Source organism: Trichechus manatus, unplaced genomic scaffold (genome assembly GCF_000243295.1).
Source record: "Trichechus manatus latirostris isolate Lorelei unplaced genomic scaffold, TriManLat1.0 scaffold00119, whole genome shotgun sequence".
Lineage (NCBI taxonomy): Eukaryota > Metazoa > Chordata > Mammalia > Sirenia > Trichechidae > Trichechus > Trichechus manatus.
Window position 1 is genome coordinate 7,394,279 of NW_004444055.1, and position 71,999 is coordinate 7,466,277.

General features: G+C 41.7%; 1 protein-coding gene and 1 pseudogene across 3 annotated transcripts; both read left to right on the plus strand.

Moving 5' to 3' along the window:
• The first annotated feature begins 20,433 nt into the window (after nucleotides 1-20,433).
• Nucleotides 20,434-25,043, plus strand: SOCS2 (suppressor of cytokine signaling 2). 3 transcript variants are annotated; one of them, XM_023738568.1, is made up of 3 exons: nucleotides 20,434-20,530; nucleotides 21,934-22,295; nucleotides 24,017-25,043. In XM_023738568.1, the coding sequence occupies exons 2-3, from the start codon at nucleotides 22,157-22,159 to the stop codon at nucleotides 24,472-24,474; spliced, it is 597 nt and encodes a 198-aa protein (XP_023594336.1). In that variant the 5' UTR covers nucleotides 20,434-20,530; nucleotides 21,934-22,156; the 3' UTR covers nucleotides 24,475-25,043. The 3 variants fall into 3 exon arrangements, with proteins under 3 accessions (XP_023594336.1, XP_004384262.1, XP_023594337.1); XM_004384205.2 differs by lacking the exon at nucleotides 20,434-20,530 and adding an exon at nucleotides 21,141-21,172; XM_023738569.1 differs by lacking the exon at nucleotides 20,434-20,530 and having other exon boundaries at nucleotides 21,918-22,295.
• A 29,112-nt stretch (nucleotides 25,044-54,155) lies between these two features.
• On the plus strand, nucleotides 54,156-55,699 carry LOC101353586 (40S ribosomal protein S20 pseudogene; annotated as a pseudogene).
• The last annotated feature ends 16,300 nt before the right edge of the window (nucleotides 55,700-71,999 follow it).

Sequence of the window (71,999 nt, forward strand, 5' to 3'; positions counted from 1 at the left end):
ATTTAAATATTCAATTAATTTATTTCCTCGAGGAATTGTTCAATTTCCTTACACAGAGATGCATAAATATTCTGATAAAAAATAAATGTAATGTTCTGATAAATGCCCTTTGTTGCTTTCTTGGAAGACAAATTTAGAAACATACTCATTGTTGCAAAACAGGAACACATTTTGCACAATAAGTAAATATTGAATTTCGTGTCCTCTTAATGTGCTAATAATTCATTTATTAGCATTTCTAGAGTAACATAAAACACTGTGCCCCTTGCAACAGACAATAAAAAATGAAACTCACTTGATACATAAATTAAAACTTTTCTTGTTAGATAAATATTAGTATTTCCAGTATTTTTTGAGCTTTTGCTATGTTAGTATACATTAAATTATTACCCATGCTAGTATTATATTAAATGTGTGCTAGATTGCATCCATGTGAATGCCAAACATATTTTAAAGTTAAAGTTATAAAAATTATTGTTTACAAAACTTGGGGCATAACTCTGTATGTAAATGCTATACAGTTAAAAAGTAACTTGATGGAGTTCATTTCAGTGGCCAATTTATTTCATTTCTCTTACTTTTGTGTGTCGTCTGGGACTAGCATTCCCATTGGTTGTTTACCAGGACGTGCACAAGAGCATACCCTCATGTTTTTATCATGGCAAAGAGCATTGCTGGCCCTCCTGGCTGGAGTTGCTGAATCAGCAGACATGGATGTACAAGACAGTTCTCTCAAAATGGATCAGAGACCTGTTATCTGTGAATATAATCTGTGCTTGCCCAGTAACTGCTCCTGTTGGCTCTAGTTGCATATTGGGTGGATGTAACAAGAGTTAGACTCAACAGCTCACCCCCTTTTATTAGAAAGAAGTAGTATGCTCTCAAGAGACCTGCTGAGATAATGAGTTTCAATTACACGGGAAGGGACCTTAGGAGACAGATGTCAGGGAAGGTGTTGACGTGGTAGGGGACTCATAACTTAAAAAAACCGTATGAGTAGGTGCCCCTGTGACCCTGTGTGACCTTTATTTCTGGCCGGCACATTCTCACATTCTGGAGCTGGTATCAGTTTCCTTTAGTGCCTTGCCAGTTCCCTTCCACCGCAGTGCTCACTCTTCCTTGTGTCCTGTCTGCTTGGCACCTGTAGGCCTTTGCTTTGGACAAATGTTGATGCCCTAAGCATGTGCTTACCTTGCTTATTAGGTAATCTGTCCCTGATGGTGACTCAGAAAATAAGTGGGATTTGAGCCCAGGCCGTCTGACTCCAAAGCTGGAGCTCTCCATCCATGCTGTACTGTCTCCTCCATCAAGCGTTCTCATTAGCATCCCTCTGACACAGTGAGTGGATCACAAACTTCAGTGTCAGTCAGAATCACCTGAATGCTTCTTAAAACATTCAAAAGCATTCTCATGGGTACCACCATAAGAGTTTTGGTTCAGTCTCTGGGTAGCTAAGACAGTTAAGTGCTCTACTACTTGCAGAAAGGTTGATGGTATGAACCCACCCAGAGGCACCTCCGAAGACAGGCCTGGTGATCTGCTTCCAAAAGATCACAGCCTTGAAAACCATAGGGAGCAGTTCTAATCTGCACATATAGGGTTGCCATGAATTGGAATCGACTTGACAGCAACTAACAACAACAACAGCTAACAACCACCACCAACCACCACCACGAGAAATTTGATTCAATAGGTCTTTCTGGAGGAGCTCTAGTGGTTAAGCACTTGGTCATTAACCAAAAGGTGTCGGTTTGAACCCACCAACCACTCCGTGTGAGAAAGATGTAGCAATCTGCTTCTGTAAAGATTACAGCAGTTCTACTCTGTCCTGTAGGGTCACCGTGATCACGGCAATGGGTTTTTTTTAGGTCTGTCTGGGGCCAGAGACAGGGTTAGCTACATAATTTGCAAAATGAAAGTGCAGCACACCTGATGGAGGTGGAGAAGTCAGTCTCCCCTTCCCACAGGCTCACTGCCCCATCCATAGTGTATGTGAACATCCCCACTCCCTCACCGAAGAAATTGCTTCCTCCAGGCTGGGACTCACTCTGTGCCTGGATCGGGAATGGCAAGAGGACCCTGATGAGTCACCCACTGATCATGCCAGGGTGCTGCCAGCCTAGGTGGGGACAGCTGCCACCTTGCCCTGGTCTGAGCACCTTGGGATGTGCACCTGGCCTCCACCTGCCTGTGCTTGTGCCCAGGCCCCCATCAGGGGCAGGGGCAACAGCAAATACAAATCTTCGCTGCCAATACAACCTGTTTGCCACCCTGGGTAGAGGGTGGGAGTGGTTCTGGGGCAGTGAGAGTACTCCCAGGCACCAGATGGCGGGAAACAGGCAGCTGAAAACTCACCCTGGGGGAAACAGGAGGCAGGACCATGCGTGAGCTCAGGCTCCAAGTCCCCAGTGCTTCCTCCATGGTCCCATCAGACTTCACCTGCAAAACAGAAATTCAAAGATAAAATTAAGAAATTTAAGACAGTGACTGCAGAGTAGCTTCGTGAAATGCAGGGTTCTGTGTGACTGCGCTGGTTACACACTCGTGAATTCAGCTCTGGCCAGAGAATTTGCCTTTCTAGCAAGTTCCCAGGTGATTCTGATGCTCCTGAGTCGAGGAACACACTTGGAGAACCACTGCTGTAACTTAATCTTTCCTTTCTTTTAAAAAGACTCTTTTCTCCCCAACCTGTGCCTCCAAACCCTCATTCAAGGTCACACCAGCTTCAGGGAGGGCTAATTATTGCTTGGCTAGTTGCATCTAGCGTGGCAGTGGTGGTTCAGTGGTAGAATTCTCACCTTCCGTGACAGACACCCGGGTTCAATTCCTGGCCAGTGCACCTCATGCACGGCCACTATTCTTCTGTCAGTGGAGGTTCGCATGTTACTATGATGCTGAACAGGTCTCAGAAGAGCTTTCAGACTAAGATGGACTAGGAAGAAAGGCCTGGCAATCTACTTTGAAAATTAGCCAATGAACACCATCTGGATCACAACAGTTGCACCTATAATCAATCATGGGTACGGTGCAGGATCAGGCAGTGTTTTGTTTCATTCTGCATGGGGTCCCCATGACTAGGTGACCAACTCCATGGCAGCTGACAACAGCAGTGGCATCTGTTTATATTTCTACACATTCTAGGCTCACACCTTCCTGGTGAAGCACCAAGCAGAAAGATTCCTAGGTTCAAGGCAATGCTCCACTGTGTAACGTTGGTTTTCTTCTCTATAAAATGGTGATATTTCCTGCCTAATAGGATTGGGTGAGAGAACTAAATGGAATAATCCCTGTAAAGTGCTAAGCACAGTGCTTAGAATATAGGTCATCCTCAATAAATCTTAGCAACAATACTGATAGTAATAACTCCTATTCTGGCTATTGTATCTGATGCCTTTATCTATAGTTTCCTGGCTATTTCCAATCTGCTCTCCTTCACCCCATTTTGGTGAGCAAGCCAGAGAAGTATAGGAAAAGTCCGGGAGAGGGCAGGGATACCTCCGGTTAAAGCCAGCTATTGCCAAAAAGCCAAATCAAAAGGACATATGTAAGGATGCTGCTATTTGCCTTAATGAAATTAAAACTCAACCTTCTGATAATTCAAACTATCCTCTGAAGTCTCCTTTAAACTAAGTAACAGTTTAGCACAAAGAGTAAAGATTGACACCATTGAGTATTGTGTTACTTTTAAAAAAAAATTATCTATACAAGACCAAAGGGTCAGAAGCTATTTTAAAGCATAGATGACAAGGTTTCAGGGGCAGGAAGAATCAGTAAACGAAAGTGAAACAACTAGAACAGAAATAACGAGAATGTTGACATAACGTGAAGAATTTAACCAACGTCATTGATCATTATGTCTAGAAACTGTGGAATGGGTGCAGGTTTTGCTGTGTATATTTTCAGCAAAACAAAACAAAAAATGCAAACTTCTGAAATTGGCACTGAAGGGAGACAATCTGCATCGGGGGGTAGGTAGATCATTGTACCCTCTATTCCCCTGGGGACTGAGCTTCTAGCCTGTAAGGGACATAGAAGGCATATCAATATCTCTAGGGAGTAGAAAGCTCCAGGTGCAATTCAGAAGACAGATAAAGTCCTGGGGGTGGAGAACCAATTAGCACTGCCACTACCCTCCTATCATTCTCGGAGTGTGTGGGGAGGTGCTGTTTTCCCTTCAACATCTAGACCAGGTTATGATGTCCAGAAGCACATGACTGCAGCACAGCCAGCCGCAGAGGGCTTTCTTGAAGTCAGGCTCACATGGCTTTGCTTGCTCTCCAGGGCTCAACGCATCCCATCCCACGTGGAAAGCACACATTTATTCACCCACTGCTCTCAAACTCTAGACCAGGCAGACCAAGGCCCAGAGACAGAGAGGCTGAGCTCCTCTGCAGCGGGTCTCAACCTCGGAACCTCTCTGGGAGCTGTAAAAAGACCGACGGCTGGGTCCCATCCCTAGGGACTCTGATTCAATCAGTTTGGGGTCTATTCTAGGCACTGGTGTTCTAAAAACTCTACAGGTGTTTCTGTAGTGTGGCTGAGGTTGAAAACCACTGCTGCACTGCTTTCTCAGTTCTGAGTTGTTCTTTGAGGACCCGCCCCTTCTCTGAATGACCTACATGCAGAATGAACAGCCCAGCCGGAGGCACCCCCATTATTCACAGCAGCTTTAGTAGTTTTATCCAGGAAAGTCATCAGGACACACTACACACAGACAGGAGAGAGTCAGTATATGGTCAGGTGAGGGTGGGGTGTGAAAGCATTTCAGGGGAAAGTGAGAGGGTCACCGGGTCATAGGTCAGCACAGGTTAGGATAAAGAAATTGGTAAAAGGGATTCTAGGGTTGTGTCTAGAGTATGGAGTCCCTGGGTGGTGCAAACGGTTAACTCATTCAGCTGCTAACCATAATGGTTGGAGGTTCGACTCCACCCAGAAGTGCCTCAGAAGAAAGGCCTGGAGATCTACTTCCAAAAATTAGCCATTGAAAACCTTGTGGAACATAATTCTACTCTGACACACACGGGGTTGCCATGAGTCCGAGTCAATCTGACAGCACCTGGAAAGAAAAGTCTAGAGTATGGCCCTGGGAAATGAAATGGCTTCCTGGAGCTCTTTTGAGAAGCTGGGATCCCCTCTTTATGGCCTTAGAGGAGCTATGCTGGAGAGTTTTTTCACCACTGTGTTCCTGGCACCTAACCCTGGTGTAAGTGCCTAATGTTTATGAGAGATTTGCCTGGTGTCTGTCCTCTCTTCTCTGCTGGATGTAAGCTGCCAGCTCAAGTACAACCTCTTCATCTCAAATCAATTCTGCAGACATTTACTGAACATCTATTCTCCGACAGGCACCATGCTAGGAACTAGGGAGCACTCAATAAATGGTTGTTATTGCTGTTTATTAATACTCTTCTTAGAATGTTGACCTCGAGTAAGCTGCATGCCTCTTGGTATTTGTTTCCTCATCTGTAGAATGTGATAATAATAGAGTCTACCTTAAAGGGTTGTTGTGAAGTCTGAATGAGTTAATACATCAAAACACTTAGAGCCATGCCTGGCATATAAATAAATGTTATAAATAAATGCTAGCTAAAATGTTAGCTATTATTTTTATTATTATTACTATTACTACCACAGTGAATAAGATATAGTTTTTGTGGCATTTAGAGGCTAATGGGGAAAACAAGCAATTGTAATACAGAATTGTTGTTAGCTGCCATCACTTTGGTTCCTGATTCATGGGAACCCCATGTACAGCAGGATCAGACCATTGTCCTCCACAGGGTTTTTATTGGCTGATTTTGGGAAGTAGACCACCAGGACTTTCTTCCTAGCCTATCTTAGTCTGGAAACTCCGCTGAAACCTTTTCAGCATCATAGCAAGATGCCAACCTCCATTGACAAAGGAGAGGTAGCTGCACCGAGGTGCATTGACTGGGAATCGAACCCGTGTGTCCCTCATGGAAGGTGGAAATTCTAACACTGAACCAACCACCACTGCCCTCTAATACAGAATGGTAGTACTAAGCAGGTTGGCTGTGGGAACGTGCAGGAGAGGCCCCACTACCAAGCTTGGGGGGTTATTGAAGATTTCCTAAGGGAAACAATATCTTAGCTGAATCCTGAAGGATGACTAAGAGAGGGGGCATGGGAAAGGAGAACATTCCACGAAGAGGTAACAGTAATATTCAGTCAGAGGTGAGGGAGGATTGGTTCAATGGAGAAGCAGTGGGGTGATGAGCGACACAGGGGTGAGGCCATTTGGGCCTGGTAAGCCATGATAAGGAGTTTGGACTTGACCCAAAGATGGAGAAGACACAGGTCCTGCCCTTGGGTAGCTCCCAGTTAAGTGGGAGAGATAGACATAAAACAAATAATGTAATATACTGTGAGAATAGAGAGGAGGGGCCCCACTTTGCCTGTGACAGAGAAGGGCTTATGGAAAAAAAACAAGCTCAAAGCCCAGATCAACACAAACGAGTTACAAGGCGACACCTCTTCCCAAGCATGCCCTCTCGCCTTTGTTTTGGTGTAGTTTCTTTTGGTGTAGTATTATCCATCACCAAGTCAGAAACCTTAGTGTGATCCCCAACACCATCTTCTCCCTCACCCCTAACAGTCAACCAACTGTCACATTCCACTGAGTTGCTGCCTGTAGCTCTGCTACCCCCATTTCCATAAAGCAGAGACTTCCCCATCTGTCAAGGGACAATTTCGGCAACCATGTCTACCTATCTCCAGTTTTGCTCTGATCAAATGCACTGTCCACACTGAGCCTGCCAGGATGCTCTTTCCAACCTGTAAATCCAGCCATATCTCTCCCTGGGGCTAAACTATTCAGTTTCCACAGCATCTTGCTCTGTCTGCATTTCTACCCACCCACTTTGCTATCATGAGCTAAGAAAGAATGTGTGTAAAATACCTTCAGCTCCTTTCAAGAATTGTAAGAGTGCTATTTTAAAATCTTTTTAGTATCAAAGGTAAGTCAGTATCCCTTCCCATCTGTAAGCTCGCTAATCATAAACTACTCTCTTTCTTGAATAACATCAATTAAGGAGAGAAGTTGTGTTCAAGGCCCTTTAGTTATAGGGATTACAATTTACCTGTCTCATTTCTCTCCCCAGGGTGAGCACCATACAAATGCCAAACTATCAATTAGAGTGAAAGAAGGTTGTTGTTCAGTTCATGTACACTGACTTCCTAGACAGAAAAATGTAAGATTGTAGCTTCCCACCCTCCTACCCCCTTCTTTATTCTCCGCCAAGGTAGTTCTTTTCTGGTTTTACCTTTTTTTAATCAAGTTTATTGAGGAATAATTTATATAAAATAAAACCTACCCTTTTAAAATGTATAGTTCAATGAAGTTTTCAGTTGTATACAGTCATGTAACCACCACCACAATCAAGATCTAGAACATTCCATCAACTCTAAAAGTTTCCTTGTGCTCCTCAGCAATCAACGTCTTCACTTACCCACTTCCATTCCCTGTCAAATTCTGATCTGTTTTTCCAGAATGTCATATAAAAAATATAATATGTAGCTGTTTGTGTCTGATGAATGGAATCATATAATAAGTAGCCTTTTGCATCTATCTTCTTATATTTAATACGTTGCTTTTGAGATTAGTCCACCTTGTTGAATGTATCAGTAGTTTGTTCCTTTGTATTGCTGAGTAGTATTCTACTGTCTGGATGCAGCATACTTTGTTTACCCATTCAGATGAGCATTTGGGCTGCTTTTGGTCTTCAGCAATTATGAATAAAGTTGTTATGAAAATTCATGTGCAGTCTTTATATGAATATACAATTTCATTTCTCTTGCATAAATACTTGGGAGTGGTATTGCTGAATCATATAATAATTGTATGTTTAACTTTATAAGAAACTGCCAAACCTCTTTACAAATTGATTTTACCGTTTTCCATTACCACTAACAATATATGGGAGTTCCGGTTGCTCCATATGCTTGCCAACCTTTGGTACTGTAATTTTTTTTTTAAAGTTTTTAGACATTCTCGTGGGTGTGCAATGGTATGTCATCATGGTTTTAATTTATGTATCCATAAATGCAAATTAAGGAGCCCTGGTGATAGATTGTTTAAGAGCTTGGCTGCTAACTGAAAGGTAGGCTGTTCGAACTCACCAGAAAAGACCTGATGATCGGCTGCCATAAAGATTACAGCCTAGGAAACCCTATAGGGCAGTTCTACTTTGTCACATGGGGCTGCTGTGAGTCGGCATCAACTTGACAGCACACAGCAACAACAACAAATGCAAATTGTGTCTTTTAATGAGCTAATTTGCCATTCATATATATTCTTTGGTAAAAATGTCCAAATATTTTGACCTTTTTTTTTTTAAGTTGGACTTTCAATCTTCTTATTATTGAGCTGTAAATATTCTTTATATATTCTGGATACAAGTCCTTTACCAGATATAAGATTTTTAAATATATTTTCTAATTCTGTGTTTTTTTTTCATTTTCTTAACATTATCTTTTATATAACAATTTTATTGAGATATAATTCATAAAGTTTTTTTGTGGGAAGTTTTTTAAAAAAATTCTGTGATAAAATTTATATAACAAAACATTTGCCATTTTAACCTTTTTTCTGGAGCCCTGATGGCACAGTAGTTAAGAACTATGGCAGCTAACCAAAATGTCAACAGTTCGAATCCACTAGCTACTCCTTGGAAAATTCCTATGGGACAGTTCTACTCTGTCCTATAGGATCACTATAAGTCAGAATCGACTTGATGGAAACAGGTTTGGGTTTGGAATGTGCTCCAGTCAGAGCTGTTATTATTACCCAATTACAATGACGCTTCGATTCACATGGTTTTGTCTGCACGCACTGCAAACACACGCTATTATTTTCACTGCTGCCAGTGTTTATGACTTGAGTAAGATTAGTACAAAAACATTACTAAGGATTCTGGTATTTGGGAGCAGATCCATGGGGGATGGTGACATCACGAGTTACCCATGCTGCGTGACACCAACCCTAGTGATGCCACTGTCCATTTCCAAAAGATTTTCATCTCCCTAAACAGAAGACATGCATATTTATGCCTGTTCCAAAGAAAGGTGAACCAAATGTGGAAATTATCAAACAATATCATACGCAAGTAAAATTTTGCTGAACATCATTCAAAAACAGTTATAACAGTACATTGACAGGGAACTGCCAGAAACTCAAGCCAGATTCAGAAGAGGATGGGGAACAAGGGATATCATTGCTGATGTCAGATGGATCCTGGCTGAAAGCATAAAATATCAGAAAGACATTTACCTGTGTTTTATTGACTATGTAAAGGCATTCGACTGCATGGATCATAACAAATTATGGATAACATTACAAAGAATGGGAATTCCAGAACACTTAATTGTGCTCATGAGGACCCTGTACATAGATCAAGAGGCAGTCGTTCCAACAGGATAGGTGTGCGTCAGGGTTGTATCCTTTCACCATACTTATTCAATCTGTATGCTGAGCAAATAATACAAGAAGCTGGACTGTATGAAGAGGAACGGAGCATTGGGATTGAAGAAAGACTCATTAACAACCTGTGTTATGCAGATGACACAACCTTGTTTGCTGAAAGTGAAGAGGACTTCCTGAAGAAGATCAAAGACCACAGCCTTCAGTATGGATTACACCTCAGCCTAAAGAAAATAAAACCTCACATCTGGATCAATAAACAACATCATGATAAATGGAGAAAATATTGAAGTTGTCAAGGATTTAATTTTACTTGGATCCACAATCAACACCCATGGAAGCAGCAGTCAAGAAATCAAATGATGCATTGCATGGACAAATCTGCTGCAAAAGACCTCTTTAAAGTGTTAAAAAGCAAACACATCACTTTGAGGACTAAGGTGCGCCTGACCCAAGCCATAGTGTTTTCAATCACCTCATACACATGCGAAAGCTGGACAACGAATAAGGAAGACCTAAGAAGAATTGACACCTTTGAATTATGATGTTGGCAAAAAATACTGACTATACTATGGACTGCCAAAATAACGAACAAATCTGTCTTCTAAGAACGCTCCTTAGAAGTGAGGATGATGAGACTTTGTCTCACATACTTTGCATATGTTATCAGGAGGGATAGGTCCCTAGAGAAGGACATTGTGCTTAGTAAAGTAGAAGGTCGGCGAAAAAGGGGAAGACCCTCAACGAAATGGATTGACACAGTTGCTGCAACAGTGGGCTCAAGCCTAACAACAATCATGAGGATGACACAGGACTGGGTTGTGTTTCGTTCTGTTGTACATTAGGTCCCTATAAGTTGGAACCAACTCCACGGCACTTAACAACAACAACAACAAATAGAAACTTAGTACGCCTTATGCAATAACTCTTCATTTCCCTAGCCCCTGGCAACCACTAATGAATGCTTGTCTCTATGATAGGTCTATTATAGAAATTTCATATAAGTGGGATCATATAATATTTGCTGTTTTATGTCTGATTTATTTCCCTTAGCATAATGTTTTCAAAGTTTAGCCATGTTATAGTATGTATCAGAACGCCATTTCTCCTTATGGCTGAATAATATTACATTGTTTGTATATGCCACAGTTTGTTTATCCATTCATCTGTTGATGGACACTTGGACTATTTACACCTTTTGGCTATTCTGAATAATGCTGCAATGAACATTGGTGTGTAAGTACCTCTTTGAGTCCCTGTTTTCAAGTCTTTTGGGTATATACCTAGGAGCGGAATTGCTGGGTCATATGGTAATTCTATGTTTAACTTTTTGAGAAACTGTCAAACTGTTTTCCACATTCGTATCATCAGTGGATGAGGGAACATTGTTATTATTTTCTAATAATATTTTATTATATATTTCGGTGAAGGTTTACACAACAGTTTAGGTTCCCATTCAACAATTTTTACACAAATTGTTCAATGAAACATTATTTTTTAAAGAACAGAATTTTTTAATTTTGATGAAGTCCAGTGTATCAATTTTTTTCTCTTATGGCTTATATTTGTATCCTATCTAAAAAAATACTTGCCTAACCCGAGGTAACAAGATTTTCTCCTGTATTTTCTTAGAAGTTCTATAGTTTTATCTCCTACATTTAGTTCCATAATCCATTTCAAGTTAATTTTTGTGTATGATATGAGGTGTCAAAATTCTTTTTCATTTTCAGCCTATGGATGTCCAATGGTTCCAGCACCATTTGTTGAAAAGTTATTATTTTCCCACTGAATTTCCTTGGCACTTTTGTTGAAAATCAATTGACTGTATATGGGTGGGTCTAGTTCTGGATTCTGTAGTCTGTTCCTTTGTCTATATGTCTATCTTTACACCAGTCACCAATACTGCACTGTCTTGACTACTGTAGCTTTACAATAAAACTTGAAATCAGATAACGTGAATCCTCCTAACTTGTTATTCTTTTTCAAAAGCATTCTAGGTCTTTTACATTTCCATATACATTTTAGAATCAGCTTGTCAATTTCTACAAAAGAAAAGGCTGTTGAGGTTTTATTTTGGATTATGCTGAATCTATAGATCAATTTGAGAATAATCGGCATCAACAATATGAACTCCATCCATGAGCATGGTCTATCTCTTCATTTATTTAGTTCTTCTTTAATTGCTCACAGTGTATATATATATATATATATATATATATGTATACACACACACACACATATATACGTACATATATAATTTTTAAGATTTTAGTGTATAGGTCTTGCACATATTTGATAGAATTTATCTTTAAGTATTTCATGTTTTTTTATGCCATTGTAAATGTTATTTTTAAAATGTTCAAGTTCCAATTGTTTGTTGCAAGCATATAAAAAATTTATTTTTATATTGACCTTGTATTCTGAAAACTAGCTAAACTAATGTATTAGTTTGAGTAGCTATTTATTTTAAGATTTCTTGGGATTTTCTAGGTAGATGATCATGTTGTCTATAATTAAACACAATTTTACTTCTTCGTTTACAATCTATGGAGCCCTGGTGGCAGAGTGGTTAAGAGCTTGGCTGCTAACCAAAAGGATGGCAGTTCAAATCCATCAGCTGCTCCTTGGAAACCCTATGGAACAGTTCTATTCTGTCCTACAAGGTAGCTGTGAGTCAGAATTGACTTGATGGCAATGGGTTTGGTTCTTTTTTTGTTTTACTTCTTCCTTTACAGTCTACATAGTTTTACTTATTTTCTTGTCTTATTGCACTGGCTAGGATTTTCAACACAATGGTGAAAAGAAGAGTTGAAGTGAACATTCTTGCTTTGTTTCCAATGTTAGGAGAAAAGCATTCAATCTTTTACCATTAAATATGACATTAGCATAGATTTTTCATATACACCCTTTATCAGATTGACAAAATTTCCTTCCATCCCTAGTTTACAGATATTTTTGAGATGGATGGATATTGAATTTTGCCAAATGTTTTTTCTGCATGTATAGAGATAATTATGTGATTATACTATTTTAGTCTGTTGAGATTGTGAATTTTACTGATTGATTTTTGAATGTTGAATTAATCTTGCATTTCTGGAATACACCCAAGTGGGTCATTATGTATTACCCCTTTAAAAATATATTTCTAGATTAAATTTACTAATGTTTTGTTAGTCTGTACTTTTTTTTTTTTTTTTTTTGGTCTTAATTGTCTTTGGTATCAAGATAATGCTTGCTCCTAAAATGAGTTGGAAGAGTTCCCACCTCTTAAATTTTTTGGAAAAGTTTATGTAGAGTGGGTATTGTTTCTTCCTTAAATGTTTGATAGAATTTACAGTGAAGCCTTCTAAGCCTGGAGTCTATTTCTTTATATAAATAGGGCTCCACAGGTTATCCATTTCTTCTTGAGTGAACTTTGATAGTTTGTGTTTTATTACTTTGTGGTAGTTTTTGTGTGAGATATTGGCATCTATCTATCTTTTGATTTCCCAGTTGCCATCAATTATCATCTATTTATTCATATCACTTATGCCATCTTTACTTTTGTCCATTTAACAGCTGGAATTAGCAGATCACAATACAATTAGTCTGGTTGACAGTCAACATGAAGCAGGGGAAGCTTGGTGGTGTGGAAGGATAGGGGGCATTGCAGAGCTTGAGATAAAAATATTATGTTGATAAAGACAAGGATTTGCCTGGTGACTTTATCCAACAAATTTGCCTCTTATAAGTATGGGTTTTAAAATGGGGGTGGGGGGGTGAGGAGTGGGAAGAGTAACTGGTTCAGCAGGACTGGCAATAAAAATCTCTTTCCCAGCAAATAGTGGAAAAGCCAGATTTATTTCAAAATAGTTTTTTTTTTTTTTTTTTTAACTTTTATAAGAAATGTCTTTACTTCAGTGTTTATTTTGGAATTGTTGGCACATACTGAAATGTAACAATTTCTTGATTGGGTGTATTTTAAAACAAAACAGAAAGAACCCAATTTTTCCTATTAATTATTATTATCCCTGGCCTACATTAAATTTTATAAATAACCTTTGAGAATGTTATAGCCACATTTATTGGAGCAGCACTCTCAGTGATTTGAATGACCTATTTTAGAAGCAATTTACCTTCCAAGCTACTTTTCCACCTAAAATGTTTCCTTTGTTCATACTAACCCTATACTGTTATCCAAAGACAATTTGTTTACAAGAGCAGAATAGCCTACTTAATCTCCTTTGGCTTAATTTACTTACATGTAAAGTAGGTACTTTTTGTATCATCATCCAAGGGTTGTTAGAATAAAATCAAATAAATATGCTATAATATATTGTTAAAGAGAGATTAAAACCACCATATAAAGGCAAGCTGATGTTATTATATTGCTTTCTTTTATGGTAGGGCAGATAATTATAACTGAATATGCCATGATTACAGAAAAGGCCTTTCCATGCAGATGTGCATAGGGGCCGTCCTGTGGTTTAAGGAGGTGAACCCTGTTTGTAGGGCCTGCCTTTTGTGGCTCTGTCTCATGCCGTGGCTAAAATAAGTCTCACCGATGACTGCCAATCTCCAGGTTGGTTCACGGAGTGCCCTTGCTTCTCAGAATTCCATGACTAAGCCAGGAGTGGTGTTTGTTGTTTACTAATAGGTATTTCTTCTACACGCTCTGCTTACCACATCATCATACCAGGCCTTGACTTTTGTGAACTTCTCTGGAAAGTCAAACACACGTAGAAGCTGCCCAGGTTTTAAGTCTAATCACAACATCAACAGCTCTTTGGGAAGTCGGGGAACGGAGCTTGCGATGATTAGAATGACAAGGAAACTTAACTGTTCATCGAGCCCAAATCTCTCATGGCACTGATGAGAAAAAAAAAATTCAGACGAGGTCCACTCTGCTGTGAAACATGCTGGACTTCCCCAGGTGCTTCCTGGTTGGTTGTAAAACCACTCTATGCTTTCAGCATCTAGTACTGATTCATCGCCTTTTGTTAGAATCATTTGTTCGTGGTGTCTCTCTCACTAGACTGAGGCCTCCTTAAGGGTGGGGCTGAGTTAGAACTGTATATCTATATTTGAGAGCCTTGGTGGTGCAATGGTTAAAGTGCTCAGCTGCTAACCGAAAAGTCAGTGGTTCAAACCCACCAGCTGCTCTGCAGGAGAAAAGCCCTGGCAATCAGTTCCCATGAAGATTTATAGCCTGGAAACCCTTTGGGGTAGTTCTATTCTGTCCTATAGGGTTACTATGAGTCAGAATTGACTTGATGGCATGCAACAACAATATTTGGGTCCCCAGCACAAGGCCTGGGACATTTAAGGATGCACAAATGTTTGTTGAGAGGATGAGTCTCTCACATGCTGTCTACCAGGTATTACTGTAGTGAGTTCAGGTTCATGAAGATTAAGGAGCAAGAGAGCCACGAGAGGCAAGTTCCTCTTTGTGCCAGACTAGAGTCTGAAGGGTAAGCCAAAGATTAAGCTGAGAAGCACATCTAAGCAGAGGAAGATGCAAATGTTAAAGGGATCCAGGCCAGAAAGAAGGTAGTAAAACTGATTCAGTTTCCTCGCCTGTAAATGCATTCCTCGCCTGTAAATCACTCACTCATTCATTTAATAACTTTATACTGAATGCCTACTATAGGCCAGGAGCTGTTTTAGGCACTAGGGATATAGCAGTGAACATAACAAAGTTTCTGCTTATATCCCAGTGGGAGAGAGACTATGGATGAACAAATTATAATGTCAGGTGGTGATAAGTGCTGGGATGAAAAATAAAGCAGGAGAAAAAAATAGTCACTGATAAGGGCTGCTATTTTAGAACAGGTGGGATAGAAGGCCTCTTGAAGCAAAGACCTAAATGAAATGAGGGAGCAATGCCACAAGAATATTGGGGAAAGAACATTCCAGAGAGAACAACAAAGTACAAAGGCCCTGAGGCAGACTTGGTATATCTGGAAACAACAAGGAGACCAAAGAGTTAGAGCACCGTGAGCCAGAAAGAAGATGAAATTATTCTGCACTAGTTAGTGTTCTTTCCAGCAGCAAAGTCTTTTGATTGGTGATCATTTGGCTATAGGAATTAATTCCAATAAAGAGAGTCCCAAACAGTTCTGAAGACAGACCTTTATCTCTCAGTAGTATGACTGTCTACCCCCTACGACAACTGTCCTCACCTGAGGTGAACAGGCCTTTGGGGATTCCCAGTCAGGCCTCAGCTTGTCCATTAACCTCCAAATCTGTGTGCCCAGTGCAATTTTCTGCAGAGAAGTCTTAGCGGTGCTGCACACAAATGCCTGCAGGGTCAGGTAGGAATACAGAAGAATGAAATAGATCACAAGTGAGAACCCAGCCGCATTTTGTTTGCCTTTTAAACATAGTGGAATATTTTTTGCTTCCACAGAGAAATATGCTCTCTGCCGTTTATCTTGAAACATTCAGTATTTTCGGTCTACCTTTTATCTCCTCACTTCTGGTAGAGACTTGGATCCACAGAAACATTTCTTCACCATAAGAAAAGCAACAGTGCAAGGGTGATGACAAAAGGCAAGTAATGTCCAGTGTTGGGGAGACCACAGGGCATAGTGAGGACTGTGGTGAAGGGCAGGCACATGCCTTATAAAGGGGGCAGCCATCACTGTGCTTCAGCTGATCAGTGTCTTGAGGGAATGAGACCTAATGTTGACAGATCTTATGGTTTATCAAGAGAAAGACGAAATCTGCATTTCTTTGCCAGGGGGGAGTAAAATCTACAGATTTTTAATTTGGTTCACATTTTTTCAGAATCCTGGTACCCCCAACAATACCATTGTAGGGATCAACATGGACAAGTGGTTTATGAACTCTGGCCTCTAGATTTCATAAGAATTTCTGAGAGATCTCTGACTTACATAGCATTGACAACCACTGCCCTAGAATATGACTCCTTTCCACTTCTGTGGGTGGAAAGACTGAAGGCATGGCTATGTACCAGAAGTCTAGGGGAAAGCTATTTGCTTGGCTTCTCCCCACCCCCATCCTAGACCCAAAGCATTGAAGCCGGTGGCATCCGTTCCTCTTCCTTTGACCTTAGTGAGGGTCCTCCATGATGATGGCAGAGCAAGCAGGACACTATAAGTGGGAAATTAGTACTGAGAAGCACCAGATGAAAAGGAGGAGATGCCCTTTAAAGTAGGAGGTAGCTCTCTTGTTCCTCTTCTCAATTCTCCATTCTGGTCCCTCCCATTAGGATGCCTTTGACTATAAGTTGCAGAAACCCAAATCAAACCAGCTCAGGCAAAGCTGTATCTGAGAGGTCCAAGGATAGTACAGCATCAGGCATGTTGGATTCAAGTGCTCAGGACTCTCTCCCTCTCACTCAAACTTCAGTTTTGCTTTTGTTCTTCGACAGGCTATCTTCAAGTAATAGAAAAGCTAGCTTACACGGTCATTATTGCTCATCATCTCAGAAGGGAGAGATTGTTTCTCTTGCAGCATTTACAACAAATCATTAAAAAACAAAAAACTCTGGTTGGCCCTGCTTAGGTCATGCTCCTGGACAAGCTTCTATGTGCAGTGCATGGGACACTCTGATTGGTTAACCTGGGTCACATGTTCTCTAGAAGAGTGAATCTCAGAATCACAAGGAGTGGTGTGTGTGGGTGGGAGGGGATAGAAAATTCTAAAAGGAAGTAATGAAGCATATTTAAAAGACTAACTCCTGTCCTCAGGTGCTTCAGGCACCATGGCCAAGGATCATCTTCTAGCTCTCCTGCCCCCAAACAAAGACCAAAAACTCTCTCGGCAACTCCACAGCAGCTCCGTGTGGAGCACTTGTCATTTCTAGTAATTATAACATCTGCATTGCAAAAGCAAAAACCTCCAGTTCTGATTTGGCACGCTGAGGGACTTTTCAAGCAAGTAAAGGAAGGCCTTCTCAAACACCTACACTGACAATTCCTTCATGCAAGCAACAGAAGAAACTCTCCAGCTTTTACCCTTCCTCCCCTCCTCAAGTAGAAAGACAGCTCATCACTGCAGCCATGAACCTGCTCCACTATACACAGCAGATAAGTTCCTGAAAATACAGGAACAAATGGAATCACCTTTGACACCTTATAATTTCAAAGCTGAAGGGGAGATTCCAAGGAATCAACTAAAAGAAGTTCTCAGGCAGCCAGAGGAGGTGGGGGCAAGTGACCATTGGGCTTCTTACAGGCAAGTTTAAGATAATTTTTGGTGTCCCTGGGTGATGCATTGGGTAGACATAGTAAACCGAAGACACCTATTAGACATTGGAAGGGTGATGCTGAGTGGCAAGTCTGGAGGTCAAGAGAGAGATCCATCTGGCTTGGCTGCAGTTATAAGCTCTATCTACCAAAACCCAAAACACATTGCCGTTCAGTCGATTCTGACTCATAGCAACCCTACAGGATGGAGTAGAACTGCCCCACGGGGTTTCCAAGGAGCGGCTGGTGGATTTGAACTGCCAACCTTTTGGTTAGCGGCCAAGCTCTTAACCATTGCGCCACCAGGGCTCCAAAGGACAAAGTAGAGACATTAAGAAAAATCAAAATTTAAAATTCACCCATATCCTGCCACACTAAAAACAGCTGTTTTCATTTCTACACATTCCCTTCTGTTTTTGCCACGTGCGTAATTTTATAATGTTGTAATCATAGTGTAGAAACAACTTCATATTCTAATTTTTTCCCACCTAACATGATCCCATAAACATTTTCATAAGTAGCTTCCATATGTCTTTCTTGAGAATTACAAAGGCCAACAAAATTTTGGGTATTGCTGGGAAACATTTTAGAAACAAAAGCAGAAAATCCTACTTAGGTGCAAAGCTTGGTGCCGCTAAGCCTGGCATTGTGTTTATTGTAATCCTTGCAGACAATGGCTTCCTGTGGAGGTGACTTTCAGCTGGGGCCGGAAAGATGAGAGCTGACCATGCATCCTGTTTGAGGAGAGGACCATTCCAGGCAGAGGGAGCAGCAAGTGCAAAGGTCCTGAGGAAGTAACAGAGAAGTACAGAAAGAAGAGTTGCTGGAAAATTTATTTCAACTGATAGTTAAAATATATTTATTTTTGTCAAACTTTAGGAATACTGAGTGTAATGAATGTAAACTACAGATACACGAGGATTGTCTATCAAGGAAGAGAAGCCAGAATGGAATAATTTAGAACTTAGGGAATCTCAGGAGATGTATTGGTTCTTAAAGTTGTTGAGCATCAGACTATACACACACTCAGATGGAATTTGCTATGTTCATTCACCCCAGTCCCTTACTGAGAACTTGAGTTCAGCTCCTTAATTTTACAGAAAAGGCCCAAAGCCCAAAGAGGGTAAATAACTTCGTGCAAAATTATTCAGCTACTTTGTAGAGGGCTTTAACTAGAGGTTAATTAGCTTCCTCCCTTCCCTTCAGACTCTTTCTAAAAAACATGACTCCGGATACACGACTGTGCGTTGACAAAGCCCTTTAATAGCTGGAAAATACCTCCCATCTGAGTCACCAGTTTATCATTTGTATAGGGTTATTTACTCAAAAGCAGGAAAATTATCGAGAAAACCATTTGGCCCCGACCCCAGAATTGTGAGTCCGGGAGCTGGTCCACGCTTCCTCCCAGAACCAGCAGAGGGGGCACCAGGCAAGGTTTGTAAGCCGCGCCTTCCGCGCGTCCCCTCCCCTTCCCCGCCCAACCTCCCCTTAGCCACCGCTTCAACTGAAGTGGCCATTGACCTTTCAAGCTTTTGAACAGTGATGCAATAGAATAGTATTTCAAAGAAAAATTGTTATCAAAATTTTGCATCCGGTTTTCCCGTGAATGTTAATGATGTTTAAAAAGTAGGTCACATTTAAAGTAGGTCACACTGCGGAGGGCGGGCATGCGAGCAAGAAGATGTGTTCCCAACTAAGACCAGGCGGCATCCACCGGGTGGGAGGAGGCGAGAGTCCCCAGTAGGGAATAGGTGCCGAGAGCCTTCCGAATTCCAGATTCCGAGGCTTTAGTCCTATGGGGAATTGCGAAGACTAGCCTTTTTCAGACTGCAGGCAAGGAGGCCCGCCGCCCTGTACCTCCCGGACGCGAAGATAAGGGCAAACCTCTGCGGCCGGCGCAGGTGAGCGGGGCGGGCCAGAAAGAGGCGGTGGAGCGGAGCGGAGGAGGGAGGCCGGAGCCGGGCAGGGCTGGTGCTGGAGAAACCGAGGAGCGCCAGGGGGAGGGGACTGAGAGCGCCGGCGCCGCTTAAGGAGGCGCCGCTGTGCGCCCGCGCGTCATCTCCTAGGACCCCGACCGAGGGGACCGTCTCCGATCCGCTGCCTCTATCCCCCAGGCGTGGTTACGGAGGGTTGAGTAGGGAGCTTCCCCATCCCATCAGTATGTCTTAGAGCAGGAAGGGCCCATTTCCGAGAACCCCCAGTCTCCCCCCGTACCGCCCAACCTAATGTAAAACATGAAGGGTCGCGTTGAGAAGGTGCGGAGGGGATGGGAAAGACGAAAACCCCGCGGTGGGCCGAGGGCGAGGAGGTTGAGGACTCCGGCGCGAAGCAGGCATACGTGTGTTGCAGGCTGCAGCTTCCAAAACGGGGTCGGCGGTGGCTGGGGGCTTCACTCCAGGAATGGGATCAAACGGGGGCAGATTACCCGGCGCCCAGAGCCCCCTTTCCCGCACCCAAGCGCTCTGCGCCGGTCTCCCCCGAAGCCTGCAATTAGCGCGGGAGCCTCTTTAAAACCGCAGCGGGGGCTGCAGTCACGTGAGGCGGATTCCTGGAAAGTTCCTGGAAAGCGGCCTCCGCAGCAGCCGGCGGGGCGGGGCGGGGCGGGGCGCGCCGAGGGGGAGAGGGAGGCGGAGCTGGGGAGGTGCCTTGGGCTGGGAAGTCGCGCGCACACACTGCTCCAGGGACCAACGTTTAACTCTTGCAAGTCTTCCCGCCGCCGCCGCCGCCGTTGCGGCGGCTCGCGGGGTTTGGGTTTCCCTTGAAGCATGAACCTCCTCACCCGCAGCTACCGGCGCTGCGCGGGCCGCGAACAGTGTGCGCTGGTGCCCCAGACACCCAGCCTCAGGATTCCCTGCGCCCGCAGCGCGGGCACTGGTGGAGTACCGGCCGGGGCTGGCGGCAGGTACCGGTGGGGGTAGCCCCGAAGGCTCCGCCCCGAGTAGGGTCGCTGGGGAGGGCACATGGGGCGCGGCCGCGTGCACTGGGGAGTGGCAGGCGGCCTTTGCTTCCGCAGTTTACAGGCACCCGCGGAGAGAGTCCGAGCCGCGGACCTGCTCGGCGGCCGGGCGCTACCGCTTGTTTTCTCCAGTTCCTTCCAGGCGTCGGAAAGTCTCTGGAGTTTTTTTTCCCCTCCTAAACTGCCATCCAGATTAATAATCTTCTTCTTAACCTGATCTTCCCCTCCTCCCTACCGGCCTGCCTCCCGCCCTCGCTCCTTCCTCCCTCCCTTTCTGTTTCCCACCTCCTTGGTCACAGCCAGTGGAGAACCCCGCAGCTGCCCAGGCTGTGCGCGAGAGGGTGTCGGAGCCCGGGGGTCGAGGCGATGATTCCCGGGGCGTCTGTCTGCCTTCTACGCGGAGAACTCCGGCGGCTACCGCTGCGGTAGAGCGGAGGACGCGTCGCATCCCCGGGCATCGTGTTTCCAAATTAAACGTCAATAGGGGAAACTCAGGCAGACACCCCTCCTCTCCCGGGCGCCTCCCGGTTCCTCTGCCCCATGTCCACTGGGGAGGCGGCGGCGGCAGCAGAGGCCGAGGTGGCCGAGGTAAGGGCTCGGCGATGTCGTCTGCACGTCCCGCCGCGTTCGCTGCCACCTTCTCGGCCCCAGCTCGGAGTTCCCGCTCGGGCCGATTCCTCGACAGCGCCTGCAGCGGCCGGCCCAGCCCGGGAGCTGCCGCAGCGGCGCCTAGCGGCGCCCCCCACCCCTTCGCGAGCAAGCACCGGGAGGCGGGGGTGGGGGAGCGGGTGTGGGGCCGAGGCAGATCCGGGGCGTGGATGCGGCCGTTCGCGCGCCTCCGTGACCCAGGCTGGTGGCTTGGACCCCGGGAGCCTCGCTGCGCTTTAGGGCGAGGAACAAGGTTTGTGCCGGCTGCCTCCCTCCAGGGGCCCGCGGACTGCGCAGGCTGTGGATGGAGTTGCCAATATGGGGATCTCTCCTGTTATTTGCCTTTTTTTCCCTTACTTGCCCTTGACAACACCCTATTCCCACCAGACCTGCAGGTGACTCTTGCTCTTCCTAGCCTGATTTCAGCGTGCAGCAGCGGGCGGAAAGACACCCCATTCCCCACCCTCATCCTGTCTCCCCACGCCCCCCTTCCCCTGCCAACTCTGCATCTTGGATCCATGCTCTCTTTTTATCCTTTTTTCTCTAGAGCTGAACAAGGGCGGTAAGTGGATGCTTGGGGTTAAATGGTGCAGGAGCAGAGGAGTCCCCGAGATCTTCCACGTCTCTACTTCTCCTGCTCCCGCACCCCAGCCGCAGGGGTCCAATTTGGACTGACCCAATCCGCTACTTTCTCTTTACAGGCGAACTGTGGGTGACCGCGCCTGCGGGGGACTTTGCTGTCGGTCCCCTCAGACCTGGGGAGGAAGAACCGGCAGCTCCCTACCCCCTCCCCCTTCGTTGCCATTTCGGACACCCCGCAGGGACTCGTTTTGGGGTTCCCACTAACTTCAAGGAAGGACGCGTGCCCCGCTTTTGGCCCCAGCTCGGGCGGACACCTGCCTTTGCCGCGGTGACCCTTCCCCCATGACCCTGCGGTGCCTTGAGCCCTCCGGGAATGGCGCGGAAGGGACGCGGAGCCAGTGGGGTACTGTGGAGTCGGCGGAGGAACCGCCTCCGGAGGCAGCTCGTCTGGCGACGGCCCTGCGGGAGCTCAGTCAAACTGGTAGGGAAGGGACCCGCCGCGACGCGCGGGGGCTGCGGGACGGGGGCCTCCCCAGAGATGGGGTTGGGGGCTGCATTGGCGAGGAACGCAGCTGGAATGTGGGGTCGACTTGGGAAGCAAAGAATGGGCTGGACAACCGTCCCCTCGCTTTCCGTTCCCTCTCCAGAGCGGGGAACCGCGGAGAGGATGCCCGCACGGCCATGGGATCCTTGGGAATGCGAAAGGAAAGTGGTTCTCGTGGGATACAGAAGCCTAGGAGTGGGCAGAGCGCGAGAAGGACTCCTTGGAAATAACCTCATAGGGCCCTGGACCTTCACTGTTTTTCCGCGGCTGCTCAGTGGTCGGCACTCGGGCTCGAACCGTGGCCGAAAAAGTGCTGTGCGCCTCCCTTTTCCGCGGAAGGCAAGGGCGGCGAGTGGTCGCCGCGCTCACGGCCGCTCTAGCCGCATCCGGCTCCCTGGCTGAGCCGCCGCCGCAGTCCGGGATCTTGGCTGCCAAGTCCAGGGCCGTAAAGACTGCCGCGGCGGCTGGTCGGAGGAGCCGGGGCAGTGAAGTCGCGCCCAGCGAGGCCACCAGGGGCTGGCGAGCCAGGGTATTGCTTGTTTCAAGTGCAGTCCTGAGCTTTGCGCAGCTCGCTGTCGCCTCTTGGCATCTAAAAGAAGAAGAAGAAAAAAAATTTTTTTTTTTTTTTTTTTAAATTCTGGCACATTACGCAGGCTTTCAAAATCTGGATCCTAAAACCTTTCGTTTGGGGCAGAGTTGAAGTTTTGATAGCACTAGGGAGAGGGAAAAGTCCCCTCGCTTGCGGTTCCTGTCTTTCCTTGGGGTTTCGGGCTTTCCCTCAGCGGGAGGGACCCACAGATTGTACGTCTCCGAGCAGGTTTTTTGGAAAGGGAGGACACAAGGTTTAAACTTCTTAAATGCAGAATGACTGAGTCCTTTGTGAAAACGGGATAGGCTTGGGAAATAGTGGAGGCAGATCAAATATGGAATGCTGGGGCGACCCATGGTTGTGATTGAATTTGGATTAAAGCAAAGTCCAAAAGAGGGTAGTTCAGATTGTAAATCTGAAGTACTAATTATCATTTGGGCTTCCGTCATTTCTCGGTGACCGAACGGCAGTTGTAATCAAAAGCAGCAAACAAGTTATTGTACTAGAACTGTACTTTTTAAACAGGTAAATGGCAGTGTTTTCCAGGGCTTTGAACAATTAGAGCAGCCATTAACAGATTTTTTTGGGTCATGGGGTGGGGAGCACAAGCCACCCTAAAAGTTGCTTCTTTTACTCGACTGGGATTACTGGAGTTGGGTTTTCACTTTTTTTAAGGGCAAGGCTTTTATTTCGGACTCTTGATTTATTTCAAATCTATGTTAAATTTTTTGTTTCACTTAAATAATACATCATGGTTTGTCAGCCAGTGTGTCATATTGCAAATGTTCTTTTGTTTCCTTAGGAGAAACTGGTAAGATAGCTTAAACAGTTACAGAACGTTATTTTCTTGAAAACTGGCCTAGTTTGTGTTCATAAAATAAAATGGACCTAAAATGTCATTAAATTTCTACCAAAAATATGTGTGGCAGCCCCTGGTAAACTTTAACGCACAAACTTTTTTTTTAAGAGCTAGGAAAATTATTGCCAAGTACTTTTCCTATTCTAAAGATTTTTATAATAATTATTTTACCCTCTTTTTTTTTTTTCTCTTTTTGAATAAAAACCCCAGGATGGTACTGGGGAAATATGACTGTTAATGAAGCCAAAGAGAAATTAAAAGAGACACCAGAAGGAACTTTCTTGATTAGAGATAGTTCGCATTCAGACTACCTACTAACAATATCTGTTAAAACATCAGCTGGACCAACTAATCTACGAATCGAATACCAAGATGGGAAATTCAGATTGGACTCAATCATATGCGTCAAGTCCAAGCTTAAACAGTTTCACAGTGTGGTTCACCTGATCGACTACTATGTTCAGATGTGCAAGGATAAGGGGACGGGCTCTGAGGCCCCCCGGAACGGCACTGTTCACCTTTATCTGACCAAACCGCTCTACACGTCAGCACCATCTCTGCAGCATCTCTGTAGACTCACCATTAACAAATGTACTGGTACCATCTGGGGACTGCCTTTACCAACAAGACTAAAAGATTACTTGGAAGAATATAAATTCCAGGTATAAGTGTTTCTCTTTTTCGAAACATGCCTCATCTATAGTATCTCCAAATGCAGCTATGTAAAAGAGAACCAAAACTTGAGTGATGCTCTGGATAACTAACCACATGGAATTCTTTATAAGAACAGTTGAAGTCAATCTAATTTAAGTGTGTGAAGAGGTAGCTAGGTATTCAAAGTTCCCCCATGTATTTTTCACCTGAACGATACTTCCCTTCCTAAAGCTGACTGAGACCAGTTGATCCCTTTAAAGTAAAAAAGGGTTCCAAGGGAAGGCTGTAGGAGCCTTTTATCAGAATACCTTGCCTTTCTGTGGGACCTTTCCACTAGGTCAGAGTTCCTAGTGCTGGTAGTAGATTAAGAGATCCTCATCGGAGCTCTGAAGAAGTGGAAGGAACCAAGCTGACACAGGCTTCACTTCAATTTCATATGCCTGGTGATCAGAGCCTATTTTAGGACATTTTATATTTTGCATTCTGATGTACCTAGGAGTTTTGTTAAACAGATCATGCTTATATTTATCCCTCATTTTATGCAATTAACCAAATCAAAAAAAAAAAAAAAATTGACCATGAAATCCTGTATTTGTCTTCTTACTACGTGTATGAACTCTCTAATGTGAATGAGTACTGTAGTAATCCATGTAAAGGGAGCCTTATTTCAGAAATATTTCAAACTGGTGCAAACGGAAAAGACTTCCTCTTTTCCTTTACGGCTAAAGACATGAATGTCATGCTATACAGGTGCAACTCAATCCCTGTTAAGAACACCAATGCTGAAGTAGCTGTGTTCCAGCCCATTGCCACTGAGTTTTTGGAAATGGCTTTAGAAAATTTCCAAGTTGTCCTTGAATTGTCTAACTATGGACATCAGCAGTTGTCTCCCTTCTACCATGTAGAATACTTTGATTTAATTTTCTTCCAGATACAGGGGAATACCTGCCTGTTTTTCAAAGTGTCTATTTACTGGTGTTACTATTTGATTAGAATGTATTAAATAAATTAAAAAACAAAAATAAAAAAAAACCTATCTTCTACAAGCTACACTTACTGCTTTGAATTGTAGAGAACATACAATTTCATGGTAATAGAGGGTTGCCGTAAAAACTTATGTCACGTGAAATAAGCCAAATACTCAGCAAGGAATAGAATATTACTTGCCTGTCTCTAAAGTCATGGGTTATACCCACACTTTGCATTTCTGAAAGCATGGTTTAGAAACTACAAGAATTGCCAAGGAGCCTGGTCTTTTACAAGCTAAATAGGCATAACACTAATAATGCCCTTTGTGTTTCCAAAAATACGGTTTAGAAATTAGAAAGTTGATGATGTGGCCTAGTCTTTTACAAGTTTAATAGATATAACACAAAATAAAAATTAAAAGTTTTATGGCCATTTATTTTTTTCTCCACATTGTCTCATAGCTATTGCAAACATACCATCTTTTCTGGAGCCTAGGCATTATTTGTTTTGCCTTCTTTTATCTCCTACATAGCTATGTGCAGAAGGTGAACCCAGTATATCATGTATGTGCCCTGACGGAAGTAGAAAATGCTTATAAATTATAGCAACACCTAATCATTGCATATCTTATTTTCATGAAGCTCTTGAAAGACAGTTTTGTGCCTGGAAGGAAACAAAACCAAGTGCATCTAAACAGCAGAGAGAAACAAAAAATTGCTAGCTGTGCCTTAGGAATAGTTTATTTGTCACCTATTATTTAAAGAAGAGCTAGAGTGTTAGGTCTGATCTATGATGGGAAGACAGGTTTTCATTAGGATGCTTGCATTCTGTGCTTTCTGTACCCTGTTTTCTCCCCTGACAACAGTTGTTTGGTGTGGGATGTTTAACTTTTTTGGCAAAACTTCCACATGAGCACTGCCAAGGGGCTTTGTGGAATTACCTAAAGGTCTTTTGCATTTCTAGTGTCCTTGTTTCAAACAGTCCAGATTTCTCAACTATTCAGAGTGGGAGGCACTAACGAGGTGTTTTACCTGTGGAGTTGTGAAGTTCTGCATTAGTGCTTTGTTGTTGTTGTAGTTGGCTGTCAAGTCGATTATGACTTATGGCTACTCCATGTGTGCCGAGTAGAACTGCTCCACAGAGTTTTCAAGGCTGTGACCTTTCAGAAGCAGATTGTCAGGCCTGTCTTTCCAAGACGACTCTGGGTGGGTTTGAATTGCCAACCTTTTAGCTAGTGTTTGAGCACTTAACCATTTTTGCCACCCAGGGATTCCTTGCATTTTTGTTAGCTAGCAAGTGACTAGTTATGAGAAAGCTAGAGGACAGCAGAGACATCTCTAAAGTGGGCTGTGGAACTGTGTATTGCCTTACTTGTCAATCTTCCTATTCCAAGTAAGTCAATAAACTTCAGGAGACAGTCTTTTTTTTTTTTTTTTTTACAGTTACTGTCATCATTTATTTATTAACTTTATTGTGTGTACCAGATTCTTGCTCAGCACTTTACATGCATTATCTTATTTAATCTTCACAACAAGCAGTGCTACAAAGCATACCCATCACAGAAGGTATGCCTTTTGATTTGTAAGTGAAGAGGCATTCCAGGAATATCCTAGTCCTTATTCCTAGAGAAGAATTACAAAGATGGAATTGCTGCTGAGCATTTCTACATTGATACAGATGAACAGGTTAAAACCAAAAAAACTAAACCCATAGCCATCGAGTTGAGCAAACCTTTAGAAGGGAGTAGAACTGCCCCACAGGGTTTCCAAGGCTGTAAATCCTCAGGAAGCAAACTACCACATCTTTCTCCCACAGAACAGAGTAGTTGTTGGGTTCCAACCACTGACCTTTTAGTTAGCAGCCGAGTACTTTCACCACCGGGCCATCAGGGCTCCTTTGATGAGTAGCTTAGATCAGGCTGTAAAGGGAACTCTCAGTCTTTTTTTACTGCAGCCTCATTCGGGAAAATATCCACACCTTAGTTAGCATTGTGCCTTGCAAGATGCAAGTCAGCTTGGCCCAGTGATTTTTTCCTGAATACGCCCAAAAGGGGAGTTCACCCTGTATGTTTGGGGGTAGGGGGTTGACTCTTACTTGGTAGCTAGTGATGCCAGTTCCCAATTATTGGTGGCCTCATTTTTACACAAAAGATGTATACTTGTCTAATTTATCCTCAGTAGAGCCAGGAAAAATACCCAGTGCTGTCTGTGCAGGGCAGTTTGAGGCATTACTGAGGGTTTTTATTAATGTTATTATTGTTGAAGAATATAGTTTACAGAACATCTATATTCTCAAGGACTTCAAATATTTTGAGCTCAGTTTCTACCCTGAGCAGAGATGAGGCAGTGGGGTTTTTCATTACTGTCACAGTGGGCACTGGCTGCTGCTTTTTAGGGATTTGGGGGACTTTTTAGGGCTTTGGACAGTGGAGAAAAGACAATTTAGCATTATGAGTTGAGAGTTCTCTCGTGGTGTTTCAGGAAGAAAGTCTTCACAGTAATTATGTAATCCAAATAGGTAACAGAATGGGACAGTTGTTTTGGGAGTGTTTATTTTCTTGGGAAGGATTTTCTCTGCTTTTAGAAAATTGTGCCCTCGTAGGAGGGTAGGAGACAGAGACGTCATCAAATAATCCAAGGGATGGAATGTCTTGAGACACAGGCCGTGCCCTTCTGGGTTGTGGGTTTAGGCAGGGCAGATGGGGGCTGTTGGGGAAAAGTTATTAGTAATGAAATCTACTCCCAACCCAGAAATCCTCTCCACAAAAAAAAAAGAAAGTTTTATTATTGAATAAGCATTAGCAGAATGTGATACATCACAGGCAATCCACTAAAGAGATTGCAAAGACAGAAAGAAATCTTAACCATTATGTAGGTAAGGAGGTACAATCATTACATTCATATTTTAAAGATAATTGTTAATTTTTCTAATCTTTCTGGCCTCAGAGATAGGGCTGGGCCACCAGAGTTTATGCTAATCTCTGTCCATGAAAAAACAGGAAGGTGTAGGAGAATTACCTGAAGTTATATTTACATACTTTTTAGAAAGACAATTTACAATTACAAGTTATCTGAAGTAAAATGAGGAGAAAGCAGTGGAGGAGGGGAACTCCTCCTATTTTCACCTGGGGAATTTACTATCCGTTTATTTTCCATTTGTAGTTGTCCTCAGAGGGCTGAGCAGCCGTTGTTCCAATGCTGACAGCTGGGCAGAGCCCACTCTGATCGGAGTGGTCATTCCTACCATTCGGAGCAAAAAAGTGCTGTCATTCATCTAAGGCCTTTCATTTACTAAGAGGCCTGTATTCTCCTTTCCCAGTTTTTAACTTACTAGGATTTTAAAGCTTGAAACCACTTTCCGGATCACATATTTTAGCTCCCTTATTTTATTGAAGAAGAATTTGAAACCCGGAGAGGTTATGAGAGTTGGGGGGAAAACAATTACCCAGCAAATTAATGGCAGAGTCAGTATTTGAACACAGATACCTTGATCTCCTGTTAAGTATTTGCAAAAGCTGCACCCTTCTACTCTTTGTGTAGACTCGTCTTCGCTATCCTGTAAGCCCTACAGTTATTTGAACATCACATTTTTCTTCCTCTAAAATTTAGAAAGAAGGGCTTTGGAATACCACGTGGGATAGTTCTAGTTCTTGGCTTCCTCTACCCTACTCTCAAGATTCAGCTTCTGCTGGGTTTCACAATGTCTTGATCTACATTATAGTTTTGCATTAATTTTAACTCCTCAACGTTTCTATTCTATTTGCTGTTTTAAAATCCAAAACCTCCCATGCATGCTGTTTTGTGATCTCATTTCTGCCTCTGCCAGCTCTGACTCACACAGTCATCGATGCCTGGGGGACTGCCTTTCCTCTTGTCCTCACTAGGATAGCCCATTCTTTCTTTCGCCCATTCAAGGGTATAATGGCATCATTAGTTCCTACCTTATTTTCTCCCTTTTTGTATCATAAAATTGTCCTTGCAGCTCATCGGACACAGCCCTGTTGGCAGTATTCTACTCCAGTGAAAGAGGGTGATTATATTCTCCTTGAGTTGGGTAACTCAGTGATTTCGAATACTTTTAAGATTAAATCTGTCTCTTTGTCTCTCCCTTTGATTCATGTCAGGTTTTGAAACAAGTGACCAGCCCCAAATACAGCATTTTTGTTAGATACATTTTTTTTTTTAAGTTATCAGCGGTCCCATTTTCACTATTGAGTTGCATTTCATTTGAACAGAATGAAAATACAGCTTATTCCCGTGCCTCTCCTGCCCATCTGTACGTAAAAACGATTCCGTGACAGTTTTATTTCTCCCCTCCTACATAGACATAGTTTTTCTTGTATTCTCATCTTCACATATTTTTGATTTTTCTATTTTTCCTCTATGTGGCTTGAGTTCAGGTTACTTAACTTTATTACTAAAGTAAAGTAACAGCTGTTGCTAGAGTTGCCGCTAAAGGTCCTGGAGTCCCAAATGCCTAGATAGTAAGCTGCAGTCACAGAAGCAAAGCTGGCTATTCCTTCCTTCCCCTGCCCACGCTTGGTCAATAAGGACAGTTGCATCAGCCCACTAGTGTCACACAGAATGGGGCTAACTTCAGTTCAATAAACATTTACTGAGCCGTAAATAAAACCGCCTTCATAGACAGCTCTCATGGGAACTACACCCTTCACTTACAGGAATTCTGACTTGCCCTGGAAAGCAGGAGCACATTCTGTGAAGAATTACTTTCATGACTTCACCTCTGTTAGATCTAGGGAGAAGATGACGGGAAGGCCAGGCCTTTATTCCAAGGTGCCTCTGGGTGGACTTGAATGAACCTCCAACCTTTGACTTAGCAGCCAAGCAAGTTAACTGTTTGCACCCAAGCTGCCCCTTTGCTATGGTGAAGCGAGTGAGACTTTTTTTGCTAGTTAAACCATCATGGAACTTCATAAAAATTTCCTGTATTTCCCCAGTTTCCAACAGTCTTTAAGATATAAATTTATTTTTTGCTAAATGGTTTTTCCCTTCTGTTAGTCTGGTCTGCTTGTTCCTGTTTAGGTTTTCATTCAAGGTGCTGCTGTGATCTTTAACATTCAGATAAACATTTTCCATGTCATTTCTACACAGAGAAGTTATTTGATTTCCCATTTTAACATCTTCTCTGCCATCTTCATGAGCTTGTCCCTTCTTAGGTTTCTAGCATAGTTTCTGTCTCTTCATTTCGATTTCCAGGCTGTAGTCATGAATACTATATTTGGTCAGAAAATGTGTTTGTATTTTGCACATTTAATTACAGCATCTGCTCTCAGCTATCTGTAGTAATGAGGGACAGAGAGAATGGGGATAATTTAAACCCATAAACACATCTAGCCAATAGTTTCAACTTCCTCCCTGTCATGGATTGAATTAAGTCCCCCAAAAAATGTGTGTTATCAATTTGGCTGGGCCATGATTCCAGGTATGGTGTGGTTTTCCTATATGTTGTAAATCCTGCCTCTATGATGTTAATGAGGGAGGATGGGTGGCAGTTGTGTTAGTGAGGCAGGACTCAATCTACAACACTGGATTGTGTCTTGAGGCAATCTCTTGAGATATAAAAGACAGAAGCAAGCAGAGAGACTGGGGGACCTCATACCACCAAGAAAGCAGCACCTGGAGCAGAGCACATCCTTCGGACCTGAGGTTCCTGCGCTGAGATGCTCCCAGACCAAGGGGAGATTGATGAGAAGGCCGGCAGAGAGAAAGCCTTCCCCTGGAGCTGACGTCCTGAATTTGGACTTCTAGCCTACTAGACTGTGAGAAAATAATTTTCTCTTTGTTAAAGCCATCTACTTGTGGTATTTCTGTTATAGCAGCACTCAATGACTAAGACACTCCCAGTCCAACCTCCTTTTCTAGAACCACTGACAGAAAAATCAGCAGCTTCTCTATTCTCTCATCTTACTTTCCTTGTCCTTCAGCAAGTGAGGGTATAAAAAGCTGATATGTTCCATTCTCTGCAAGGTAGATGCCAAGAGTAAGAAAAGTGAGGGTAATGGAGCATCAGTGGTGTACGGAGGGCTCCTGGGAGCCAATTGTTAAATACTTAGGGATTTTAGCTAAATAATTATGAGTAAATCATTGTTAGCTTGAAATCAGCCATAGTGGAAGTATTTACACTATGGAAATTGGCAAATGCTATACAAGTCTTCCCCCTCCCCTCCAGACAGCTAGTTTATCAGCATATCACTAGTCTAGGTATTGTTGTTAGCTGCTGCCAAGCCGACCCCCAACTCATAGTGACTGCATGCACAATGGAAGGAAATGCTGGCCGGTCTGCACCATCCCCATGGTCTGTTGAGGATTGGACTGTTGTGATCCATAGGGTTCTGAATGGCTGATTTTCAGAAGTAGATTGCCATGCCTTTCTTCCTAGTCCATCTTAGTCTGGAAGCTCCACTGAATCCTGTTTAGCATCATAAAAGCAACACACAAGCTTTCACTGATAGATGGATGGTGGCTGCCCATGAGGTGCATTGGACTGAACCCCAGTCTCCCAGAGGGAAGGTGAGAATTCTACCACTGAACCACCACTGCCTCCATTTCTAGATATTAAGACACAACAAACAAAAACCTATTGCCATCCAGTCAATTTCAATTCTAAATATTACATCCTCCTTAATAATTGAGACCTCACTAGAGTAAGATCAGTTTATTTGTATCCTCTTTTATACCAAGCCCAGTGCTTAGAACAGAGTAAAAACTCGTTGCTGTCAAGTTGATTCCAATGCGTAGAGACACTATAGGCCTGTATGATAGAGTAGAACTGTCCCGTAGGGTTTCCAAGGCTGAAATCTTTATGGAAGAAGACTGCCACTTCTTTCTCCTGGGCAGCGGTGGTAAGTTTGAACATCCAACCTTTGGGTTAGGAATGAACAATTTGAGGAATGATTTTTTTTTTTTTTTAAAGTATGTGTGCCAATCCTATATTGGACTACACTGCCTTCTGTTGGTGGATCGGCCAGTCTCTTGATCCAGTCTTTTCCTAGTTACTCAGTAGTATCTGCACATACCCTTTCAGAGATTATTAGTAGGGAGGGACTGGGCATTCTCAAAGTCATGTGACCAATGTCTACAGCTACTGTCTTAATTCTAACAGATCAGGATCTCTTGATTTGCTCCTAGCTTCATTCATTCAATTATTTAATTTCCTTCCTCCCTTCCTTCTCACCAGCTTTCCTCACTTCCTTTCTCCTTCTTTCTAACAACATTTGAATGTCTATTGTGTTATTTACCAGGGATACAAAGGAGAGTAAGAAATATTTTTCCATTAAGGGAATTCTTACAGTCTATGAGAAGGGGTAGAGAGGAGAGGAACTAACATTTATTAACAATCTGTTTCATACTTTGCACAGCCATTCCATTTAATCTTCACGACAAATTGGCAAAGTTTGCATTACTCCCATTTTTTGATAGTAAAGCTGAGGCTTGAGGAGGTAGAATATCCTGCCCAATAAATGATGAACTTATGATTCAAACCTAAGTTTTTGTTGGACTCTGAAGCTCTGTTCTGCATCTCTGGGTATCCCCTTGCACAGGAGCTACAACTGTATGAGCAATTTGTTGTAAAGTGCAGTGGTAAATGTGACAATAGCTGCGATGTGGAGGAAGCATCAACCTGACTTGAGGGATTAGAGAAGAGGAGCGCACAGAGGAAAGTACCTTGCATCTGAGTATTAAAGGGAAGGAAGAGCTCTTCAGACCCTCACAGTGAGAAAGATCTTTGGGCTGAAAGGCTGAAGAGGAGAGTAGAGGTTGAAGAACATGGGAGGTAGTGCTTGAGGGGTCGTTTGGGACCAGATCTTGAAGGCCTTACTGAAGAGCTTGAACTTTATTTTGAAGACCCTGGGTAATCAATAAAAGCTTTTTAAATGGGGGAGTAACTGAACTAGATTGTGTTTTATATCATTGCTCTGGAGACCCTTTGGGAAATGGCTTGGAACAATGCAAGACTGGAGTTAAGGAGGCTGGTAGATGTGAGACTGCTAGGCATAGGGAGGGTGGGAAGAGCAGTGGCTTATGGGAAGATTGGGGAGAGGTATGGACATTGAGAGAGAAGCCCTGGTGGTGCAGTAGTTAAAGCGCTTGGCTGTTAACTGAAGGGTCAGCAGTTCAAATTCACCAGCCACTCGTCAGGAGAAAGATGTGGCAATCTGCTTCTGTAAAGATTTACAACCTTGGAAACCCAATGGGGCAGTTCTACTCTGTCCTTACAGGGTTGTTATGAGTCAGAATTGACTCAGTGGCAATGGGTTTGGGTTTTGGTGTATGAACATTGGTTCCCCTTCCTTGTCTGCAAACTCAGAGATTTGTCCTGGAGTTTGGGACTTTGGGTCTCACACAGATGCATGCTTCCCTTTGAAAGCCAACTTCTACCCTGGGCAACTTGGGGTGACTGGCACAGACTCTACTCTCAGGAAAGAAAAAAATAATGGTGCAGTGGGCGAAACCCTGAATCAGGAATTGGAAAACTTGGGTCCACTTCTAGTTGTTCGACCCTGTGCCAAACATTGGTCTCTGAGGGTCTCAGTTGTCGCATCTGTAAAATGAAGCCTGGAGCCTGTGTGCTCCCTCTGCTCAGATGGGTGAGCCTACGGGGGTGGGAGTGGCCAGAGCAGAGGAAGCACCACATCTCTATGGAGTCTCAGTTTATACTTGAATTGTAGTTATTTTTTTCCTTGCACGCTACAATATATTCTCATTTACTTTGGAAAAATAATGACTTCCTTCCTAATTCTGGTCTTGTTCGTAGCTAGAGTCAGTTGACTCAGTTTTTATCCTAGTTAGAAAAATTTTGTGTTTTCCTCTGGCTGAGGATCTTTGAGGACTACCCTATAATCAGAGTCTGGACGTGGGTTTTAGTTCTTGGTTGTGATGAAGAAACAGGAATCTGAGGTGTGTCGGCCATTATGACACTAATCTGTTGGATGAATTTTCATTATCAAATAACTTGGGGGTCTATCTTTGCTCTGCTCCCTGGATAATATAATAGATGTGCTCCCAGAAAGTTGCAATCATTTTCCCCATTTACAGAGGTTGTTCTCATTTCTGATTGACTGTCAATGGACAGGGATGCCATTGAGCTTTTTTTTTTCTATTTCCTGTCAATCAATTAATAATAACAAAAAACCCAAAGAAAGACAAAAAATCTGAAATGAACTGAGGGAATTTTTGGATTGTTTGCTAAAATTAAAAGAATCTTGGAGCATAAATGATCTTGTACCAATCTATCGATCTTACATATTTGGATTTTCCTGGATCTGTTTTAAAGTGGGGCACACCTCTAATTTTGATAGCATATAAGGAGGATGGAGTATGCAGACATTGCAGGCAGAGGCATGTCATTGAACTTAGTAATGTTCTCACAGTAAGGGAGCTCTTATAGCCTACGGGAAAGGGTGGGGAGGAAAGGTTGCTATGTTGGGTAGGCCATGGTATCCATTATTTTCAAGGCATGACAGTGAGGTTACCATTCTACAACAGACCAACTCTTGGGATTTCAGGGTACTGGATCAAACTAAAAACCATTAATGAGTTCTGCTGCTAACCAAAAGGTTGAAGGGTTGAGCCTACCCAGAGTCACCTTGGAAGAAAGGCCTGGCAATCTAATTCCAAAAAATCAGCCATCGAAACCCTATAGAGCACAGTTCTACTCTGACACGAGTTGGAACTGACTTGATGGCAACTGGTTTTCGTTCTAATGGAAAAAAATAGAACATTTAGTAATGCCGGGCATTGCACTTGATGCTTTTACAAATATGACCTCATTTAGTGTTCATAACAAACCTTTGAAGTAGGTTCTGTTTTTATCTCTATTTTAGAGATAAGGAGATTGAAGCTTAGAGAGATTAAGTAACTTGCTAAAGGTAAGAGGGAGAGCTGGGATTTGAACTCTAGCCAGACTGACTCCAAAACCCATGCTCTTATTCACTCTCCTATCTTTTTTCTCAATAACCTTACAAATGCTTTTAAGCTCTCAGGCCTGCAGCCAGCATGTGTCACAATGACGCATGTGAGGTCATGCATCTCTTAGTCATAGGTAGTAAATGTTAAGGAGTCCCTGGGTGGTGCAAACGGTTAATGCACTCAGCTGCTAACTGAAAACTTGGAGGTTCGAGTCCACCCGGAGGCATCTCAGAACAAAGTCCTGGCGATCTACTTCCAAAAAATCAGCCATTGAAAACCCTATGGACCACAGTTCTACTCTGACACACACAGAGTTACCATAAGTTGGAATCGACTCAATGGCAACTGAATGACCCTCTCTGCTCAATTTGTAATTATGGTATTATTAGGACTTTAATTTCAGATGTAATACAAGATCTCCCCAAATCCTGAACACCCAGCTTGAAAAGATCCCTGATATCTGAATTTACACCTTTCCTCCCTTCGTCCAACCTCCTTTAGCTGTCTATCCAATGTAACCATAATCCCTTTTCTTTCTGTGCAGATAAATTATATGAAGAATGTGTTGGCTGTAATAGGCTAGGTTATGCTTCAGAACAAACAACACCAAATTATTAGCGGCTTAAAACATCAAAGGTCTGTGATGAGTCAATGGGAAGGCTCTTCTCTTGGTCACTCTGGAACCCAGGCTGATGTAACAGCTACCTCCTCAAACTGAACTGGGTTGCTGAACTGGGAAAGGGGATATCTGGAGGATCTCTCATCTGTATTTAAATGCCTTGTCACTTCCACTCCCAACTCATTGGCCAGAACTCTGTAAAATGGTGCCATCAACCACAAGGGGGGAAGGCAGTACATTCCTTCCATGTGCCCAGAAGGAGAAAAACAAATTATTTGGTGAGCAGCAGTAATAACCACCTACCATGCCACATATACCATGCTTCTTTCTTTTTTCCCCCAAGCTTGGCTAATTTGACCTCAGGTAAACTTTATAGGACACACATGGCCTCTTTAATTTCATTCCTCCTTCTTTGTTTTCCAACACTTTTTTGGGTACTGCAAAATAATTTCTCTCTCCTTTGTGTGAGCCAAAAGGAAAGGTCTTAAATCTTGAGGTGAAATCATAATATTGAAGAGAGAGAGCTACTAACCTTAAACGTTTCTGAAATGACCAGAAGTCCCTGCTGGTCTCCATAAACATCTCTCTGGGCTTCCTCCTCCTTCTAAAATTAAACCTGTCTTCCAGTGTCAATATTAAAGATAAATAAATTATGTTCACATTCACCTCTGTTGTTTACTGTCTGTATCCAAAAGTATTATTTTCTACCAATTTTCATTAAATAATGGAGCCTTTCAGGAACAGTACACATTAAATAGACTTTTATGTGCGAAATTGGGCACCTAGTCATCAATTTTAATTTGCTTCTGAGGGATATTGTATTCTAAATTCCAGGTAACTATATTGCAAAACTTATTTTACAATGCAACTTATTTCTTGGCTGGGGTCTTCTTCGAATTTTTTATAATCAGATACCCGAATAAATTGTGTTTTAATGGACAATTATCTTTTACTGCATTCATGTGTTACCATCTTTGAAAATTCAGAATATGCAAAATGTAATTAATTTAAAACATTACTGAACAGAATTCAATTTTTTCCCTTCATTCTCCATTTCAGTGTTTCTCCACTAACCCAAATTAGAAACTTTAGCATTATCTTTGACCCTTCCCTCTTCATATTTCTTTCATTTATTTAGTTGTTCACTCATTCACTTCATCATTCAACAAATATTTATTGGGCATCTACTTGTGCCAGGCACAAGGCAAAATCCTGGAGAAAGTTAGAAGACACAGTCCCTACCCTTCAGGAGATTTCTGTCTAGCAGGAATGCCCACATGCCAGCAATTACAATAATTGCTATAATGGAGGTATGAACAAAGAGCATTGAAAGCAGAGAAGAAACATCTAGGTCCGCTTGAAGGAGTCAGGGAAAGCATCAGAGAGGAAGCAGCTTTGGAGCTGACACTTGAAGAGTTGGCGTGGCAGACAAGCAGGGCGAGGGAGTTCCAAGCAGAGGACACCAGGTGTGAGAAAGCATGGCTTGTTCCCAGAAGTACTACCATTGTGGGTGGAGCTTTAAATGCCAAAGAGAAAACTTCAGGGGAGGAGACTGAGCTGGTGAGCAGGGAACACAACACGAAGGGCTTTGCCTGCCTTTCAAAAGAGTTTATATATTACCCAAGAAGTGAGGGTGCCATTGAAGGCTCTTAAGCAGAAGAGTGATAGCATCAGATTTGATGGCAACGTGGAAGCTGACCTGGAGAAGCACGGCCCTAGTTTAGAAATTCTTAACATGGTTCTTGCAAAGGATCCATGGATAGATGTGGAGGAACTGTGAACCTGGATAGGAAAGAAAATTACATCTTTATTGTCACTAATCTCTAACTGAAATCTGGCATTTCCTTCAAATCTGAATCTAGGCAACAGATCACAGTAGAAGTAGCAGAACCTGTGAGTTTGTCACTAATAGAAATCAGATACATATATTTTTTATGTATATGTACACAACAAAATGTTTGCCAATTCAACGTCTACATGTGTAATTCGGTGACACTGATTACATTCCTCATGAGAAATCAGGTATTTTCATATTATAGTTGTTGCAGGTATCTCAAAATGCCCTTTACACTTATCACTAAACGGAAATTATGTGGTCATTAGACCCACTGCTACATATTGTTATTTAATGAGTTAATAAACAAGTACATAATTACTATGCTACAATGAATATTTTTTTATATTTGCATTCCAATATAATTTTGTCTTTTTAAAATCTTGTGTATTTTATGATTTAAACACATTCTTCTGAGAAGGGATCCGTAGTTTTTACCAGACTGCCAAAGGTGTCTAACAAGGTCAGAACTACACCAGAGGAACGTGCTTGGTAAGGAGATCATTGTTGGCTAAGGCAGTAGTGGGGAGGAGGGCGAGGAGGAAGGATCTGCAAGACATGCTGGAGACAGAGTGAACTTGTTGATAGATGTGGGTCATAAAGCAGTGGGAGGGGTCCACATACACCCACCTCCCTCATCTGGTTCCTAGCTGGTGCTGAAGGCTTCTATTGTCTGTCACATTTGTCCCTTCTTTCCCATCGCTATTTGTAAAAACAGCGTGGGCATGGCATCTGACCTTCTCCAACTTCACGAGGAAGAAGAATCAAGATTAACAGCCCAAGGCTGATTCCTATGAGGCGGAGGTAGACATGCCTCCTCTTTCTGCCACCTTTACCAATTCTGACACCAATCGTTCTTCCCGTGCACTCTCTACTTCTCTGCTGAGTTCGATAATTCATTGCAATGGCCACACAGAACTCACAGACAATACTCATGATTCTGGAGTTTATTAGGAAAGTAACAGGTTACAATTCAGGTTCAGGAACACTCAGGATACAGTTCTTTCATCAGGACAGTCTTTTCCCAACCATGCTCGACGGCACCGCTCTCTCTGGACCTCAGCCGCTGCCCTGCTCAGGCAAGTATTACAAAGTTCTTTTAGCTCTGCCAATAAGTACCCCAAGGCACCCCACTCCACCAGTAAGCCTCAGCCTGAAGGTGCTCAGCTGTAGCTCCACGGGTTGGCAAACCTAGCTCCACCAAGTGCCCGGGGGCGCCCTACTCTGCCAGCAAGCCTCCTGCCCAAAGGCACTCAGCTTTCTCACTCTGTGGGCCGGGAAGCCCACCGCATCATCTCCTGCCTGTCTCCTGGTTCTGCTGCTGTTTCTCTGTTGCTGCCTATCTTCAGTGTTACAGCTGTCTCTCTCTCTCTGTTTCCTGGAGCTTCTCTGCGCAGGGATCCTGGGTCCAAAGGATGCGCGCCACTCTCGGTTCTTCTTTCTTGGTGGTGGTTAGATTCTCTTTCTGCTCTGGAATTGGCTCTCTTTTAAGCCTAGCAGGATGACAAAACTAACCAATCCCCTTGGTCGGCCACATTTATCTTATTTGCACAGTTCCACCCAGTCTGTTGAGTGGGAGTCATAAGACCATGGTGAGAAAGGCCACACAAAAGTGATCCATCACACCGTACTATTGTTATTTAACTCTTAAACTTCTAACGCAGTAATAAATGTAACATGATTTAAAAAAATCAGATAGTCTGGAAAGACATAATGAAAAAGAACCATCCTTTGCTCTCCTCCTCTCTACCTACCTGTCCTACACTTTTTTTTTGAAGTTTTACAGTGTCATCTTCTCCAGCTAGACTGCAAACTCTGTGCAGGCAGTCCCTTGTCCCCATCATGTTTTTCATAGTAGGTGTTCAATATATACCTTTGACAGATTCCAGAGCCACTTCCTGTTTCAAGGTCACTGTGTACATCAATTATCAGTATACTGTACTCTACTTAGGAGTCCCTGAGTTGCACAAGTGGTTAAGTGCTTGACTACTAACTGAATGATTGGCAGTTCAAATCAACCCAGGAGCATCTCTGAAGAAAGGCCTGGCGATTTGCTTCCAAAAAGGTCATGGCCTTGAAAACCCTCTGGCGCGAAGTTCAACTCTGCAACACATGGGTTTGCCATGAGTCAGAATCAACTTGGGGGCAACTGATTTGGTTTTTTTTTTTTTTTTTTTTTTTTGGTACTCGACCTACAGAAGTTATACCAACCTTGACATTTCTGGAAAAATGTTCACTTACCTAAATTCTCATGTCTTCTGTCATTTGTCTTCTCATAAAATAACAGAATATGCAAATAAAAATTCCACATACTTGGGCTTTCTGGTTGTTTTCATGAAAGTAAGTTTAGTATGATAGTAGGTTGAATAATGCCATGTCATCTTAAACCAGAAATTGAGAAGGTAGATTACAAATTTCCATCCATTACTTTTTTTTGCTGTTGGGTGTTCTTGGCAGCAGTTGTTCATTTTGTGTTGTTGCCATGTTGTAGACTGCGGATGTAGCCGTAGCAGAGCACTTTGGCTGGCTTGCTGAAAGTCTTTGCTGCACTTCTGGTGAGGTCCAGGAATGTATAGTTTTGCAGTCTGATGTATTTTGACGGTTGCCAGATAAAATTGACATCTGGCATTTTTTCTAGGAAAAACACATTTAGACGTTTCCAACTTGATTTGTAGGAACTGACAGTTATTAGAACTTTGTGGTGAAACTTTCTCTCAAGCGGCAGAAGAAATAAAGGAGGTTCAGATTTGAGTGCTGTTAACAATGCCTTCCATTAGTGCCAAAGCTGAAAAAGTTGAGAGTACTGGATTGTTAGCATAGATTTACTACAAAAATGAGCGAGTATCTGTACTTTTAAGAGTTACTGATACAGAAAAATACAGTTTTAGCTACTGACACTAGGCTAGCTCCCAAACTTTGAGAAACAGGCACCCCTCCCCCCCTTCCTTTATTTTCTAATAACATTTCTCAATTCAGAAATAAGAGCGACTACTCTGGGGTTAACCTTGAGGTCTGATTGCTGTTTACTGTTCTTGCTGTATTTTGGGGGGAGGTAAAGCAGGGAGAAACAGACTATCTAAAACCTAGCTTCCTGATTTACACATGCAAATCACAGTCCTTTCATTCATTTATATTATAAATATTTGAAGAGCAAGTTAGAGCTTCTTAGTGAAGAAACAAGAGATATTACCTGGTACTATGACGAGTTAACTTCTTTAAACTTATTGGCTTCCCCCTAAACGTTAATGGGCTGGATAACAAGTTTTTACTTGCTGGCACTGCAGTTAAATCTCAGAAAACTCCCGGAGCAAAGTCACTATTTTTTTTTTTTTAAATGCTTTATTAAAATATAATTTTTAGTGGAGAGAAATTTTAGATTTGGAAGAAAATTTTAAGATACAGACCTTCTAAACCCAAGTTTTTCTAACGACTTGATATTTAATGGGCAGGTTAATGAAACACTAGAAAAGGTAAACTTGTATGGTTAAAACAGGTAGCAAAAAGCAAGGCTCAGGTAGTAGAAACTGGACAAGTTGACCTTGATTTATATATCCAAATTAGACATGAAATAGCCCCCGTGGATATTTCTAGGAACTAGTTAAGGGAGAACGAAAAAGACGGGAGTGAGAAGAAAGCGTGTGTCTGCCTGCGGGAGGAAGTACCTCACTTCTGGTTTTCTTCCTGAGAATTTCCAAACGGAGTTCCTACAGGGACTGGCTGGAATTTATACGACGTGCACACATGCTGTCGCGAGGGAAGGGATCCTGGTGCCACTGCGTGATCCAGACAAAGGTCTTCGTAGCTAGAATGCGGAGCCCAATCCCGGCTGTGGCCGCGGCAGCTCCTCCCAGACGCGTCCGGGGCGCCGCTCGTTTCTCCTAAGGACGTTATGTAATGTAGCGTCGGAAGAAAAGAGGCGTTTAGAAACTGACCGATGTCAACGTATTTAATATTGGAAATACACCAGATGAGTGTGCTATTGCTAGTGAACAGGTGTGTTTAACATTTTGCTATATATCTAATGATTTAACACCTTGAATTATCCTGATATAATGATAACTGTGGCGAGGCGAAGTGGCTTCCACAGGCTGTTTCATAAAAGAGCATCCATTTTGTTTTTGTTAATGTAGGGTTAGTAGAACCTTTTTTTTTAAAAATAGTTTTTCAGTTATTCAAGCAGTAATACATGCTCATGGTTAAAAATCTTTCATGTTAGAAGAGTAGGAAATGAAAAAATGAAATTGGCAACCCTGCTCCCCACTCCCCAGGGGTAACTACTGTATAGTTTTTTTTTTAAATCCTTCCAGAATTTTCTAATGCAATAGAAAAATATTTAACTCTCGTTAAAAAGCTCACACAAATAGCAGTATATTATGTATTTTGCTTTGCAATTTGCTTTTTTAATATTTTGGATCCCTGTATATCTCTATTACTTTAAATATCTTTATGGTAACATAGAGCTTTACCTTATTCTTTTTAACAGCAGCACAATATTCCATCGTATGAATGCACCATTATTGATTGAATCAATACCCTACCAATGGACATTTAGGTTGTTTTCAGTTTTCTGCTCTTATGAACAATGGTGTAGTAAAACTCCTTGTGTTTATGTTGCTTTGTACTTATGGGACCATATATATGGAGTAAATTTCCAGCAGTGGAATTTCTGGGTCAAAGGGTATGTGCCTTTAACCTTTTTATAGATATTTGAAAATCATATTCCAAAAAGTTTGCACCGATTAATTTTTAAGGCATAAATAAATTACTGTCTTTCAAGTTGCAAGCATAATTGAGGATTTTCTTTAAAATATTAATTATTAATTATTTTCTTTAAAATATTTACTATTGAAATCAAATAAGCTTGTTTATTTGCTAAGTAAATGACCTCGAAGTTAAATCCAGAAAGGATGTCTTTGGAGTATTAGGTACTCTGCCTGGGGCCTTTAGATTCAGTGAGAGGCCTGGTCAGGCAGCCTGGAGAACCTTGTTTCATACCGGCATGACTGAGGCATCCAGGGCTCCGTGAGGGTAGGCACATGGCTTCATGTCTTGACTGCGGCTCCAGTTAAAGCAGCTGACTGTCTTTAGACAACTTTAGGGCAGAATTGGGATTTTTTTTTTAGATGTGTGATGGTATTTTCTTCAATTTGTTCTGTTCAAAAAACTTTATTAAGTGCAACTATGGTAAAAGTCACTCCTTTTTCAGTTCACTGCCTTCTCCACCCTCTATCTCCTTCACCTAGTTCCTCTGTCTCTTTGTTTCTTTTCATACCAACTACTTATCCTCTACACCCATTTGTTTATGGTATCTGATGGGTGGCCAGTTCTAGGGGCAACAAGATTGACTTTTTGCAACTGAAAAGTGGTTCTTGAGAGGGAGTTAACTTTGCCTGTCGTTACTGCAGTGACCCAACCCTGTATCTAGATCACGTCCCCAAAGGAATATTTGATCTGTTTATGGCTTCAAATGCTTGAAGCATTACACCTATATGGAAACACTTTGTCTTCTTTTTGACTTAAATTTTTGTAGTTAAAACCCATTCACAGATGAAACCAGGTACGAAGATATAACTCAAGTTTCAAAAACTTGTGTTTCAAGTTGCTATTAAATAGCTTTATAAATGATCGTACTAGCACCTCAAAATACCTTGTAGATTATACCCAACTCTTTTGGAAAGATAGAACTTTGACAAGTATTTTATTTCGCAAATTACTTGCTTTTCTGGAAAATGGCCTTTGCAAAACCCAGCTCCCTGACCTTCACAGCTTTCTCTTAGACACAGTTTCATCTGAATAAGATTTGGGTGTCAGGAAAAAAAAAAAATCAAAAACTAAACTGACATAAATTTCCCATTTAAGATCTGAATCTGTAGCTTTGTGAGCTATTCCATTATCACACAGAGGGTTCTGCCTTAAAATGAAGGAAATAAATCAACAGACATAGATAAGCCTGTCTAATCAAAGCTCTTAATTTTAAACCAGTGTTTCCAGTAACACATTAAAAGCCAGCAGGAAGAGAGGAGGTGCAATGCCTTGTTCTATGTTGTCCCTAAATAGAATGCTGTTCACAATTGGCAGGAAGCACCTGGGGGATTATTTGCTTTAGAAATTTGGAAATAAATTGTTTTGAAATAAGGGAAAAATAAATTGGTTTCTAACTGCAGGTGCTTTTAGCATTTTCACACACACATATATTTTTCTAATTTTAATTCTAATGATAATGAATTCAAGTTAATGATGTATTTAAATTTAAGAAAAATGCAGGTAATGCCAAGATAGGAAATTTTAGCTGGACTTTGAATCTCCTTTTCTTACTTTTGACTAAAGTTGACTTTCAAGTTCACAGTACTTTCATTTTTACAGCTCTTTACATATTCTGTAAAAAAGCTCAAAAGTGAAACAAAGATGTTTCTTAACTGTTATGATTTCTACCACCTAACTCTTCTAACTTTTTAAAGTCTATTAAGACTTTAGAAAATATTTTCTCCCAAATCTAGCCTTTAATTCAGTTTACTAATGGAGTAGATATGATTTTTCCATCTTTATTTTCCTTAAGAATAAATATTTTGGTTCCTTTTGTTATTCTTGTCTTATTTCTTCAAATACAGTTCTTTTTTTTTTCTTGAATGAAAATTAAACCAAACCCATTACCACTGAGTCAATTCCGACTCACAGAGACCCTATAGGACAGAGTAGAACTGCCCCACAGGATTTCCAAAGCTGTAAATCTTTACAGGAAGCAGACTGACACATCTTTCTCTCATGGAGCTGCTGGTGTGTTAGAACCACCAGCCTTTTGGTTAGCAGCTGAGTACTTTAACCACTGTGCCACCAGAGCTCCTACTTCTTGAATAGTTAATATTAAATTAATTTACTCTAGAGTTCTCTATTGTTCCAACATCTGATAATATGAACACATATTTACCTGCATTACTAAGAAGAAAATTATTTAAGGGAGTTGGGAATATCAGCTCTCGAATACTGGAAATTAAAGGAAAATGTTGTACTGTTAGGTCAGTAATGTTTGTGCTTTAAATAGTAAGAATTAAACAAGAATTACACCATCATATAACCTATACTTCAAGCAAGTTTTACTATATTTTTTTAGTATGCCAAATTGAACAATCCAACCAGAAACACAGGGTAATGATTCTTCTCGCCAGCAATACTTTAAAAGTAGGGATTTATTGAAAATTCTTTTACTACCTTGACTTCATTACTTTTGCAATATATGTGATGGGTTTTAAACTTAGATTTACCCCTATACTTAAAATCTTGTCAAAATGAAACAAGCCCTTTTTGTAATAAACAGTACTGATTTAAAGGCACGTGTGAAGGGAGATGGTTATGCTTTTGGAATCTCCCTCATTACTAAAAATAAAATATGCTCAATTCTTTTTTTTTTTTTTTTTACAATTGACATTTATTTACTGATTCCAAACCAATTGTTAACTTTAGGAAATGTCTCATATGTTTTAACTAATTTGTGTGATTTAGTTTTAAAAATAAATTGCATTTTCAGTATTTTCTTCTTTTCGATAGGGGAAAGTACTGAAAATTTATGTATTTCTGAAGACATGCTACAGACCCTGTCACTGTAAATTCAGTTGAAAGACCGATTCTTCCTACCATTCTTTGTTGTTCTGGCTTCAGAATTTTAAGTGTTTGTTGTCAACTGAAATGTACCTTTTGATAAATAAATTAATGTGTTTCAAATTTCTTGCATGTTTGAGTGCCCCTAGAGCTGGAATGCTTTTCTTCAGCCAATTGAAAGTAGAGCCTGGTCCTTCTCATCTCACAGATTAAATCTGGTTTCACTAGTTTTAAACTCAGTTGGTTCTTGACCAAAAGTAAAGAAGTGCCCTCATTTTTCTTTTTCATTCTGAACAGTCACAATCTATAACTTGCTGTAGTCTTTGGAAACATCAGATATATACCTATTTTTGGCTTTGTGTCTGGCTAATTTGATAGTCTACATTCTTTTGGCATTTAATTTGTGATTATACCTCATTGCAGTCTATAGGGTTACCAATACAAAAAATGAGTCATTTCATTTTATATTGTTTTACTTTATTGATGGGAGTATGGTTCTCCCAGATGCTTTCCACTAGCAAGTAGAGGGCATAGCACTTGTGGTTATTTTATTGAGTTTGCCTCATTTCCTGTTCCCACCTCTGCCCTCATTCCTACCTCCACTTACCCACAAGTTAATTCTTCTCAATAAGAACCTTCACATTTCGCCCAGCACAAAAACCTGGTTACATGGTTGGGTAGTATCATGCATGGTAGGGCCCTTGGGACAAATAGACTTATTGGGATTTGTCTCAGAGGTAGTAGGCTGTTTTTTCTTGACTTTTAATTGAGCTCTTACTATGTGCCAGATTATATGCCAAGTACTTTATATTTATTATTTGATTTAATTCCCACAGTATCATGCCTAGCGTATAACCATATTGTTCCCATTTTGCAGATAAGGAAAGAGAGGCTCAAAGAGCCTGAAGCAGAAGACCATCCCTCTACTAAGTAGCAGAGCTGGGATTTTAACGCAGGTTATCTAATTTTAATGTCTTCTAAAAACTTTTTTGAAAAAGATACTAAAATTTTTTGAAAGATATTAAAATTTTCAAAAATTTTTATTTTGAAATAATTATAGATTCAGAGGAAGTTACAAAGATAATACAGAGAGGGTCCATATGCCTTTCATCCAGTTTTGTTGGTGTACCCTCCACGCATGTAACCTCAATGGTTGCGTTTTATGTAACTATGGCACAATAGCAAAACCAGGAAATTGACATTGATATAGAAGCATATGTATTAAAGTTCCATGCCATTTTATCACCTGTAGATTAGTGTAACCACTACCATAATGAAGATAGAGAATGATTCTATCATCACAAAGATCTCCGTCATGCTACTACTTTATACTCCCTACCTTCCTCCTACCCCTAACCCCTGGCCACCACTAATTTGCTCTCCATCTATAATTTTGTCATTTCAAATCTCTCTTAAAAAAAATAGTTTTTATTATGAAATATTTTAACTAGAAAAGTACAGATTGTAGTATAACAATACTTACATAACCACCACCCAGATTTAACAAATAACCAAATGTAGTAAATGCTATTGTATTTCTTTCACAAATTAAAAAAAAAAAATCATAGATTAAGTTTAAGGCCTCTTTGTCCCACTCTCTGATCCTGTTGACCTCCTAGCCTTCCCAGAGGTAAACTGTACCCCAAAGTTACTATGTAGCCTTCCTGTCCATGTATTGATCTTTTACTACATAAGTGTTGTTGTTATTAGGTGCTATCCAGTCGATTTCACCTCATACTGACCCCATGTGACAGAGCTGAACTACCCCATAGGGTTTTCTAGGCTGTAAACTTTAGAAGCAGATCGCCAGGTCATTCTCCTGCAGAATCACTGAGTGGGTTCAAACCGCCAACCTTTCTGTTAGCAGTCCAGCACTTAACCGTTGTGCCATGTGGTAGGTACCATTAAACACTACGTAGTCTAGATTTGTATATTTTAAAAATTTACATAAATTGGTCAACAAATATTTTTTGAATGCCTAACGTATTCTAGACCTTGGGAATATGGTGGTGAATAAGGCAAAACCTTTGCCCTAAATATATAAGTGTATGAATAAATGAGATAATTGTAGGTATCTGCAACTGCTGTGAAGATGGTAAAATTGAGTAATGTGTTTTCCATCAACTGTGGAGAGTTGGAGAGGATGGATGAGGCGGTTAGTAGGGTGCTGAGAAAAGGCTTAGAAAGAATACTGTGTTTAAACTTGAAACCTAAATGATAAGAAGGAACCAGACAAACAAAAGGAACAGCAAGTTCTGATGCGCCACCACGAGAATAAGTTTGGTGTGTATGAGGAAGAGCAAGAAGGGCACTCTGGCTGGAGCAGTGTAAACTCTGGGGAGGGTGGTGGGAAGTGAGGTCAGAGCTGTGGGAGTGAAGGGGATATTAGGAAGGGCCTAAACCGTGATAGGAGTCCCTGGGTGGTGCAAACGGCTAATGTGTGTGGGTGCTAACCAAAAGGTTGGAGGTTCAGGTCCATCCAGAGTGCCTCAGAAGGAAGACTTGGCGATCTACTTCCAAAAAATCAGCCACTGAAAACTTTTTGGAGCACAGTTCTCCTCTGACACACATGGGATCGCCATGAGTTGGAATTGACTCAATGGCAACTTTTTTTTTTTTAAGACTGTGATAAAGAATTTGGATTTTATTCCAGCTGCAGTGGGAAGCCATTGAAAGGTATAAGCATGGATGTGACTTGGTTGCCACGTGGAGGATGGCCTAAGAAGGGACAAGAATGGAAAGCAATGAGGACGTTGTTACAGTTTTCCAGACAAGGGATTAACCAGGCCTATGGTGATGCCTTCTAATAAGATGAAAAGGCTTGTTATCACCTTATTCTTCTGCAGTTTACCTCTAGAATTCAACATTGTGTTTTGAGATATACTTATGTTGATACTTGTAGATATAGTTAGTTCATTTTAATTGCTAGGTATACCCCACTGTATGAGTATACTAAATGTTCTTTATTCATTCTCTTATGAATAGATTTTAAAGATATATCTAATTTTTATGAGTCTGTGGGTGGCACAAATGGTTAAACACTGAACTACTAACCAAAAGGTTGGTGGTTTAAAGCCATCCAGAGGTACCTCAGAAGTAAGGCCTGGCGATCTGCTTCCAAAAGGTCACAGCTTTGAAAACCCTGTGGAGGGCAGTTCTACTCTGCACACCTGGGATGACCAGGAGTTGGAATTGACTCGATGGCAACAAACAACAACTAACTTTTTGCTTTTATACACAATTGTGCAAAATGCATTCTTATATCTGGATCCTCGTGAAGGAGACAGGAGATTCTCTGGGATCTACATCTAGCAATAGAATTGTTGAGCTTTGTTAGATATGTTCATTGCCAACTTGTCAGATGGTTCAGAATTGCTCTTGGAAGTCATGCCAACTTATAGTCATTTGCGGTGTATGAGAAGTTCTATTTCTCTACATCTTCAACGCTTGGTATTGTATTTTTAATCATTGCTGATTTGATGGATATGAAATGATGTGTCATTGTAGTTATAATTTGCATTTCCCGATTACTAGTTACTATGTTTATTGGCCCTTTTGGTTACTTTTCTGATAATTACTTATTCCTGTCCTATACCCACTTTCCTATTGGGTTGTTTGTTTTTTCTTATTGATTTGTAGAATTTATTTATATACTGAATAATAATCTTGTTGGGTTTTATGCATTGAAATATTTTCTCCCAATTTTAACGTGTCTTTTCACTTTTTAAAATGATGGTTTACGTTTAGAATTTTAACGTAGTCAGATTTGCCAATCTTATTCTTTATGTCTTGTGTTTTCCTACCCTGAGGTCATAAAAATAATAAAGTGTTGCTTTTCACTTTTACTTATTGAGTTGATCTGGAAATTAACTTCGTGATTGAGGTCAAGTATATATCTATTTTTTAAATAATTTTTCCAAACGGAAAACTAACTGACCCAGCGCCATTTATTGAATAATCGTATCCTTTCTCTACTGATTTGTAATGTTATCTCTGTTGTATATGAAGTTATACCCATTAGTATGGTTTTGTTTTTGGGCTCTTCTTTTTTTTCTATTTATCTGTCTCCATGCTAATTCCATTTTTTGTAATTTCTATAATTTCATAAGCCTTGCTATCGGGTGTGGTGAATTATTTTTGTTCTTCTAAGTTATCTTGGCTTTTTTTTTTATCCTTTATTCTTTGATACTAATTTAAGGATCAGCTTGTCACATGCCATTTAAAAGAAAAAAAACTATGGATCTTAATTGTAATAGCATTAAATTTATAGATTAATTTGGAGAGAATTGCCATCTTTGAGCCTTTTTACCCCGTATATGAACATGGTATATCCTTTCATTTATTTAGATCTTCTTTTATGTGCCTCAGTCAAGCTTAACCCTATAATGATCTTACATTTCCTTTGTTAGATTTGTTTCTATGTTCTCTATATAAAGTTTTTGTTGCTATTGGAATTTTTTTAAATTATACTTTCTACTAGTTTTTTGCTGACATATGGATTGCTGTTGAGTTTTCAATGTTCATTTTCAATGTTCAGCCTTGCTGAACTCTTATTAATTCTGATGTTGTAGTTTGAGAACCCTTTTGGATTTTCTTATGTAGATAGTCGCATTACCTGAAAATAATCCTTTTATTAGTTTTCTCAAAGAACCAGTATTTAGATAATCTCTTTAAATTCTTTCCAAACTGTAGGATTCATTATTCTAGTTAGTACTTTTGTATGTATATGTGTGTAAAAATTAAGCATGGATACTCATCCTTGATACATTGTATAATACCTTGATATAGGGTACATATTCTTGATATATTATAAGATATCTTGATACATTATAAAGCAATTTTTCTTTATTCCTGCCTCCTATCCCCTTCTCTATTCATTTACAAGGAAATTTGAAGAAAAAATTTGGTAACAAAAATAAAATATACATAATAAAAATAAAAATCTTTTGGAGATTAGACATCATTTATCACCTTGCTACCACTATAGCCTTATACACCTGTTTCACATATTACTGATCGCAAGGTGTAAGTCAACAATAAAAAAGAGAAAGAATTATGCCAATTCTCAGTATTTATGTGTGTGTGTATCTCTCTATCTCTTTATCTATCGCTATAATTTGAGAAAAGTCATGTGAACTAGACCACATATTGACGTAAGAACACGTTTCCCACAAATGAGTCAGTTGAGGTGGGAAAGTTAATTTACTTAAGAGGTTTTGTATTAAATTTGCTCTGGAGGAAAATCAAATCCAGGAAACGGACCTAGTTTCCAGTTAAGATACATAGGTGTTTGACAAGTGTTGAAGAGGCTTTGGGAGGTGTTATTTTTGGGGATAAGTCTCTACTCTTTGATGGGTCCCCCAGACCAGGAGTGGTTCAAGTTTAGGTGGTACCCAACTCTAAGGATTATGGTCAGGCTAGTCCATAGACGGCTTGGTAGCAACCCTACCTTTCACTTCTCAGCTCCTATGAGAGAAGTGGCCTTTTTTCTGCCTCAGAGACCTACGTTCTATAGTTCACTAAGATACATTCCCTGACACTTGCATGGGAAGAGGGAGGGAAGGGACACAGGAAGTCAGTGAACTCATATGACTGACAACCAGTTTGTCCCCTGGATCTTGTGCCTATTAAATATACCTGAAAGGTAACAGGCCTGCTTCTCTTGCAAAGCCTTCCGAAGGGCCTAGTTTATGGGAGTTTGCTCGGCCTGCTTTTCTGGGGTTGTCCAAACCTCCCTGGAGGAAGGTCCAGGCAGGATGTGGTCTGAACTGAGAGGCAGTTACCAGGACGCTTACTCCACCTCCAAATCTACTTGGTCAGAGACCAAGTCATAGCTGTTCCCCGAAGCTATGAGAGTAAACACTGCTTCCTATTTTTAGTAGCTCATTGCTTGCAAAAATAGCTCGAAATCCAGACCTTCGAGTCTCACCAGTCTTCAGCTTAACAGACCATCCTGTAGCAACAACACCCTCAGTAACAGTCACTACTAACATTTACCCAGGATTACTGTGTGTAAGTGCTCTATGTGCATTATCTTGTTTATTCCTCACACGGGGTGGACATTGTTATCATCCTTGTTTTTCAGATGGGAAAACCAGCACGCAGAAAGGTTAACTCACTTGCTCCAAATCATACAGCCCTTCAGAGGCCAAGCCTAGGTCTGAACCCGAGTCAGTCACGCCTGACTCCACAGTCCGTATTTTGACCACTTCTCTTTCCTGCTTCTCCACATTCCATAATGGCATCAGTGGTGGGATGTTTATTACGTGGGACCTGCTCCAGGTTGCTTCAAGAACTTGATAAATTGAATTCAAGATAAATAATCCACAGATTACATCTATCTATGTGGGATATATTAAATACAATTTTTTCTTACTGTTTTTATTTTTTAAAAAGCCATTGGATTTGCAAGTAACCTTGTTCTCATCATGTTCCCTTTTTATCGAGAAACCCAAGATAATTTTCCAACATAGTGTTATTTGGAGTTATTACTTGACAATTTAAAGGGTGCCCAGCAGTTGTATGCAACATAGTCTTAAAATAGCCAATAAAGCCGTCAGGGTATGAACAAGCTCCAGGGGTGGAACCAGAAATGTGGCTGCCTGTTCCTTGCTGATTGCTTTAGCAGAAAAATCAAGTTCAGGATCCTGTGTTTATGGAGATGATTGGCATGTGTTATCAGAGTAGCTGCACCTGGGAAATTTCTGACTTACATCTGTTGATTTAGATTTAAATGGCATATGGAAAACAATAAGTGATGGTTTTGTTGTCAGATAAAAGCATAGGGAACACCCACATGGAAACAATATACTTGTTTCTAATTTGACAGTTCTCAGAGGGAAAACATTGTGGTGCTGGCCGTTGTCTGGCGTGTCCTCATTGGGTGTATGAGTGTATGAAAGCTCCAGTAATTATGTGGGGAGGTGGGGTGGTGGGTGACAGGCTCACAGAATTCCTGTACTGGGAATTTTAAGAGTCAAGACTCTTTTGCTTGCAAGTAATAGAAACCTATTTCAAACTAGTTTAAGCAAAAATAAATAATAATATGTACATTTAAAAAAAAAGAAAAAGAGTTACCATCTAGTTGATTCCAATTCATGGTGACCCCAGGTGTGTCAGAGTAGAACTATGCTCCATAGGGTCTTTAATGGCTGATTTTTTGGAAGTAGATCACTAGGCCTTTCTTTGAGGTGCTTCTGAGTAGATTCGAACCTCCAACCTTTTGGTTAGTAGGCAAGTGCATTAACTGTTTGCACCACCCAGGGACTCCCAATACATACTACCCCATAGGGTTTCCAAGGCTGGAAATCTTTACAGAAGCAGAATGCCACCTCTTTCTCCTGTTGAGCAGCTGGTGAGTTCAAACCGCTGACCTTTTGGTTAGCAGCTGAGCGCTTAACCACTGTGCCACCAGGGCTCCTTCGTGTATATATATAAATACATACATCCAAAACCAAAAACCAAACCCACTGTCAAGTTGATTCCAACTCATAGTGACCCTGTAGGACAGAGTCGAACTGCCTCATAGGGTTTCCAGGACTGTATATCTTAGTGGAAGCAGACTGCCACATGTTCCTCCTGTGGAGCAGCTGGTGGGTTCGAACCACAGACCTTGTAGTTAGCATACAATAACATAAATATGAGAGGAGCTTTACTCTAAGGATAAGGATTATCTCATGGAATCCAAAGATGACAAGTGTTGGGGCTTCAGGTGACACCCCAGTGCCTTTGGTCCAGGGCAGCTGTCCTCTCAGGAACCTCCTCACTGGGCCCCATGGCTCTTGTCACTCCTTGTCTGGCCACCTCTGCTTCTCTTCTTGTTCTTTGTGGGCCAGCTCTGCTCTGTGCACGACTATCTCCCACCTAGAGAGATGTAATCTGTTGATTATTTATCTTGAATTCAATTTATCAAGTTCTTGGAGCAACCTGGAGCAGGTCCCACGTAATATGTGACCAGAAGACCCTGACTGTGTACCTCAAATCCAAATTCTAGGTCAGAGAATCAGACTGGCTCAGGCGGGCTCAGCCTGCAACCTGAATGTCTCAGCTGTGGCCTGGGAGGGGAGGCAATTTGGCTCAAACATGGTCTCTGGTGCTCCTGTGCGTTAGACGGTTAGTTTCCTAAAACATTCTTTTCTTCCAATTCTTCTGAACTTACAGGTTCTTCAAAAAACGTAGAGGTTTTGTCACTGTTACTTATTGGGGAAAAGGGTGAGATGTAAATGGCATCCTTGCATGAATGGGCCATAGAGACATGAAGTATGGGGGAATGCTTTTTTAAAAACATTCAGATATTTCACTCATCAGCACTTTTATTCCCCAGATCAAGAAGAAATGATTCATTTTATCCTAGGCTAATATTTTTATGTTTGAAAGAATTTTATTGATCATCTATCAATATTAACTACAATTTAAAATTAGTTTTACCAGCCGTATTATTTTAGAAGTATAGTTATGCCTGTGTAATATACCTGAACACAGTGTTTTAAGAAAAAAAAAACTGTGATGGATATTTTAGAATTGTTAGACTTACAGTTGTAAAGTGATTAGTCCTTTATTAATGTATCTGCTAAGTAAGCTGAGGTCCCTGGGTAGCACAAAGGGTTTTTGCTCGGCTGCTAACTAAAAGGTTGGCCGTTTGAATCCACCCAGTGGTGCTGTAGAAGAAAGGCCTGGTGACCTGCTGCTGGGAAGATTACAGCCAAGAAAACCCCTATGGAGTAGTTCTACTCTGTAACACATGGGGTCACCATGAGTCAAAATGGACTCTGTGGCAACGAGTTTTGGGTAAGCTCAGAATTTTTGCAGGCTGAAGTTTAAAAAAAAATCAATTACACGTATAGGATAAAATGTTGAGGAAGCAAACTAGAGTCCTTGGGTGGTGCAAATGGTTAACACGCTTGGCTGCTCATCCAAAGGTAGGAGGTTTGAGTCCATCCAGAGGCACTTCAGAAGAAAGGCCTGACAATCTACTTTTGCAAAATCAGCCATTGAAAACCCTACGGAGCACGGTTCTGCTCTGACACACATGGGCTCACCATGTGTTGGAATCAACTCGATGGCAACTTTTTTAGGAAATTAACAGCCATGACCCCCACCTCCGATGATTATATGTTGTCTCAGTCAGTGTTCTCTAAAAGAAACAGAACTAGTGACACACACACACACACACACACACACACACACACACACACACACAGGTGTATACATACACCTCTATGTATATGTATATATATACACATGTACACACATATACGTACACACATACAAGTATACATATATGTAAATGCATACACATACATACATATACGCAGGCACACATATATATGATACATGGTATGTGATATATAATATATGATATATATATAATGAGCCCTGGTGACCCAGTGGTTAAGCACTTGGCTGATAACTGAGAGGGAGAAAGATATGGCAGTCTGCTTCTGTAATGATTACAGCCTTGGAAACTCTATGGGGCAGTTCTACTCTGTCCTGTGGGGTCACTATGATCGGAATCGACTCGATGACAACAGGTTTGGTTTTTTTAGAGAGAGAGGGAGGTTTACTTCAAGGAAGTAATGGCTCATGTGATTTTGAGGGCTGGCAAGTCCCAAATCCATAGGTCAAGTGGCAGGCTGGAAATCTCTACTGGCTCATGAGATTGTGGGCTGGCAAGTCCAAAATCTGCAGATCAGGCACTTTGAGGAAGACGTGGTCACCGCTGCGACAGCTTCCTGGTCTGCCCACTCCTGGTCCTGACTTACCGCTGTCGGCTCTCCCAGGAAACAAGTCGGTCAGGAAGCCGCACAGCAGCCTTAGCTTCGAAGGACACTGGAAATACACCAGTGAGCCAGAGGTGGTCATTCACCAAATTCAAATTCCTCTAACCAGCCGCAACATAAAATCCTTGGAGAAGGTGTGTGCTGACTTGATTAGAGGCACAAAGGAGAAGGACCTCAAAGAGACAGGTTCAGATGCCTACCAAGACTCTGAGAATCAGTACAAGGAAAATTCCTTGTGGCAAAGGTTCTAAGACCTGGGATTGTTTCCAGATGAGAATCCATAAGTGACCCATCAACTTCTCAGTCCTTCTAAGATCTGTAAGCAGATCACTTCCATCAGTATTGAGCCAGGAGTAGAGGTTAAACTCACCATTGGAGATGCTTAAATAAACTATTTTAATAAATTAATTATCGGTTGCTTAAAAAAAAAAAACAACTTCAGGTCAGGTGGCAGGTGGGAGACTTTTGCAGGCTTAATCCCAAAATTCATAGATCAAGCAAGGAGAAGAGTGAAGGATTGAGAGTACGAGACGTGCCTGGACAGCCACTTACATGCTGGAGGCAGACCACTGAAGGAAACTCCCCTTTCAACTGATTGGTTGATCACATCAGATACATCATGGAAAGTGATTTACATTGCATTAGATTGCATTCCTGATGCTGTGTTGTTCTTCATATAGTCCAGCTTCTCAGATTATTTGCTCAGCATACAAATTGAATAAGTATGGTGAAAGTATATATGTATATATACAGACCCATATACGTATATGCTTATGGTGAGATAATTTGACTTTTTAAGCAGAAGCTAGTCCCTTAGAAATTTTTTTCCTTCTAGGACACATTTTTAATTAATGAAAAAAATGAAAAGGAATTACATGAAATGCCACAGGTAGATAGATGCCCCTTGCATGCATATTTATTGCATAAATATCACTTGGGTCAGAGAATGGAGTAAAAGGGGAATGGGAAATGAATTCCAAATTATGTGACTCCTAATTTTATTCTCGTTGTCCAATGCTCTTCTAAGGGGTAGTAGAGATAGAATTCATAGCCATCACCATCATTATCATGGCTGACATTTATTGAGTGTTTTATAATGTGTCAGTCACTTGCCAAACACTTTACATGGGGTATTAGTTAGGATACTGGTCAGCAGTCATAACAGAGACCCAAGTAACAGTAGCTTAAACAAGATAGAATTTCATTTCTCACCCATGCAGTGTGAGTATATGCAGTTCACGGCTGGTAAGATGACTACCTGGTGGGGGAATGGGGTCAAGGACCTAGGCTCTTCCTATCTTGTTGCTCTGCCATTCCTAGGATATTGTTCTTATCCTAATGTTCCAAGACGGCTCTCCATTACAACATTACGACATCTAGTTGCTGCTCATATCTCATTGGCCAAGACTGAACCACATTGGCACATATCGCTGCAAGGGAAGCTGGGAAATTTAGTCTTTATTGTAGACAGCCATGTATGGCAGCCATAAAAAGCATGGTTTCTATTCCTATACAAGAAGAGGAGATGGATACTGGGGGCCACTAGAAGTCCATGTCACAGTGGAGAGTCTGTTTATCCAATAGAAGTCAAGCCCAAATTATTCCGTGTAACACATGAGGAAAAAAAGAGATTAAGTTACTTGCTAAAAGTCACACAGCTAGTACTTTGTGGAGCTTGTCATGTCTTTATTTTTGTTCCGTTTTGCATTTGCATCTAGTTTGCTGAGAAATTCTCAAACTAGGACCAGGGCTACGCTTTCTCAGCCTCCTTGGGGCTGCTACACCTCATCAGTATTTGTTTGATTTCATCACACCATTTAAAACATTCATCCAGGAAGACTTGTGTAGCATGTCCTTTAGAGTTGAAAGTCAGCACACATTTAATTTTGTGCAAGGAATCCTGTAACACTTATGAGCAGTTGGTAGTACATTATGATGTTGTCTAAGAAGAACTAAGAACCTAGACCAGGGAAATGCCATTCTTTAGTTTGATTCAGATTATACTTGGCTTCTGGTTAGGCTAGAATATGTGTCCCCAAAATCTTTTTAATAAGTAGGAAATGTTTTAATAAAATATATGTTCTAACATCTTTTTCTGAGTCCAATATTAAGATTATAGACTATTTCCTAAAAATTAAAAGGTGGCAGACTTTCTAGAAATGATTTTTTTTTAAAAGGAAAAGTAGCATTGAAACCAGATGTTGCTTTTCTACAACGTCATCCAACCACTGGCGTCTTCCACGCAACAAAATTTGGCAGGAGAGCGACCCCTTTCTTCTACACAGGTCATAATTTCCAAGAGATGGCATGTGCTGAAAACAAAATTTAAAAAGGGAAAACTGGTTCCCGAAAGTTCACGTCTGACATTATTCAAGCTCATGTCAGATCAAAATGATACACCATAGGAAAAGGCTGGAAATCATACCTGTTGTAGATTTCTTCCTTTGGAAATATTGAAAGTTGAAGTTAGGATTACGATATGGCAATTTTGCAGGATAGAATTTTGTAAGACCAATGACCTATTCATCTAAAATACCTTTTTTTAACAACATGAACAACTATACATGCGGACCTCACCTGATGGAATACACAGGGATCAAATCGACTGCATCTGTGGAAGGAGATGATGGAGAAGCTCAATATCACCAGTCAGAAGAAAGCCAGGGACCAACTGTGGGAGAAACCATCAACTGCTCATATGCAAGTTCAAGTTGCAGCTGAAGAAAATTAAAACCAGTTCATGAGAGCCAAAGCACGACCTTGAATACATCCTACCTGAATTTAGAGACCATCTATGATGGTTAAAGTTGTGTGTCAAGTTGGCTAGGCCATGATTCTCAGTGGTTTGGCAGTTGTGATGTACTTTGGCAGCTGTGTAATGATGTAATCACCTCCATAATGAGATCTGATATAATGTAATCACCTCCATGATGACATCTGCTATGAGCAGCCCATCAGTTGAAAGGGAGTTACTTTGGGGGTATGGCCTGTATCCAATATATATGGACTTTCTGGCAAAGCTCATTGGCTTTTGTTTGCTCTGGATCCTGCATCTGGCTCATCACCTGACCTCCGGTTCTTGGGACTTGAGCTAGCAGCTTACCTGTCGATCGTGGGATTTGTCAGCCTCCCTGGCCCATGAACCAGTGGCCTGTCGTCTTATCTGCTGATCCTGGAACTCATTGGCCTCAGCAGCCTGTGTATCAGAGGCCTGCTGTCTGACCTGCCAATCCTATGTTCATCAGCTTCTGCAACTACATGTGTCAGGAGGCGCCTCCAGCTTGGCCCACAGACTTGGGACTTTCCAGCGTGTACAACCGTGCGAGCCATTTCCTTGATAGAAATCTCTCTCTCTATATATATCTATACATGTCAGTGGTTTTGCTTCTCTGGAGAACCCAGCCTAAGAGATTTGGTACTGAGAGTGGTTTTAGAGAAACAAAATTTTAAGGATGAGTTTTCTAAATTGGTTCTCAAGTTTGGTTAGTCTTAAAGATGTTGATGACTCCTGCTTCCAGTAGGAAAGAGGGCACTGCTAATCCATAGTGTGAGGTGGGAATAGAAATACACAAAATATCACCACCGATAGATCAGGTATTGGTGAGAGGTAAGGCTCTGGGTGATTGAATGTTTGATATCTTTCTACAGTTTGTCAGAATGAGAAGTATAAGGAAGCTGGTTGGTTGGTCCTACTTTTGCTAGAGAAAGTGGTGAAAGAAAGAGATGAGCTCAGGGCTTCACAGACACAACTCAAGCACTGCATAAATGACCTCACAGTTACCACTTGTGCCTTGAAAGAAAGCCTTATTTCTTCTAGTAACAGAGCTTATATTGCCAAAACTAAACCCAGAGTCTATAAGAGTGGCTGAATTACAACGCCAATGAATTCCTGTCATGGTTTGAATTATGTCCCCCCAAAAATGTGTGTATCAATTTGGCTGGGCCATGATTCCCAGAATTGTGTGGTTGGCCTCCATTTTGCAATTGTAATTTTATGTTAAAGAGGATTAGGGTGGGATTGTAACACCACCCTTACCCAGGTCACATCCCTGATTCAATGTAAAAGGAGTTTCCCTGGGTTGTGGCCTGCACCACCTTTTATCTGTTGTAAGAGATAAAAGAAAAGGGAAGCAAGCAGAAAGTTGGGGACCTCATACCATCAAGAAAGCAGTCAGGAGCAGAGCGTGTCCTTTGGACCGGGGTTCCTGCGCAAAGAAGCTCCTAGTCCAGGAGAACACTGAAGAGAAGAAGGCCGACAGAAAAAGACTTCCTCTGGAGCTGACGCCCTGAATTTGGACTTTTAGCCTACTTTGTGAGGAAATAAACTTTTCTTCGTTAAAACCATCCACTTATGGTACTTCTGTTAGAGCAGCACTAGATGACTAAGACAATTCCCAACTTCAAATGGTGTCTGAAGTTAAAGTGAGGACATTGATTGGGAAGAAATGGGATCCTGAAACTTGGGATAGGGCCATATGGACAGATAATCAGGAAGCTGGGGACACTGAGCCCCTAAATTCCAATTGAATCACTCCTACCGATAGAAACAGCCCTGTCACTCCCATCTGAAGAGGTTACTCCATGTATGTCTGCTAAACCACCCTCCCCAGTAAAACCATTAACCCCTCCACCCCCATCTGATGTGATTAACCCAGCTGTGTCTGAAGAGGTTTTGTCTGAGTCATCCCCTGGGGAGGTATACGAGTCATTGCCTCGGGCGTTGCCTGAGGCAGATGCTTTACAAGACGTTGCTGAATGTTCTCAGAACACATCCCCATCACCCATTTTTGCTTCTAGACCTATAACTAGACTTAAGTTCCAGCAAGTTGCAACAGGTGTAGTACAAAGTATGACCCAGGAGGAGGTACACCACACTCCCAAAGAAGTGCTTGAGTTTTCTGATACATACAAATAAAAACCTGGGGAATATCGTGGGAATGGATATAAGTTTGTGGGATAATGGTGCAAGGAACATAAAGTTGGATCAGTGTGAGTTTATTGATATGGGCCTACTAAGCACAGATTCTTAATTCAATAATTCAACCGAGAGTTTAGGAAAGGATGTAATAGTTTATTTGGTTAATTCACTGAAGCATGGATTACATAGTGACTTATAGTAAGTCAAGCTGAAGTACCAGTCCTGCCTTGGTATACTGTAGAAGAAGGAGTCCAAAGGCTTAGGGAAGTCAGCATGTTAGAGTGGATTTATCAGGTTAGAGCAACAGACCCGTACATGGAGTGTCTAGAGAACACACCTTTTACCACAGCAGTGAGGAACAAATTTGTGAAAGGAGCTCCAGCATCCTTGAAGACTGCTGTGATTGCTATTTCATGTGAGTCAGATTTGACAGTGGGAACTGCCCTAACTGAATTAAGACATCCGACTGTACTGGGGCTGTTTGGACCCCATGGTGGTAGGGGCCAAGTGGTGGCACTCAGTTAATAAAGACAAGGTGGGTGTCTTAGTCATCTAGTGTTGCTATAACAGAAATACCACAAGTGGATGGTTTTAACGAAGAGAAGTTTATTTCCTCACAGTCAAAGTAGGCTAAAAGTGCAAGTTCAGGGTTTCAGCTCTGGGGGAAGGCTTTTTCTCTTTGTCAGCCTTCTTCTCTTCAGTGTTCCCCTGACTAGGAGCTTCTCTGCACAGGGACCCCAGTCCAAAGGACGCGCTCTGCTCCCAGCACTGTTTTCTTGATGGTATGAGGTCCCCCTGTCTCACTGCTCACTTCTGTCTTTTATATCTCAAGAGATTGCCTCGGGACACAATCTAGTCTTGTAATTTGAGTCCTGCCTCACTAACACAACTGCCGCTCATCCTTCATCATTAACATCATAGAGGCAGTATTTACCACACATGGGAAAATCACACAATACTGGGAATCATGGCCCAGCCAAATTGATACACACATTTTGGGGGGGACATAATTCAATCCATGACAGTGGACATGGTTACCGTAATGGACCACGGAGTCAGCAGTAATCAGAATAGTCTGACTCATATGTACTTATGGCATTGACTTCCTAGTCATGGTGTCCCTAGGAGTGAAACAGATGGGAAATCTACTAAATATTAACTTGATCTGTGAAAGTGGAAGACTTCTAGGTGAAGTGAATGGAAGTCTAACTCAAATTGCCAGAATAGAGAGTCATGGCCCCTTAATCAATTCCCAGTCTTGAGCGAGTTTACAGACATGCAACCCCTTGAGAAAGGACCCCACTAAACTGCCGAAAATTTATACCATTAAACTTTTTCCCAGCCTTCCTCAAAAGGATCTGCGGCCTTCTATGAGAGTGACTGTGCATTGGGGAAAAGGAAATTATTAGACTTTTTGAGGATTACTGGATACTGGCTCTGAACTGGCACTAATTCCAGGAGACCCAAAACATCACTGTGGCCCACCAGTCTGAGTGGGGTCAGGTTATTAATGGAGGTTTAGCTCAGGTTCGGCTTACTGGGTCCAATGGGTTCCTGAACCCATCCTGTAGCGATTTCCCCAGTTCCAGAATGCATAATTGGAATAGATATACTCAGCAACTGGAAAAACCCTCACATGGATCCCTGACAAGTGGAGTAAGGGCTATCATGGTAGGAAAAGCCAACTGGAAGCCATTGGAACTGCCCGTGCCTAGGAAAATAGTAAACCTAAAGCAATAGTGCATTCCTAGAGATCTTTGCAGAGATTACTGCCACCATTAAGGACTTGAAGGATGCAGGAGTGGTGATTCTTACCACATCCCCATTCAACTCACCTATGTGGCATGTGCAAAAAACAGATGGATCTTGGAGAATGACAGTGGATTATTGAAAGCTTAACTAGGTGGTGTCTCCAATTGCAGCTGCTGTTCCAGATGTGGTTTCATTGCTCGAGCAAATTAATATATCTCCTGGTACCTGGTATGCAGCTGTTGATCTGGCTAATGCCTTTTTCTCCGTACCTGTTTTAAATGGCCACCAGAAGCAGTTTACCTTCAGCTGGCAAGGCCAGCAATACACCTTCAGTGTCCTACCTCAGTGGTATATCAACTCTCCAGTCCTATGTCATAATTTAGTCTGCAGGGACCTTGATCTCACTTTTCTCTTCCACAGGACGTTACAGTGGTCCATTACATTGATGATATTATGCTGATTGGACTTAGTAAGGAAGAAGTGTCAATGACTCTGGAATTATTGGTAAAACATTTGCATGCTAAAATAAAAAACCCAAACCTACTGCCGTCAAGTCAGTTCTGACTCACTGCGTGCTAGAGGGTGGGAAATTAATGTGACAAAAATTCAGGCACCTTCCAGCTCAGTGAAATTTCTCAGGGGTCCAGTGGTGTTGGGCATGTCAAGATATTCTTTCTAAAGTGAAGGATAAGTTATTGCATCTGGCCCCTTCCGCAGCTAAAAAGGAGCTACAATGCCTAGTGGGTCTCTTTAGATTTTGGAGGCAACACATCCCATATTTGGATGTGCTACTTTGGACTGTTTATCAAGTGACTCAAGAAGCTGCTAGTTTTGAGTGGGGACCAAAACAAGAGAAGGCTCTGCAACAGATTCAGGCTGCTGTGCAAGCCACTTTGCCACTTGGACCATATGATTTGGCTCATCCAATGGTGCACAAAGTGTCCGTGGCAGACAGGGATGCTGTTTGGAGTCTTTGGCAGGCTCCTATTGGTGATTCACAGCTCAGACCCTTAAGAATTTGGAGCAAAGCTCTGCCATCCACTGCAGATAACTACTTTCATTTTGAGAAACAGCTCTGGTCTTTTTATTGGGCCTTAGTAGAGACTAAATGCTTAACCGTGGGCCACTAAGTCACCATGAGGCTGAAGCTGCCCATCATGAACTGGGTATTGTCTGATTCACAGAGTGTTAAAGTTGGATGTGCACAGCAGGATTCCATCATTAAATGGAAGTGGTATATATCAGATTGGGCCTGAGCAGGAACTGAAGGCACAAGTAAGTGGCCCAAATGCCCATGGTTTCCACTCCTGTCACATTATCTGCCCTCTCCCAGTCTGCACCTATGGCCTCATGGGAAATTCCTTATGATCAGTTGACTGAGGAAGAGAAAACAAGTGCTTAGTTTATGGATGGTTCTGCACGATATGCAGACATCACTAGAAAGTTGACAGTGACAGCACTGTAGCCCCTGTCTGGGGCCTCCCTGAAGGACAGTGGTGAATGGAAATCCTCCCAATGGGCAGAACTCCAAGCAGTGCACCTAGTTGTTCACTTTGCTAGGAAGGAGAAATGGCCAGATGTGTGATTGTATACTGATTCATAGGCTGTGGCCAGTGGTTTGGCTGGATGGTCAGGGACTTGGAAGGAACGTATTTGGAAAATTGGTGACAAGGAAGTATGGTGAAGAGGTATATGGAGATACCTTTCTGAATCGGCCAAAGAAGTGAAGATGTTCGTGTCTCATGTGAATGCTCACCAAAGGGTGATCTCAGCCAACAAGGATTTTAATAATCAAGTGGATAGGATGACTCGTTCTGTGGAAACCAGTCATCCTCTTTCCCTAGCTACTCCTGTCATTACTCAGTGGGCTTATGAACAAAGTGGCCATGGTGGCCGGGATGCAGGTTATGCACGGGCTTAGCAACATGGACTTCCATTCACCAAGGCCGACTTGTCTACAGCCACCCTTGAGTGTCCAATCTGCCAGCAGCAGAGACCAACACTGAGTCCCCAACATGGCACCATTCCTCGAGGTGATCAGTCAGCAACCTGGTGGCAAGTTGATTACATTGGACCACTTCCATCATGGAAAGGGCAGCATTTTATTCTTGCTGGAATACACACTTACTCTGGATGTGGATTTACCTTTCCTTCACACAATGCTTCTGTGAAAACTACCATTCGTGGACTTACAGAATGCTTTATCCACCATCATGGTATCCCACACAGCATCGTCTCAGATCAAATGACTTGCCTCAAAGCAAATGAAGTGTGGCAATGGGCCTGTGCTCATGGAATACTGATTTTACTATGTTCCCCATCATCCTAAAGCAGCTGGCTTGGTAGAATGATGAAATGGCCTTCTAAAGACACGATGATAGTGCCAGCTAGGTACCTTACTGCGTTGGGGCAGCATTCTCCAGGAGGCTGTACATGCTCTAAACCAGTGTCCAATATATGGTGCTGTTTCTCCCATAGCCAAGATTCATGGATCCAGCAATCAATGGGTGGAAATGGGAGTGGCATCACTCAGTATTACCCCTAGTGATCCACTTGCAAAATTGTTGCTTCCTGTCTCTGCAACGCTATGCTCTGCAGGTCTAAAGGTCTTAGTTCCAAAGGAAGGAATGCTTCCACCAGGAGACACAACAGTGTTTCCATTGAACCAGAAGTTAAGAATGCCACCCGCGTACTTTAGGCTCCTTATGCAACTGGATCAACAGGCAAAGAAGGGAGTTACTGTGTTGGCTGGTGTGATTGATCCTGTTTACCAAGAGGAAATCAGATTGATTATACATAATGAAGGTAAAGAAGTGTATATCTGGAATACAGGAGGTCCCTTAGTATGCCTTAGGATGTGTCTTAGTACTACTATGCCCTGTGATTAAAGTCAATGGAAAACTATAGCAACCCAATTCCACCATGGCTATTGATGACCCAGGCCCTTCAGGAATGAAAGTTTGGGTCACCCCACCAGGCAAAGAACCATGACCAGCTGAGGGTCTTGCTGAGGGTAAAGGGAATACAGAATAGGTGGTGGAAGAAGTTAGTTCTAAATACCAGCTATAAGCACAAATACAAGGCTTGGACAAGGTCGAGGACTGTAATTGTTATGAGTATTACTTCCTTGTATGTGTGCATCAAATATTTTTGTCTTCTTCACCTTTAAAATATAAAATGTAAACAGGGCTAGTGTGTTTTTGGTTGTACACATGTTGTATCATGTTAGATGCAAGTATGACTTTATAGTTGTCTTTATTTTGAGATTATGTATGGTTTAGGGAGATGTGTATGAGTGCTAAGTTGAAAGGGGTGGACTGGTGGGTAAGGTTGTGTGTCATCTTGGTTGGGCCATGATTCTTGGCAGTTAAGATGTAGTTTGGCAGCTATATAATGATGTAATCACTTCCATAATGAGATCTGATGTAATGTAATCACCTTCATGATGAGATCTGCTATGAGGAGCCAGTCAGTTGAAAGGGAGTTTCCTTGGGGGTGTGGCCTGCCCCCAATATATGTGGACTTTGTGGCAAAGCTTGCTGGCTTTTGTTTGCTCTGGATCCTGCCTCTGGCTCATCACCTGACTTCTGGTTCTTGGGACTTGAGCTAGCAGCTTACCTGCAGATCTTGGGATTTGTCAGTCTCCACTACCTGTGAGACAGAGGCCTGCTGTTTGACCTGCTGATCTTGGGTTCATCAACCCCTGCAGCCTGAGCCCCAGACTTGGGACTTTCCTGCCTCTACAACTGTATAAGCCATTTCCTTGATATAAATTTCTCTCTGTCTCTCTCTCTCTATATATATGTATGCTTCACTGGGTTTGCTTCTCTAGAGAACCCAGCCTAATACACCATCTCAAGAATAGATTTGATGCATTGAACATTAATGACCAAAGATCAGTCAGGTTTGGGATGACATCAAGGAAATCATACAAGAAGAAAGCAAAAGGTATTAAAAAGACAGGAAAGAAAGAAAAGACCAAAATGGAAGTGAGAAGAGACTATGAAATTTGCTATTGAACATAGAGTAGCTAAGGTGAACAGAAAGAATGATAAAGTGAAAAGCTGAACAGATTTCAAAGGGTAGCTTGAGAAGGCAAAGTAAAGAGTTATAATGAAATCTGCCAAGACCTGGAGTTAGAAAACCAAAAGGGAAGAACACACTCTGCATTTCTCAAGCTGAGAGAACGGAAGAAATAATTCAGGCCTTGAGTTCCAATATTGAAGGATTCTATGGGCAAAATAGTTGAATGATGCAGAAACCATCAAAAGAAGATGGAAGGAATACACAGAGTCACTGTACCAAAAAGAATTGATCGATGTTCACTCATTTCAGGAGGTAGCATGTGATCAAAAACCGACGATACCGAAAGAAGAAGTCTAAGCTGAACTGAAGGTATTAGCGAGAAACAAGGCCCCAGGAACTGACGGAATACTAATTGAGATATTTCAAAAAATGAGTGCAACACTGGAAGTGCTCACTCGTCTATGCCACGAAATTTGGAAGACAGCTCTCTGGCCACCTGACTGGAAGAGATCCATATTTTCACCCATTCCAAAGAAAGGTGATCCAGTGGAATGCAGGAACTATCAAGCAATATCATTAATATCACACGCAAGTAAAATTTTGCTGAGGATAATTCAAAAATGGTTGCAGCAGTACATTGACAGGGAACTGCCAGAAATTCAGCCTGATTTCAGAAGAGGACGCGGAGCTAGATGGATATCATTTCTGATGTCAGATGGATCTTGGCTGAAAACAGAGAATACCAGAAATATGTTTACCTGTGTCTTTTTGACTATATGAAGACATTCGGCTATGTGGATCATAACAAATTATGGATAACATTGCGAAGAATGGGAATTCCAGAACACTTAATTGTGCTCATGAGGAATCTATACATAGAAGAAGAGGCAGTCGTTTGAAGAGAACAAGGGGATACGGTGGTTGAAAGTCAGGAATGGTGTGGGTCAGGTTTGTATCCTTTCACCATACTTATTCAATCTATATGCTGAGTAAATAATCTGAGAAGCTGGACTATATGAAGAGAAAGGCAGCATCAGGATTGGAGGAAGACTCATTAACAACTTGCATTATGCAGATGACACAACCTTGTTTGCTGAAAGTGAAGAGGACTTGAAGCACTTACTAATGAAGATCAAAGACTACAGCCTTCAATATAGATTACACCTTAACATAAAGAAAATAAAAATCCTTGCAACTGGACCAATTAGCAACATCATGATAATTGGAGGCTAAATTGAAGTTGTCAAGGAATTTCATTTTACTTGGATCCACAATCAATGCCCATGGAAGCAGCAGTCAAGAAATACAAACGACGCATTGCATTGGGCAAATCTGTTGCAAAAGACCTCTTTAAAGTGTTAAAAAGCAAAGATGTCACTTCAAGGACTAAAGTGTGCCTGACCCCAGCCGTGGTTATTTTCAGTTACCCCATATGGGTGTGAAAGCCGGACAATGAATAAGGAAGACTGAAGAAGAATTGATGCCTTTGAACTATGGTGTTGTTGAAGAACGTTGAACATACTATGGACTGCCAGAAGAATAAACAAATCTGTCCTGGAAGAAGTACCACCAGAATGCTCCTCGGACAGGAGGATGACGGTAGTTTATTTCACTTACTTTGGATATGTTGTCAGGAGGGACCAGTACTTGGAGAAGGATGTCATGCTTGGTAAAGTAGAGGGTCAGCAAAAAAGAGGAAGACCCTCAACGAGATGAATTGACACAGTGGTTGCAGCAATGGGCTCAGAAATAGCAAGGATTGTGAGGATGATGCAGGACTGGGCAGTGTTTCATTCTGTTGTACATAGGGTCACTATGAGTTGGAACCAACTTGCTGGCACCTAACACCAGAACCAGAAGCGGGAAGACATTGAAAGTTCTTCCCCTAGCCTGCATAACTATGAGACGATAAATTTCGATTCTTATAAGCCATCCAGTTTATGGCATGCTGTTACAGCAGCCGTAGGAAATGAGTACAGAGATTAGTAGAGATTTTAAAAATAGTTAAATGAATTTATAAGTGGTTTATCTGCATTGTCCCATTCTAAGTCAGTCTTCAAGAGCTTACTTTTTGTTTCTGGTAATTATGGTAAAAGGATTTAAGAAATCAACATTCCATTAAGTGTCCATGAATTAAGTCTTTCTCTTTTCTGAGTTAGGTCTTGATTAAGCAATATTTCTTCTACCCGACAACTACTATTAAATTTTAAGTGATGTTTTATAGTATCTGAAAAGGCATTAATAAAAAGGCAGTGACTTCAACAACAGAAAGACAAACAATGTAATCAAAAGTGGACAAAGGACATGAACAGACACTTCACCAAAGAAGACATTCAGGCAGCTAACAGACTCATGAAGTGATGCTGGTGATCATTAGCTATTGTTGTTGCTATTAGTTGCTGTCAAGTAGAACTGCCGCACAGGGTTTCGAAGGAGTGGCTGTTGGATTCGAATTGCCGACCTTTTGGTTCACAGCTGAGCTCTAACCGCTGTGCAACTGGGCTCCTCATTAGCCATTAGATGCAAATCAAAATTACAATGAAATATCATCTCACCCCTGCAAAAATGGCATTGATCAAAAAAACAGAAAATAACAAATGCTGGTGAGGTTGTGGGGAGATTGGAAGTCTTATACACTGCTGGTGGGATTGTAAAATGGTACAACCACTATGGAAAATGGTATGGTGCTTCCTCAAAAAGCTAGAAATATAAATACCATGTAATGCAGCAGTCCCACTCCTAGATATATATCCTATACAAATAAGAGCACTGACATGAATAGACATATGCACACCCATGTTCACTGAAGCATTATTCACAATAGTAAAAAGATGGCAATAACCTGAGTGTCCATCAGCAGATGAATGGATAAACAAAATGTGGTAAATACATATAATGGAATACTATGCAACAGTAAAGAATAATGATGAGTCCACGAAACATTAACATGGGTGAATCTGGAACATTATGCTAAGTGAAATAAGTCAGTCACAAAAGGACAAATACTGTATAATACCACTTTTATAAAAAGTCAAGAATAGGTTTACACACAGAAAGTAACGCTCTTTGATGGTTGCCAGGGATGGGAGGGGCATGGAAGGAGAATCACTTACTAGATGGTGGACTTTTAATTCTGGTGAAGGAAAAGGCAGTACACAATATGGGGGAAGTCAGCACAACATGACCAAGGTAAATGAAGACACTGAGAGGCACACAAGAATAACAGACAACTACAGTAAATGCTATAACATATACAATTCTCCAACAACAATAATAACAACAAGAAATTTGTGAGTGGTTACATAGGTAGATATGTATGCTATATATTTGTGGGAGGGTATATGGAGGTACATGCGTGTGCATATATAGGCATAGTTGTGGGCATTTGTATATACGTATTTGTATATGCTGTATATATATTCATATATATAACAGAGCACATGGGGTTACAGTTATGAAAACATTTTAGATATATATAATAGAGCACTTAGTGGGTACAGTTATGGAAACATCTTAGATATATCCAAACACTTCGTGGGACTGAGCTACTGGGTTTGAATTCAAGTGGGCAACATTTGCCCAAAAGCGAAGATTAGAGGGGAAGGATGGACAGGGAAACTGGACAGATGGAAACAGCGAAGGCAGGGTGGAAACTAACCACAGAGCATGGGATGCCTTTGGTAGGATGGGCAGGTTTCTTCCCTGAACAGTAGAGCAGGACTATGTTCTCATTCTCTTGTAGGTCTTTGGCCATGGACAAGTCCCAGAAGTTCAAAGCCCTTGTTTGTTTTTCAGGTCTGTCTCCCCTGAAATAAATCTGACTGTAAACCCTTATAACAGAGGCCTCTTTACACCAGAGCCCACCCCTGGCGACAGCACCATTCTGCAGCCAAAGAAGCCTCCATGTCCCAGTTCAGTGTCTTCTCTGAGTTGCTTCTCTGTGGACCTTCTGGATAGTATCAGGAGAATCTGGGATTTCCCTCCCTAAGGAGGCTAGAAGTTCAAAATGTTTGGCAAACTCAAGTCATGCTTTTCCAGTAAGACCAGATATGGTGAGGAGTCATTGTCTTCTAAGGCTGTCTGATCAGGTTGAAGCAGGATGGGGAGGGAAAAGAGCCCTGGCTTTGGAGTCAGACAGACCTGGGATCTAGTCCCAGGGTGACCTTCACTAGCGAGGTAGCCTCAGTTTTCACCTATGAAATTGGAGAGAATAATATTAATACTCTATTAGCCAGGACTTTTGGTTGCATATGACAGACAACTAATTCAAACTAATTTAGGCAAAATGGGAATTTACCAGAAGTGCTTATCTGGCTTTTCTAAGAAGTGCTTATAAGCCCAAGTGAGGGTGTGGGTACAGCTGGATTTCAGGGACAATTAGGACCAGGGTCTGCAACATTGTTAGGACATTCTGTTTCTTTTCTCTGCTTGTTTCTACGTACAGAGATTTTTGTTCCTCCAAATGGCTTCTTCTTATGCTAGGAAACATGGCCTTATATTTCACAGCTTTTCCACTTTCACAGCTTCTCTTTCCTGTGCTCTGATGTGAAAAACCTGGGAAGGATTTGATTGGCCTGACTTGGATCACGTGCTGACTGCTGGACCAATCAATCTGCTTTAGCAAGGGTGGGTGGTGTCTTGTGATTGGCAACCCTCATTAGAAGCACATGTGGGAGGTGGTAGAGCAGTAGTTTTTCAAAAGAAGGGGGGTGCCATTTCTAGAAAATGAAGAGATCTCAGGCCAACCAAACAATAGATGTCCATCACATGTATTTACCTTTCAGGGTTGTTTGTGAGGATTAGAGATAATGTATATAAAGCACCAGCTGAGGATGTTGATGATGATGATGATAATGATGGTGGTGGGAAGTAGTAGTATCTCAGCATCTCTGGATACCCAGGCCACTTATGAGGCCACAACATCTCACAGACAGAAGCATACACTCTTCTTTGTTACTCTTTTGGCCTTTGGAGAATCAACTAACAGACTCATAAGAAACCTCTTATGTCACAAATGAGGAAAACCTTACCTAAAAACAGTATGTGACTTACTCTAGGACATACAGCTAGTTAGTGCACGGTGAAACCTAGACCCAGCCCTCAAGGCTACCAATCTCCTTTACCTTTCGTATACCCTGTAGTGGTTAAGAGTGCTGGCTCTGGAGCCAGACTGCCTGGGTTTGAAGCACAGCCTCTCTTGTGACTTTGAGCAAGTCCTTCAACCACTCTGAGTCTCAGAGAGTCCCTTTTTTTCTAGTTGTTATAAGGATTAAATGAATTCATATTGGTATGTTAGCTATTATGATGATTCCACCCTCAGGTACTTCCTCTTGGGCCTCCTGCCCTAGAGCTGGTCACTTCTTCCAAGTGCGTTGGGACTTGTGAATAGTGCAATGGGACCTCAGTTTGGTTTCATTGAGCACCGGCGTTGGAGTGGGAGCAGCTATTCAGATCACCTAGGGCTCTTAGTGACAAACGAAGTTGTCACATATCTCTCCCCATCCCGGAAGTACCATTTGAAGCAGTTTTAAAAATAAACATGTCCCCAACATAAAGGTGTTTCACCAACTGCATGTTATTGACTGTCCTAACTGTATGCATTTAGGAACGTCTGAATTACTGTCTCAGATTACTGATGCTATGATGCTTTTTCACTGAGCTCACAGGGGATGTTCAGTAAACAACCTAACCTCCCTGTGTCCTTTCCTCCTCTGAGAGACATGCACAGCAGTACCTGGACTTCAATTAACAGCACAGCTTTGGAATCAGATAGACCTCGGTTTGAATCCTGCCTCTGCCACTGATTGTCTATGTGACCTTGTACAAGTTGCTGGAACCTCTCTCATCTTTAAACTGAAAACATATCCACCTCGTAGAACTGTTGGGCGGATTTCATGAAGAGCAGGCATAGTGCCTGGCACAGAGTCAGTGTTCAGTAGGTGGTAGCTATTTTAGAATTAAGTATCATATAATGTATACATGTTTGAGAACCTACAAAATCATTGGACAAATGGAAAGCATTTTTTTTTTAAATAAAATAAAGACATTTGGTGTGTGTGGGGGAATACTAAATAGGCAGTAGATAAGTGGTATCTTTGGTGAAGGGTGAGACAGTACACA

Excerpts from the sequence above, each read along its gene's own strand:
- SOCS2 (XM_023738568.1), top strand. The coding sequence starts at position 22,157 with ATGACCCTGCGGTGCCTTGAGCCCTCCGGGAATGGCGCGGAAGGGACG. Across the intron at positions 22,296-24,016 it reads GCGGGAGCTCAGTCAAACTG|GATGGTACTGGGGAAATATG; the intron begins GTAGGGAAGGGA and ends TAAAAACCCCAG.